We start from the raw sequence: 72,089 nt of genomic DNA, 5'->3' as shown, positions 1-72,089 counted from the left end.
AGTCCTATCTCCAGGAACCCCATCAAGTCTTGAAAAATATCCTTATATTTCTGGAAAGGGTAGGAAAACCACTTTAAAGTATAGTCAGAAAAAATAAAATAAAATAAAATATACCCAGAGCATTATCCATAACACAGCTCTACTTTTCAGGGAAAAAGTTTCCATCAGAATCTTGTTTATCTGGAAACAAATGATGTCAGTAAGAACAAAGGCAACATGAGTAACACACAAGCACTGTACCCTAGTAGATGCAATTGTTTTCCACAGGTGAAATGGTTGACAATTCTGATACAGATATATAAATGTACTGGAAGCACAGACTCAAGGAAATGGATTGGAGATTGAGGGAGCCAGGTACTCAGTACTGGAGTGGGAATTTTTAGATAAGTAAAAGTAGTAGGCTAGAATGATCCATATGGTAGTGAAAGAGTTAATTCTTAGGTAGGTTGATAACAAGTCCAGGGTCCCAGAGGAGGGGAAAGGGGTCCGGGGCTCAAAAGGAAGAGAAAAGGACAAATGTCTTGTTTGTTTTTTATTTTGTTTTTTTCTACATTGCTTTGTCTTAGTCACTTAAGCTTATTTTCTTTAAGCCCAGAGCATTCAGGTATGACCTAAATCAAATCCCTTATGACTATACAGTGGAAGTGAGAAATAGATATAAGGGACTAGATCTGATAGACAGAGAGCCTGATGAACTATGGACGGAGGTTCGTGACATTGTACAGGAAACATGGATCAAGACCATCCCCATGGAAAAGAAATGCAAAAAGACAAAATGGTTGCCTGAGGAGGCCTTACAAATAGCTGTGAAAAGATGAGAAGCAAAAAGCAAAGGAGAAAAGGAAATATATTCCCATTTCGATGCAGAGTTCCAAAGAATAGCCAGGAGAGATAAGAAAGCCTTCCTCATTGATCAATGCAAAGAAATAGAGGAAAATAACAGAATGGGAAAGACTAGAGATCTCTTCAAGAAAATTAGAGATACCAAGGGAACATTTCAAGCAAAGATGGGTTTGATAAAGGACAGAAATGATATGGACCTAACAGAAGCAGAAGATATTAAGAAGAGGTGGCAGGAATACACAGAAGAACTGTACAAAAAAAGATCTTCACGACCCAGATAATCACAATGGTGTGATCACTCACCTAGAATCAGACATCCTGGAATGTGAAGTCAAGTGGGCCTTAGAAAGCATCACTACAAACAAAGCTAGTGGAGGTGATGGAATTCCAGTTGAGCTATATCAAATCCTGAAAAATGATGCTGTGAAAGTGCTGCACTCAATATGCCAGCAAATTTGGAAAACTCAGCAGTGGCCACAGGACTGGAGAAGGTCAGTTTTCATTCCAATGCCTAAGAAAGGCAATGCCAAAGAATGCTCAAACTACCACACAATTGCACTCATCTCACATGCTAGTAAATTAACGCTCAAAAGTCTCCAAGCCAGGCTTCAGCAATACATGAACCGAGAACTTTCAGATGTTCAAGCTGATTTTAGAAAAGGCAGAGGAACTAGAGATCAAATGCTAACATCCACTGGATGATGGAAAAAGCAAGAGAGTTCCAGAAAAACATCTATTTCTGCTTTATTGACTATGCCAAAGCCTTCGACTGTGTGGATCACAATAAACAGTGCAAAATTCTGAAAGAGATGGGAATACCAGACCACCTGACCTGCCTCTTGAGAAATCTGTATGCAGGTCAGGAAGCAACAGTTAGAACTGGACATGGAACAACAGATTGGTTCCAAAGAGGAAAAGGAGTACCTCAAGGCTGTATATTGTCACCCTGTTTATTTAACTTATATGCAGAGTACATCATGAGAAACGCTGGGCTGGAAGAAGCACAAGCTGGAATCAAGATTGCCGGGAGAAATATCAATGACCTCAGATATGCAGATGACACCACCCTATGGCAGAAAGTGAAGAGGAACTAAAAAGCCTCTTGATGAAAGTGAAAGAGGAGAGTGAAAAAGTTGGCTTAAAGCTCAACATTCAGAAAACTAAGATCATGGCATCTGGCCCCATCACCTCATGGGAAATAGATGGGTAGACTGTTGAAACAGTGTCAGACTTTATTTTGGGGGGGCTCCGAAATCACTGCAGATGGTGACTGCTGTCATGAAATTAAAAGACGCTTACTCCTTGGAAGGAAAGTTATGACTAACCTAGATAGCATATTAAAAAGCAGAGGCATTACTTTGCCAACAAAGTTCGTCTAGTCAAGGCTATGTTTTTTCCAGTGGTCATGTATGGATGTGAGATTTGAATTGTGAAGAAAGCTGAGTGCTGAAAAATTGATGCTTTTGAACTGTTTTGTTGGAGAAGACTCTTGAGAGTCCCTTGGATTGCAAGGAGATCCAACCAGTCCATCAACCAGTCCATCCTAAAGGAGATCAGTCCTGGGTGTTCATTGGAAGGACTGATGCTGATGCTGAAACTCCAGTACTTTGGCCACCTCATGCAAAGAGTTGACTCATTGGAAAAGACCCTGATGCTGGGAGGGATTGGGGGCAGGAGGAGAAGGGGACGACAGAGGATGAAATGGCTGGATGGCATCACTGACTTGATGGGCATGAGTTTGAGTAAATTCCAGGAATTGGTGATGGACAGGGAGGCCTGGAGTGCTGCGATTCATGGGGTCACAAAGAGTGGGACAGAACTGAGGGACTAAACTGAACTGAACTGAATGATTATACAACAAAACAACTCATCTTGCTCAAGGGTATGTTTTTCCTTAAGCTCTGTACTAATGATTATATAAAACATGTTATCTTGATTGAGGAGGACAAGTTTCTCCTTCTTAACAAGAACCTTCTGATTAATACTACCTTAAGACTTTGTTGTGGGACTGGGTCTGGTAAGCCCTTTCTATTGCTAGTCCCAATCTTGTTAATTTAAGATCTATGTTATGGGAGTGGGTCTGGTAAATGTATATAAGGCCTTGATAAGACTAGGGAGCAGGGGCACTCTCCATCCCTCTTCTAATAGTAATTAATATTGTCATAAAAACAAGGAAATTCTGAAAAACTGTTCCAGTCAGGAAAAGCCTAAGGAAATATGACTAAACTAACTAAATGCAATATGGTGTTTTGGATGAGATCCTATAAAAGAAAAATAAAATAATAAAAAAAAAGAAAACTAAGGAAATCTAAACCATGAACTTTAAAAATAATATATTAATACTAGCTCATCAATTGTAGCAAAATTATTATACTAAAGTAAGATGTTAATAAGATAAACTGGATTTTCTGTTTATAAAAACTATAATTATTTCTCTATTTTCTTGAAATTTAGGATTGTACTAAACAAAGTCAACCAAAAAGATGATGTTCTTTTGGTTAAGGTCTTCATAAAGTAGTTGAAAGACTGGGTGTACATGGAGAATGAACTATTTATGATTTACTGGAACATTAAATGAAAAATGTATTTTTATACATATATATGCATATGTGTATGTGTTTTATGTGTATGCATACATACATACATATATATGTATTCATATGTGTGTGTATGTATATAAGCGAATATTGTAGCCTCTGTTTGGAAGGGTGAAGTGTTCATCTAATTCAACAAGCTATTGAAATAAGTCAACAGATAAACTGAAATAAATAGTAAATATAAGGAGAAAAACCTTGGGAGTAACTGGAAGGGGCATTTAATAGTGGTTGGATGGAGGTTGGGGGCTCAGGATATCCAAGCTAGGAAATGATTACAGTCTGAGTAGAAGAAATTCATCAGACAGAAGATTACAGAGGTAGAACAGAGAGATAGAACCATGTCAAGATGGGGAAGATGTAAGAGTTTTAGCTTAATGAGAGAAAGTTGAAGGCTTTTCTGTTTGATTACTTCCTTACTATCTTTGAATTAAGACTGTAAATCATTGGATGAGAATCAATAGGGATATCACAGGGTTAGAAGTTTAAAAAAGTGAAAAATGATTTAATAAGATAGTAGTGCTGTCGAGGGATTAGAAAAGATTATTAGGTAGAAGAAAAGGTGAACAGAGTAACTAAGTTAAGGGAGCCAAAAGGACATGAAATTTTTAAGTGAGATGGGTAATGTGATTCTGATACCAATTACAATGTGTTTCCTCTCCCCCCAACTCAATGAACACCAAGCAATTCTTACACACCAGTGGGCTCTCTTATAATTCAATTCCATTCTGAGACCCCACAGTTTAAGGCTTTAGTCCTATAAGACTGGCTCCCTCACACCCACTTTACACACCAATCTCAAGGCCAGATTGTCACTTGCACTTCCTTGTATCTATCACCTGTGCTGACTGCCTGGCTATAGACTGGAAGTTCCCGAGATCCCTCATTGGGTTTGATTAATTTACTAGAGAGTTTCACAGACTCTGAGAATATTTTTTTCTAGATTACCAATTTATTTCAAAAGGATCTAACTCAAGGATAGCCAAATGGAAAAGATGCATAGGGCAAGGCAAGGGAAAGACTGAGGAGCTTCCATATCTTCTCCAAATGCATGGCTTTCCCCAAATCTCCAATAGTTCACCAACCAGGTTCTCTGAACACCATCCTTGTTCTCCTTTTTATGGAGGCTTCATTACACTCACATGATTGATTAAATCATCAGCCCCTGGTGGCTGAACTCAATCTTCAGCCCTTCCCCTCTTCTTGAATGGAGAGGGGGTGAGGTGAGACTGAAAGTTTCAACCTCTGGTGACATGATTGGTTCCACTGACAATCAGCCTTCATCTTTCCACTTGACCCAAAAGCCATCATTAACATAACAAGGGACACCTTAATCACTCTCATTACAGAAGATTCTAAGGTCTTAGAAACTCTATGCCAGAAATGGGGATGGCCGGAAGAACAACTACATACGATAGACTCCCACCTGCCTCTATAAGGATTAAGTCACAATATACTATAGTCACTGATCTTTAACACATCCTGAGAGGAGTTTAGAATGAAGAACAAGAATGAGGCATTGGGTACACTGGCAAAAACTGACAGAACAGGTCTTCCAATATTTAGGTATTTCCGGGAGATTTTATGAGCCCAATCCTTGCATCTCCTCATATTGAGAAAAGCATGAAAATCATAAATGATGGCACCTGCTCTTTGTGACTAGCAATAACCTTCAGGAAGCTAGCAGCATCACTCTTCTGCAAAAATGTATGCTTGATTGTATGTACCCCCTTCACCAAAATCATGTATATACTGACCTCCCTCAACTATCTCTTGGGAGCTGTCCTTCAGAGCTCTCTGAGATGTTGTCTTCTGTTGTATAGTCCTCATTTTGCCTTAAATAAAACAACTCACAACTCTCACATTGTGTGAGGCTTTTTTTTTTCTTCTTTAGTCTTCAAAGCGCTACAAAATAGATATTGGTGTGTCTGTGTATGAGGGCTGTCTATCTATCTATCATTTTTGTCTATTTATGTTTCCCCAAAACATTAATTGTATGTAAAATACTTTGAAAATTGTAATCCACTTTTAATATTCTAGGTATTTAACATTACTGAAAGGTAATAGGAAACCTGGGAAATATTATATTTTGTGTTTATCTTTAGCACGTTGTCAAATATGCTGAAGCCAAACTATGTACTTAAGCTGCTTGTGCCATAATTACATAAGTTAAAATAAAGTTACAATTTGGGTGTTTTATATTATGATTAAATTATTTTTCAAACTCTCTTTAAATAATTTTAAAATGGCCATAGACTTTGTTTCTCAGTAAAATCACCACTTGTCCAGTTACATAAAGGATGTCATTGAAAGCAAACTCAGAGACTCATCAGAAAGGATTATTTCTTCCAATTTAATTCATCATAGAGTCAGTGTGACTTTTATAGTGACATTAAATTTTTTAGCAGCAGTGAACAAAGATCATCAGATTTTTTAAAAAATAAAAAAAAAAAGATGCCTTTGGGTAATTAGAAATTCGAAAAGTATGTGAATACCTACAGAGCTGGCAAGCCCTTTCTAGTCTCGCTTTACCATACTTCATAGAAAAGTTCCCAAGATGTTTTAAGCTATTACCTTAGTTCTTGACTGGGTAAACTGGCATGTCAACTGGATTTAAAAGTAAATCTTTCACACTCTCCTCTTTGACTTACATCACCTTGTTTCTTAAGCATTTTGACTTTTCTGGTGGTTAATAATTCTTCAAAGTTAAACCAGCTTGTCTTCATTGATTCTTTTCCCCATCAGCTGCTCTTGCTGCTCTCCTGTGCTTTTTGGGTTGTTTCTGTGAACCGTTATGGCCTTAAGGTGATCAACTTGAAAGAAACGGGAAATGAATGCTTGAATTTTCTACTAAATAAAAATGAATCTGGCTTTTCTCCTGTGCTGTGCCTACCTTTTGTTTTCCACAGGGCTTTATTACTTTCCTTGGTCTTTCATCCTTTTCCAGGTTTCAGGTTTTATTTTTCCCTTCTCCTCCTATGTGTTTTATCTGTTCCAGGAAGAATTGTACAGTGATCTGACTGACATGCTTAGCTTTCCTTCACTGCAGTGCTGAGCCAGGTCAAGCATTTATTTTATGTTTGTCTTTTTGCTTTCAATAGCTTGCAGCCAATGCAGCCTTGTTTGATTTGACAACTGCTTTCAGAAGTATATCTAGCAGAGAGCAATTTTGCAAAATCAGCTCAGACCCCAGACTCTTGAGAGCTCCATGTTGTTGAATCCTATCTAGTCACTGAAAGAGTCACTTTGCAAAGACAGCTTTGCAAGCTGACGGTAAAAAAAAAAAAAAAAAATCAGGTGGATGTTATCTGAACGTTTTCAAAATCAATCCAGAAACTGCTATCATTGTGAGAACAAAGAAACTCTTTCTTGTTAATACATAGATGTCAGATTTCCCGCTTGGTGAATTATTTGCTTTCTTTATAGTTGTTACTGATGTTAATTTTAACTAGAGTTTACTCATATCCAATAGGTAGGGTAGGAGGAATGCTCAGGATCTTCACAGTGTGATTTGCTCCAGTTTCTGTTATTCTTAGAGATGATGCTTAGTCTCTACCATACTATTGTTTTCCTGTAAGTTAATTTTCATTTTCTTTATTTCTGCCTTAGTACTTCTGTATATAACATCATCACCTTTAACATAAATAGGTACCACAAACTCATAACTAGTTTCCCCAACTCCAATTTCTCTTTTCATCGTTGCTAGACTATTTCTTAAAAAAAAAGGAAAAATTCAGAAAAATTCTAAAAATTTCATTGCTCAGAAACTTTTATTTAATTTTTATTTCCAATCATTAATTTCAGTACATCTTTACTCTTAACATAGCGTCTAACCTTATTTCACCTTACCTACCTGAATATATTTCAGATTTATTTTTTGTTCATAACAACTTAATATCCTTCTTGCTCTAGACATATACCTCCTCATTATACATTCATGAGTTTTAGTCCATTCACCTGTGAGTTTCTCTGTCCAACCCTCTGCCTATCTAAATCCTATATATTCCCAAGCCCCCCAGAAAATCTCTATGTAACCTCTCCCACTGATTCAGTGCTTATTAACCTTCCCCTCCCTGAATACTTAGTTAAAATCATTGAGGCACAAAGTTTAGCAAATTGATATCTGTTTATTCTGTTCTTGAATAGTTTAAGTGGTTGTTGGATCCATGATTATATATTATGCTCTTTAATATAACAGTCTCATGTCTTACCTTTTTGTCTGGAGACTTGTCTATATGCATTGTACATATCTTGCTGAAGGTGAACAATATACCAATTATAATGTTGTCTACTCATTTAAAATATATTTTTCTGTATATTATTTCAATTATTCCTCACAGAATTTGGGCCAGGTTAGTAATATCAATTCCATTCTATATCTTGGAAAGAGTCTGAAGGAAGTTGAGTGAATTACCCAGAGCCTAGGGTTAGAACTTAGCCAATAAGTAATTACATTCCGAGTAATCATCTTAGAGAAGCAAAGGCCACTGTGTTTTCACTGGAAGAAAAAAAATAAATAAACCTAGTTTTATGTAGGACTTAATTTTAGGCACTTTAACTGTTAACATCAATTTCTTAAAAATTGAATGTGTCAAATATAAAATACATTATTCCTTTTCCACTTTATCCCCTATCTTAAGGAAAATATGAAGCCACTTTTTCTCTTTGTTTTCTACAATGTCTGACCTAATAAGATGGAATGACAAATGTGAAATATTAAAGAAAGACGGCCTCCCAGTAAGACTTGAACATTTCATGTTTCCCGGTTGTCTGATATGTGTGCTGGAATTTTAGCCCTGGTCACAGCCAGTGAGAGCGCTTCAAGTGGCAACATCTCAGCATCAGTGAGCAAACCCGCAATGAAGGTTATAAGGAAGCTCCAGAAGCTATTCAACTGACACAGAGTTCAATGGCAGCTTGACATTGAGCTGAAAAGGTATGCGTATCAACTCAGCTGGAGAGAGTTGTGTGGGAAGAGCTTTGGATAGCCTCATATTCCCTTAGGGAATGACATAGGGATTATCCATTTTTACAATATAAAGCTGCAGAAGCAGGAGATTTTCTAGACCCTGTAAGATCTGACTAAACAAAGTATACAGTGGAGTTTCTGAAAGATGACTGTACATGCCATGGAATGATTAAGTTTGGACGACATGACCTCAGCAGTTCTCAGTTCCGCAGAAAAATGTCTTTTCTTTATTTGTACTTTACAGGGTGTATTTTTAACAACAGTTGACTGCATTTGTGTGTGGCTTCATGGGCTACCAAGTGTTTTCATAGGCACTTTCCGTTGAGAAGTAGGTAGGGCAGGGATTCTTAATCATGTTTCTTATACACTGGAACAGAATACAGGAGGGCGATTAAATTTGTTTCAGAGTCACAAAGAAATAATTTAACTTATATCCTTTGGTTTCAAATTCAATACTCCTCCCCCATGAATGGGATATTTCTAATGTAACTCTGCCACTAACTCTTGCCTGAGCAAAATTCTAGCTTGAATATAATAAAAAGTATTTAAAATTTTCATTTACTGGGAATTCATTTTGATGAGAAATCCCACTGTAGCACTAAATGGAATGTGAAACTATGCCTAGAAACTCAATAATTGATTGTTGATTTTAAAAACTATGTATCAAACAGATAATTTAAAATCAGATTAAAAAGCAAAATGTCTAATTAGTAGACCTATGTAGTTTTAATGTAGGAAATCCAGAGATAGAGAGCAAATTCCTCTCACACAGTGCATAAAAATTACCTGCCTTTTCAAAAAATTAAAGTATGTGAATATATTAAGCAAAAAAAAAAAAAAAAGGAGGAGAATCAGAGGAAATTACCTTACTTTGACAGTTAAGGAGAAAAACTGATGATAGCCAGCAATAAAGCTTTTAACGTTGGAAGGAAGCTGTTACCTGGAACATGGAATGAGAATCAGGCAAAAATGAGAAAATATCTCCTGGAAAAATTGGAAGAATTCAAATCAGAACCTCCTCGTGTCATGTGTCTTGAGGGTAATTAAGGAAATGTCAAATGTCATTGATGAGCCATTTGCCATTATCTTGAGGAAACCATGCAGGACAAGGAGTCCCTGAGGACTGGAGAAAGGAAAATGTTGTGTCCATTCTTATTTTTTCTTAATGACCCTGTTATATATTGATCAGCTGAAAATCCATTCCACAATAAATCATTAATCCCAAAGATTTCAGTCAAGTTTTCTTGGAAAATCATAGATTGCATGTCTAACAAGATAAATACTAAAAAATTCTATTATTTGATATTCTGTGCAAGAGCATGATTTGTGAAACAAATGTCTTTAAAAGTAATTTTTGAATAGAAATTGAGAGACACATATCTGCACTAAATATTCTGACTGACATAATCTGAGCTTTCAAATAAAATTTATAAAATGCACCAAAAGGTTTATAGGTTGATTAATAAGCAGACAATTCTTATATCTTGGAAAATATTTTAAAAACACAGATGTTTTAGTTGTAAATTTTATTAACAAAAACCCAACTGCAAATAATAGGAAAGTACAAATAAACTAAGAATTATATCTGAACCTAATTCCTGCAATCATTAAAATAAATTTATAAATTTTAGAAGCTGCTAATTAAATGCATTTATATAAGGGAAACTAAAGTGAGATATGATCCATGAATCCCTACTTTAGCTAAGTATGTATGTAAAAATCTATTTACAATGATAGTATTATAAATGTGTAATATCTTCATGTATATTAGAAACTGCCGCAAAATATATGGCCTTGGAAAATGCATATCATACAAAAGAATGTTTCCTTAAAATGGATATAGAAATCAGAAGGAATCTAGAAGACAAAACTAAATTCAGATAATATTTATAGAGTCAAAGGAACTACATGTATAGGTTGACTTTCTAAGTTAAAAAAGCAATTTATTTATTGTAATCATGATTTTCATTATTGAATGAAATAGTACATGAGGATGTCACAGGTTTGGGTTTAGACCACCACAATAAAGCAACTATTACACTAAATCAAGTCATGCAAAATTTTTGTTTTCCCAATGTATTTAAAAGTTATGTTTATACTATATTTTAGTCTATTAAGGGTGCAGCAGCATTATGTCTAAAATACACATACTTTAAAAGTGCTTTATTGCTAAAAAATGCTAACCATTATCTGAGATTTCATCAAGTCATAATCTGCTTGCAATAGTACATCTACAATCACTGATCTCAGATCGCCATAACAGATATACTAATAATGAAAAAGTCTATAATATTGTGAGAGTTACCAAAATATGACACAGAAACATGAAGTGAGCAAATACTGTTGGAAAAATGGTGGCAAGAGTCTTACTTGAGGTAGGGTTGCCCTAAACCTTCAATCTGTTAAAAGCACCAGGTCAAGTGCAATAAACCGAAGCATGCCGGTACTAACTAAATGGTGATGATTTTTATTATTTTTTTCCTTTATGATAACTGTCAGATAGCGTAGACAAGAACAAAGCAATCAATTGAATTGAATTCTAGAAATCTGAATAGGTGCTTACTTTGATGGTCTTAGTAGCTTTCATATTGACTTTTGTTTCAAACTGTTTTTATTTTACCAACAAAACTTTGACCTAGCTTCTAAGTCTGCTCATAGAAGACTGTGGGAACACTTGATGATGAATATGATGCATTCTTGCCTCTCAGATGTCTCTGACACACACTCTTATGCTTTGTTCATACAAAGAGAATAGACACCTTCATATGCCATCCACTTTCACACTTCATATTTCAGACTCTGTTAGAATTCACGCATGGTTTTAGTCCCCTGCTTGGAAGTTTAGTAGCATTTGTGTATGGCTAATCAGAAATCACTATGTAAATCTGTGCCTATTACAATAAAATTGTTAACAACTCTGCTTATTCAGATTCTGGACAGTATCCTTGGTGTTGATCTCTACTTATTAGTTCTGAGAATAGTGACTCTGGTGATCAGACTAGAAATGGGCAATAATGCTGAACTGGAAGAGTGGTTGCAGGTAGCCAAGCATCACCTCAAGATCAAAAATTGTGTAGTTTTCAACAGGATACATTATTTCTTTTCATTCAGTAACAATATCTAGATGATGTGGATAAAGGAATTGCCAATATGCTAAATTCACAGATAATAGTACTGTGTTATATAGCTAATGTTTCTAAAAGCTTTTAAAAAAACTAACCTACCTTACCTTTAAGATTTAGTTAACTATTCAAAATACAATAAATAAAATCCATTAGAGATAAACACAAGGTGACCTATTTAAAAACAGGAAGTGATATTACCTAGGACAGGTTGTTGCCGCTGTTGCCGCTAAGTCGCTTCAGTCGTGTCTGACTCCATGGACCCCATAGACGGCAGCCCACCAGGCTCCCCCGTCCCTGGGCTTCTCCAGGCAAGAACACTGGAGTGGGTTGCCATTTCCTTCTCCACCTAAGACAGGCAGAGATAGTAAAGCAAGAAAGTTTTAAAACTGAATACAAACAACTAATATAATATTTTTATAACTTCTAAACATATATTCAGAAAAATAGAGTAAACTAAATGATGGTGTAATTTGAAAAATGTTTAATTTTTCTGGAATTGAGCTTCAGGAGTTGCTTGTATATTTTTGAGATTAATCCTTTGTCTGTTTCTTCATTTGCTATTATTTTCTCCCAATCTGATGGCTGTCTTTTCACCTTACTTATAGTTTCCTTTGTAGTGCAAAAGCTTTTAAGTTTCATTAGATCCCATTTGTTTAGTTTTGCTTTTATTTCCAATCAAAAAATGGGCCAAAGAACTAAACAGACATTTCTCCAAAGAAGACATACAGATGGCTAACAAACACATGAAAAGGTGCTCAACATCACTCATTATTAGAGAAATGCAAATCAAAACCACAATGAGGTACCATTACACGCCAGTCAGGATGGCTGCTATCCAAAAGACTACAAGCAATAAATGCTGGAGAGGGTGTGGAGAAAAGGGAACCCTCTTACACTGTTGGTGGGAATGCAAACTAGTACAGCCACTATGGAAAACAGTGTGGAGATTCCTTAAAAAACTGGAAATAGAACTGCCATATGACCCAGCAATCCCACTTTTGGGCATACACACTGAGGAAACCAGATCTGAAAGAGACACGTGCACCCCAATGTTCATTGCAGCACTGTTTATAATAGCCAGGACATGGAAGCAACCTAGATGCCCATCAGCAGATGAATGGATAAGGAAGCTGTGGTACATATACACCATGGAATATTACTCAGCTGTCAAAAAGAATTCATTTGAATCAGTCCTAATGAGATGGATGAAACTGGAGCCCATTATACAGAGTGAAGTAAGCCAGAAAGATAAAGAACATTACAGCATACTAACACATATATATGGAATTTAGAAAGATGGTAATGATAACCCTATATGCAAAACAGAAAAAGAGACACAGAAATACAGAACAGACTTTTGAACTCTGTGGGAGAATGTGAGGGTGGGATGTTTCAAAAGAACAGCATGTATACTATCTATGGTGAAACAGATCACCAGCCCAGGTGGGATGCATGAGACAAGTGCTCGGGCCTGGTGCACTGGGAAGACCCAGAGGAGTCGGGTGAAGAGGGAGGTGGGAGGGGCGATCGGGATGGGGAATAAGTGTAAATCTATGGCTGATTCATATCAATGTATGACAAAACCCACTGAAATGTTGTGAAGTAATTAGCCTCCAACTAATAAAAAAATTTAAAAAAAAAAAAAAAAAGAAAAATGTTTAATAAAAAAGAAAATTTTGTCATGATTGCTTTATGTTATTTTAATAGTAAAAAGTAAAATATTACTGATAAGGTTGAAATCAAATTTCCAATTATACCAATTCCTTCTCTCTTCTTTCATCACCATAGTCTATCACTATTATGAATTTGGTGTGTGAAGTCTATACTTTGTGTCATATTGCATATACACATACATGTACAAATTTCAAAAGAACTGATAACACTATTAATATTATACAAATTTCCATAAATGTTACCATACCATATATGTCTTTCTGAAAGATTCTGTTTCACTCATGTTATGATTTGGAGATTTATCTGTATGATTCATACAACTAAGCTTAATTTTAGAAGCAATATTTCTTTATGAACGAGCCATATTTTTCTTAATGTTTTCTATGCTCCTTAAATTCTTTTGGTTTCTGCAAAAATTTCTAAAGATAATCCTCAATTAAAGAGTCAAGAGACTAGAAGAGATTTGACACCCTATAATGATAGAAGAGCCCATCAGGAAAAAAACTTCCTCTTCTTTCTTGGTAACATCTCAGGCAATGAGGAGTCATAAATTCTTGATTGCTTTAGTTTTATTAGATGGAGCAGAAGTAGTTTAGGGTTCAATTTGCCCCACTATTAGAACAATACATCTAAGTTGTTATTATTCAGTCACTAAGTTGTGCCCGACTCTTTGCGATCACATGGATTACAGCATGCCAGATTCCCTGTCCTTCACTAACTCCCAGAGTTTGCTCAAACTCATGTCCATTGAGTCAATCATGTCATCTGACTACCTTATCCTCTGCTGCCCCCTTCTCCTTTTGCCTTCAATCTTTCCTAGTATCAGGGTCTTTTCCAATGAGTCAACTTTTTGCATTAGGTGGCCAAAGTGTTGGAGCTTCAGTTTCAGCATCAGTCCTTCCAGTGAATATTCAGGGTTGATTTCCTTTAGGGAAAATTTTTTCCTTGCAGTTCAAGGGACTCTCAAGAGTCTTCTCCAGCACCATGGTTTGAAAGCATCAATTCTTTGGTGCTCAGTCATTTTTATGGTCCTGCCTTCACATCTGTACATGACTACTGGTTCTGTGTGAGCAAGGTGACTCCATCTGCTGCTTTTGGGTGCTTATTTCTTCAGTATTGGTTCATGTCCTGACCCACATGCGCTGATACTTTTTAACTGAATATTAAGAGAAGAACCCTGAAGATCTCTCAAACTCTTTCTGGAGCTCTTTGCTTTCTGGCTCACTGTCTTGCAAACATTATCTGTTCATCCTCCCTGAATTATTTTCAGTTTGATCCCCTTAACACATAAATCCTGACAGGTTCCTCCTGGCTTCCACCTCCATGTGATGTGACCTGGAGCTCTCTGCATCAGTATCTTGGGCCAATCATAGCACTCATTTTATTTGTTTTGCCTCTGTCATGGGTTAGAGTCCCGAACCACCTGATAAATCATATCTAAAAATCATTGTTTCCTATAAATTTTCCAAATTTTAAGTGGGTTCATGCAAAAAAGTAAATGTGGTCCCTGTTACTGTCTTGGCCAGAAGAAGAAATCAATTGTGAATTTTTCCATAAGTGAATTATAATTCAATAGACCTAACTATAAAAAATAAATAACTCATTAAATAAAATATATATATATATATTTGGCTATGTCAGTGCCATCTGGGATGTTAGTTGCCAAACCAGAGATCACACCCGTGTCCCCTGCATTAGAAACATGGTGTCTTAACCACTTGACACCAGAAATGTCCCAGTAAATGTTTTCATTGAAAGAAGGGAAGATGTTAGCTCCTTTAATGTTGCTATAAAGAAGAATTTTTTGAAGACCTGTTTGAAAACTCTTTGGCAATAAAATGTATACATTTTATTGAGAAGAGATATATATGAAAGATGCACAAGGACTGGATGGCTAAATTCAGCTGTGCTTAGCTTTCAGAAATGAATTTTAATAGCATAAAAGAAAGTGCTTAGAGCATAATTTCAAGGACATAGGAAATTACCCAGATTCAATATAAGCTTTTTGGGGCCAGAATACTGTTTCTCATTAAATAAGCAAACATATCCTAGATATTTAAACCTATCATTTCATGCCACTTGAATGCTAATTCACTATTTACTGCACATAAAGATAATATATTTTTTTGAAAATTAATTTAATGTAGTACCAAATGAAGTGAATTTTATCAAGGAGAGAGACAGTGAAGAGTGGACTGTTTTTGCAAGCAGCCAAAGTTGTGGGCTTGGGCAGGTAAAGGAGAGAATTAGAGAGGTTAGATAGAAATCCATGAAGGGGGTTAAAGTCTGTTTTAAACCCCACAACTTTTCCAGGAACTTTGACAGGAAGAATATGTCTTCTGACTTGCATTTCTCAGAAAATCTGCAGCACCAGCCACAAATCGCTTACCAGCACAAGGTTTTGAACTCCTGGAGTCAGTATCTGTGTCCTGACCCTCTTATTTATCTCCTTTTAAAAATGTAGTAAATCACAACTGCAGTTCCGTCCGTCTCGCCATACAAGGAAGACATGCTTGCTATTAGTAATATATCGTAGGAAGTGTATAAAAAAAAAATTAGTTACTGGACAATATTTTCCCTGTGCCACCACAGAAATAGCTATTATTGTGTGTCTCCACTCTAGCATAAATAATTGTTGCACTTATATTGTACATGCACTTTATATTCTGAATATTACAGTCATTATGACAATTTCTTACAGCATGTATACATTTCACGAACATTTTAATGACTGCACAATCATCCACCTTCTATTTCTGGACACTTAGATTGTTTTCATTTTCCAGTGTTATGAATAAACGTGTGATAACCTATAAATCTTCATTTCTACATCCCTTTCTTAATACGAAAATTTGTACATGTCATTTAGAATCTGATAGAGTTTCTGGGGTAATTTCCAGGTTATCATTATATTGTACTATCTTCAGGTATTATATTTTTCTTATTTGTGATTACATGTGAGTTTACCTTTGAGTATTTAATGAGGTTATTTTAAAAATAATTTGCATAGAACTTTCATATAAATTAAAAACTCTGCACCACTAAATAACAACTTGCCTTTTGTGTCTTGGATCACCTTTATTACAAAGTTAATGTCACTGCTCTTGAGATTTTCTACAACCATTGACAATTAACATTAGAGAGAATTCTGATCCACACAAGTAAACAATCTCATAACTTTGGAGGCATTGTTTTTGAATTTAAATAGGATTGTGGATTTTGGTAAGAACTCTTAGCTATTTGAAAAAGTGAAAGTCATCTTTCAAAAATAAAAAGCTGGTGGTAACAACATTCTGGTAGCCAATAAGTTTTGGTAAAACAAACACTTCCAAAGGGCCACTCTCTAAAATAGTTCTATAAAGTTAGATACTTATAGCTCCCATAGCAATTACTTGAAGGGGATAAAAGTTTACAAGTGTAGAAGTTTGTGAGTTTGTTCATGCCACTCATTTATAATATTGCAACGTTTAGCAGTATTACAAACTATAAGAATTAACGTGGCATAAGTTAAGTACATTTAACTCAATCTCTTGAAAATTGCAGTTGTGTGATTAAATAAGGAAAATAGATACTTGCAACATTCTAAATTGCTTGAGTGCCTATTTGTAGAGGTTTCTTGCTTTTTTGTTTTTTTTTTTACCCTGGATCTCATTAAAGAAATTACTGTTTTTTAGCCTATTCATTGTTTCTGGGTGCCTACCCCACTACCTTTGGAAAGACAAATCCCAAAGAAAGCAGGACAATTGTGTAGATCAATGAGTGGTGAGAATAAATAACTCCCACTGAATCGTTTTATACAGCATCATTACACATCTCTAATTTGGCTAAAGGAGAAGAGGGAAAAAAATCCATTTTGGATATCTAATTTTCCCCCTCTTATTTTGCTCAAAGAATTCTGTTTGTTTTACCTAAAATATAAGCATCAATATATTCAGATATCTTAACAAATCATTTTGATATATTTTAATGAACTCTGCTTTTAAAAATTGTCATAAACTCTGTTTCCTTAATTTGTACTCAAATACAATGAGAGTTCTCAAGAGAACTGTACCCATTTTCTAAGATAATTATCAATATTAATAAATTCTAGTGCTAATATTAAGTGTTGACTTTGAGAAACAGAATGTTTGTTGTGGTGAGAGATTAGGAATGTTTTGGTTTTCTCTCACATCCATATAGGGCATTTCTAAACATTAAAACACATATTTATTAAAAAACAGTAAACAACTTACGTTATAGGTAAATTGAGCAGTTAAATACAAATTTAGTGACTGCTGACAAGTAAACTTACTTGAGAACTAGGCTTTAGAGTTAATCCAGAGTAAACCATCTAAAATATTGTAAACGGATAACATAATCATAGGAGGAAACAGCACACTTTATTAGATATGCAATTAGGTAGAGTCATGCTATTCTCTATTTTCTCTTATCATAACTGAATTTTAATATGAACATATATAATAGTCATATAATATTAAATGGTAATAGTAAAAAGATGGTTTGATGGCATCACTGACTCAATGGACATGAGTTTAAGCAAGCTCGGGAGATGGTGAAGGAAAGGGAAGCCTGGCGTGCTGCAATGCACAGGGTCGCAAAGAGTCAGACACGACTGAGTGAACAACAATGATAGTAACATTATCCCTTGGGAGATAGAGTGTCACATGAATATGACTGGAAAGAGGACAATGATAAGGATTTCTTTTGAGTAATCTTAAGGGCAGAGACTTAGAAAAACTCAAGGAGCTTGTGAGGGACAGGGAGACCTGGCATGCTGCAGTCCATGGGTTGCAAGGAGTTGAGAAGGGATAAGCTGCTACTCCGGTGTTCTTGGGCTCCACTGTGGCTCAGATGATAAAGGATCCACCTGCAATGCGGGAGACCTGGGTTCGATCCCTGAGTTGGGAAGATTCGCTGGAGGAGGGCTTGGCAACTCCTCTAGTATTCTTGTCTGGAGAATCCCCAAGGACAGAGGAACCTGGTGGGCTGCTGTCCATGGGGTTGTAAAGAGTTGAACCCGACTGAGGGACTAAATACAGCACAGCATGTTCATGTTCAAGTGCAGTTTGAGTGCAAGACACCCATCAACTTCAAGTCACAAAGGTAGTCTAGCTGAAAATTGATCACCTAATTCTCTCTCAGCTTCCAGTGAATGTTTCTCCCACATTCCTCCTTCACCCAACCAATGTTAAGTTCTCCCTTTTTTAGTTCCAAAGTAACATAAATACTCACTAATTACATTTTGACAATGGTTTGTTTACTTTCAATGTATTAGTTGCTTATTTAAAACATTTTACTGTTCAACTGATTTTTCTTTCTCTTGGCTAAAATCATTTGGATATTTTGGGTTCAATCATAATTTCTTCCTCTAAAATTTATGGAAGTGTTTTATACATTTAATGGATTTTTAGTTTGTACCAGATATCTCAGAAACAAAGCTTCAAAAATGAGAGGTGGTCATCACTTTAGCACAAAATAAAACAGTAAAACTAGCAATTCACTTAAGTTGCCAAGGAAAATGTGTGTTCATGCTAAGCAGTCTTGGGAGAAAACAATGCTGTATTCTTGAGGGCGAAATTCCAGAAATATTAGCATAAGTATGACTTTGATGTTTGTAGAATAAATATTCAGTTCCATTCAACATTCAATAAATAGAAAGGCAATTTCACTAATATAATGAACTACTGAAGTCTTCTGTTTATAAAATTCAAAATCCATTGCTTCGGATACAATGCCCCAGGTACACATTGAAATTCATAGCACTATTTGTTATACCCTGCTCCAACCATGAGGTCCCTAATTATTCCTTGAACATATTAGTTAGGAGGCACACTCTTGCTTTGGCACCTTTGTTTAGATGTTCCCTCTTCTACCAAATATCCATTTGATTTACTCTATTACTTCCCTCAAGAATTTGTTGATATTAACTTCTAAAATAAAACCTATGAAGACCATCAGTTAATATTTCAACTTGAACCTGCCTCATCCTGTCTAGCATTCCTAATCCTCTTTTCCTGTTCTATGTTTTATTTTTCAATAGAATGTATCACTGTGTAACATACTATATACCTAACAGTTATCTTATACTATAGCTTTTACAAAAAGACTTACTGTGGATAATAATGTCTATTGTTTAATACCTGTCTTCCTCATTGGAATGTAATCTCACTGAGAGGATAAATTGTTGCCTTTTTATTCATTCACATAGTTCAAGCATTCAATAAATATTTGTTGGCTAAATGAATGAACAGACTACTCAGAATAATGGGCAACTAGATTTTGTTTACCTATATTTATCAATCCCTCTCTATTGTTTAGGATCTAATATGCAATAGAATAAACATTGAGATTAAAGAGAAAGTTTAATATAGAATCCCGGATAATAGTAGACAAAAATATATTTGTTTAACTTGACCCAGAAAATGAATTTAGATTTCCAAGTTAACAATAAATTGAATACCTATTTTTATTTGTTCCCTTGTGATACTCAAGTTGAGAGGAAAAAAAAAACAAAAAACAAAAACAAACCTCTCCTCCCTGCCAAAAATGTATGAGGATATAAAAACATACAAGTAATATTTGGGGCAATGATAATGATATAAATAAATTAGCCAAATAAAATAAAATAACTGAACACCAAACCAGAACAAATGAATTATAATATGAAGTAACTTTAGTCTCCTCATAGAACCTCCCTAGTAGCCAGGGCTTTGTATGCTCCTATTAACTGGGGAAATAATAATATTGAAGCATTGACATATATACATATCATGTGTCAAACACACACTAGTGGGAAGCTATTGCATAGAACAGGAAGTTCAAGTTTGTGCTCTCTGACTCTAGGGGAGTGGGGAGGGGGTAAGAGGGAGGCTTTTGAGACAGGGGATATATGTTTACATACAGTTAGAGACTAATCATACTTCAGTTTAAAAATAATATTGAAACATTATTTGTAAACATGAAGGCCATAATCACATGCAATAACTAAAACTGATGAGAATCTTTCTATCCAGGGAGTGAAAATAGAGTGGAATGGACAAAACTCATAAATATTATATGAATTTTTAAATCATTGTATATTTTATTTGGTAAAATAGTAAAAATGTAACTGTTAAGGCAGAACAAAAGAGGAAATAACTAGACTTTTAAGATTGTAGGACTATAATACATTTCAAGCTTTACTTTAAGCAATTTTTACAATATTTATTCATTAGCACCAGTGGCATAAGTTGAACTAGCAGTTAAATTTTTTTTTTTAACTGGAAACAAGATTCTTTCCAGTTTTTTTCCCACAATAATAAAACTCTCAGTTGAAACTGACTCCAGTGATGAGCTAATCATTTGAAAATGCTTTGGTAGAATTATATTTCCATTTCCTTATTTACATTGATAGCCACAAGTATGTCATGATATTTAGTTGCTGACAATGATCATATAGCATAGTTTTCATGCTTTTCTCCAACTTATGTAAAAAAATAATTCGTATTTTTATAATTGATCACTTTCTTTTTGTTAGCAATAACATTAATTTTCCAGTATAGTTATCAGTTGTGCTGTTTATTATAATGGAAAATGCTCAACTGGTAACTCTTTTTGAAGACTCTGGTGAATAGAGATGGTATTTGCAATATTCTGGAGACATTAATTTAATGTGGGGGAGAATTATATACCTAATATTTTAAATTTGATAATATTTCTCTTCCTACATATGACTCAGCATAGTATTTCATTCCCTTCAGACTTGGTAATTCCAGCCACTCAAACTCCTCTTCTTAGACTCTTTTAAGGAATGTCTTCCAATTAAGCATTATGGAAAGACCAAACACATTTTTTTTTTTACAAATATCAGCATGAAACAACACATCTTTGTGCAATTTATAACACATTTTAATTGGATACAAAACAATGAAGCATAAATATGCATCAGGATCATAAATATGAGCTGTTCTTGCCTCTAAGGAAGGCAAGATTGATTCATAAAGTGCAATGTTAATGGACTAACTCCTAGAGGATAAAAATGCATATTATTTTAGTTGTTTTTAAGCAAATTTGGCAAGATTAAATTAACAAAGTTTAGAGAATGCATTTGGATCTTTCAGATAAAAAATAGTAGGAGTGCATTAAAATTGATATTTTTAGTATATTTTGAAACTCCTCTCATAATACCCTGTCTCTGTACTAAAATAACTAATTAACTTGTAGGGTGATGTTAATATCATCTTCTTTAATAATGTAGCACTAAATTTTCATTGTGAATGCCAAAGGACAGTAGGAAATATGATGATAACTGATTTTTTTTTTTAACCCAAGTGATATACCAGATTTGGTATCTAGGAACAGGAGGAAGAAGCAATAATCCAAAAAGACTCCTTAGCTGGAATTCAAGGGTAGCATATTGTTTAGTGCCCTGATTTAAAGGCAGATGCACCAAACTTCCCAAACAGAATTTTGTATAACTTTACTGATATTTCTATTTTTGTACTTAGGAAGTGGTATTGTATAGTTTGTTATAGACTTTTCAGTGTCTTCTACTTTCTTTTCTGAGATTAAGAAATACATCCCTAATGTCTTTGAATTCATAAAAATTAAACCAGTGATTTTATGTGATAGGTACATATAAAAGCTAGGCTAAGGAAGAAAAGTTAATAGGGAATGATATTTTGGAGATGGGTAGTTTATATTAGAAACTTTCTAGTATTTTAATCTTCAAAAATAGCAATATAAATATTATTTAGATCTAGATTTCAGTCACAAAATATCTGACAATTGTATTTGAATTTTTCACTTAATATCTTTGAAGATCTCTTCTCAAAGTGAACAAAGATCCCATTTAGCCAAATCAAACAAATAACTTACTGTCTTAAATATGTTTCACGAACCTATTACAGTATAGATGATCAGTCATTTGGTCTTTTCTAAATTTTTTTTTTATCTTAGCATCTTTGACTTAACTTTTTAGGCTTTTTTAGCCTCTGTTGCTGACTTTTACTCTGTTAAATATTGCATTGCACCAGGACTTATTATGAACCTTTTGATTTTCTCTATATAAATTATTTTTCTTTCTGGAATCATTCTTGGCCTTGCTGTAAGTCATTTTCATTGATGACTCTTACCCTTCTCTTTCAGATAGCAGCAACATTGATTTGACCTCTCTATTCCTAAATCTAACATGTTTCTCAAACTTACCATGCTTGGGGAAAAAAACAAAAAAAAGATCATTTGATTACCAAGACCACCCCTTATTTTTTCACTAAATATTTTTATCTCAAGAGATGCTACCACTATACACCCTGTTGTTTGAGATTAAAACCTAGGAGTCATTCTTAATTTCCCTCTTTTCTCCTTCCTCCTACCAAGTCTTCTAGATTCTATCTTATATGCCAAACTCAAATCCATCCCCTTCTCTAGTCCTGCCACTACCACTGAACTCAAGTTAAAATGTTTCTCACATGAACCTTAGAAACTTTGTCCTAGTCACATTCCCTGCTTCAGTTTTTGCCCCATCCTTTGACCTATTTTCTATACAGAGGCTAGAGAATTTATTGTATAAGTCAGACAGCATCTTTCTAGCTTACAACCTCTTAAGAGATATATGATACACTCAGAATATAGTCCATGTTCCTTACCTGGAGGGTTCTATATAGGCATATTTCATTGTATTGCACTTTGCTTTATTGTACTTCTTAGAGTTGTATTTTATAAACTGAAGGCAACTCTACTTTGAGCAAGTTTATTGGTGATATTTTTCTAGCAGTACTTGATCATATCATGTCTCTGTGTCACATTTTGGTAATTTTTGCAATATTTCAAACTTCATTTTTATTACATTTGTTATGGTGATCTGTGATCAGTGATTTTCGATTTTACTAGTATAACTGCTTTGGGATACCACAAACCACACCCATATAATATGGTGAACTTGATTAATAAAATTGTGTGTGTGTGTTCTGACTACTCCACTAACCATTCCCCTATCTGTCTCTCTCCTCTCAGGGCTTCATATTCCCTGAGACACAATGATATTGAAATCAGGCCAAGTAATAACTAAAATGACCTCTAAGTGTTCAAGCGAGAGGAAGAGACACACATCTTTCAATTTAAATCAAAGGCTGGAATTGATTAAGCTTAATGAGCAAGGCACATCCAAAACAGAGAGAGGCCAAACACTATGATTATTGTGCCAAACAGTCAAATTGTTAATCCCAAGAAAGGAAATTAAAAGTGCTACCCCAGTGAACACATAAATGGTAAGAAAATGAAACAGATTTATTGCTGATAAAGAGAAAGTTTTAGTGGATAAATAAGTCACCATAGTCCCTTTAGCCAAAGTCTAATCCAGAATAAAGCCCTAACTCTCTTTAATTTCATGAAGCCTGAAAGAGCTGAGGCAGTTAGAAGAAAGGCTGAAGATATCCAAGATTATTTTGTGAGATTTAGGAAAAGAAAGCCCTCTCCATAACACAAAAATACAAAGGGAAGCAGCAAGTGCTAATAAAGCTTTCCTAGTAAGTTATCCAGCAGATCTAGATAAGATAATTAATTAAGATGGTTAAGCTAAACAAGAGATATTCATTGCAGACAAAATAGCATTATATCAGAAGAGCATGCCATATAGGACTTCCATAGCTAGAGAGGAGAAGCCAATGCCTGACTTCAAAGGACAGGCTTACTCTCTTGTTTGGGGCTAAAGCAGCTGGTGATTTGAAGTTGAAACCAATGCTCATTTACCATTCTGAAAATCCTAGGGTTCTTAAGAATTTTGCTAAATCTACTCTGTGCTCTATAAATGGAACAACAAAGCCTGAATGCTAGCACATCTGCTCACAACACAGTTTACTGAATATTTAAGCCCAATGTTGAGGACTACTAGTCAGGAAAAAAAAATTATTTCAAAATATGACTGCTCACTGACAATGTGCCTGGTCACCCAAGGGCTCTGATGGAGATGTGCAACAAGGTTCATGTTGTTTCCAGGCTTGCTAACACAACATCCATTTTGCAGCTCATGAATTAAAGAATCATTATTACTTTGAAGTTGTGTTATTTAAGAAATGCATTTTATAAGGCTCTAGCTGCCACAGTAGTGATTTCTCTGATGAATCTGGGTAAAGTCAATTGAAAACCTCTGGAAATGAGTTACCATCTAAGATCATTAAGGACATTCATGATTCACGGAAGGAGCTCAAAATATGAACAATAACAGGAGTTTGGAAGAGATTAATTCTAACTCTCATGGATGCTTTGAGGGGTTCAAACTAGTTGAGAAAGTACCCACAGATGAAGTGGATGCAGCAAGAGAAGAATAACTAAATTGGAGTCTGAAGATGTGACTGAATTGCTACAATCTCATGAAAAACTTGAATGGATTATAGAATAGCTTCTTATGGATGAACCAAGAAAGTGGTTTGCTGAGATGAAATCTACTCTTGGTAAAGTTGTTGCAAATATTTTAAAAATGACGAAAAAGGATTTAGAATATTACAGAAACTTCCTTGATAAAGCTATAGAAAAAAATTAGAAGATTAACTCCAATTTTGAAATATGTTCCACTGTAGGTAAAATGCCATCAAACAGCATTGCTTCGTACAGAGAAATCATTTGTGAAAGGAAGAACAAATCCATGCAACAAACTTCAGTACTGTCTTATATTAAGAAATTACCACAGCCACCCCAATCTTCAGCAGCCATTATCCTGATCAGTTAGCAGCCATCAACGCTGAGGCAAGTCCCTTCAACCAGCAGAAAGATTATGACTCATTGAAGACTCAGATGATAGAAGTTTTAGTAACAAAGTATTTTTAATTAAGGCATGTACATTGCTGTTTTACTCATAATGCTATTGCATGCTTAATAGATTACAGTAGAGTGTGAATATAACGTTTATATATACTAGGAAACCAAAAATTCCTGGAACTCAATTTATTGTGGTATTTGCTTTATTGTGGTGGTCTAGAATAAAATCTATGATATCTCCAAGGTTTGTCTGTACTTTCTGGCTTTGCTTATCTCTCTAACATCATCTTGAACCGTCATTATCTTCACTCACCAAGATCAAAGAACAATGGCACATTTATTTAGCCAGCTTAGTCTGAATCAAAACCTTTCTGGATTCAGATACGTCAGTTCAGTTCAGCTCAATGACTCAGTCGTGTCCAACTCTCTGCGACCCCATGGACTGCAGCACGCCAGGCCTCCCTGTCCATCACCAACACCCGGAGTTTACTCAAGCTCATGTCCGTCGAGTCAGTGATGCCATCCAACCATCTCAACCTGTCATCCCCTTCTCCTCCCGCCTTCAATCTTCCCTAACATCAGGGTCTTTTTCAATGAGTCAGTTCTTCTCATCAGGTGGCCAAAGTATTGGAGTTTCAGCTTCAGTATCAGTCCTTCCAATGAATATTGTGGACTGATTTCCTTTAGGATTGACTGGTTGGATCTCCTTGCAGTCCAAGGGACTCTCAAGAGTCTTCCCCAGCACCACAGTTCAAAAGCACCAATTCTTCCACTCTCAGCTTTCTTTACAGTCCAACTCTCACATACATACATGACTACTGGAAAAACCATAGATTTGACTAGACAGACCTTTGTTGGCTAAGTAATGTCTCTGCTTTTTAATATGCTGTCTAGGTTGATCATAGCTTTTCTTCCAAGGAGCAAGTATCTTTTAATTTCATGGCTGCAGTCACCATCTGCAGTGATTTTGGAGCCCAGAAAAACAATCTCTCACTGTTTCTACTGTTTCCCCATCTATTTGCCATGAAGTGATGGGACCGGATGCCATGATCTTAGTTTTCTGAATGTTGAGTTTTAAGGCAAACTTTCACTCTCTGCTTTCACTTTCCTCAAGAGGCTCTTTAGTTCTTCTTCACTTTCTGCCATAAGGGTGGTGTCATCTGCATATCTTCAGACACTTACCTGATCCATTGGATGTTTTGTGTCTGGATTGTTTAGTTGGAATTTTCATTTCATTCAAGTCTTAGTTTCAATGTCACCTCTGTTACAATTGCCAGCTAAAATACAGGATGCCTAGTTGAACTTGAGATTAACAATAATTTTTACTGTAGAAGTGCTGCAACTATTGCACAGGATACAAACATACAAATAAAAAATATGTTGGCTGTTTTAAATTAAATATAAATGATGACCTATATTTTATTTGTTCAATCTGGTTATCCAACTCTCAGAGGCCTTCTGTGGCCTCCTGCATCACACCCTGAGTATTGCTTTTATTGTGCTTAGCACATCTTGTGATTGCTTTGTTTATATATTTACCTCAGTAGATTACAAAGACCCAGGGGGACAGTGACTTTTTCAAATTTAATCGGGTCCGCCAGAGACAGACACTGCCTTAAGCCATATAAGGTCACCATAAAATCACAGGTTGGGGCCCACTCAAGACTCTGTAGCTGTGAAGGCCATGAAGCCACACAAGTGCCCTGGAATGAGAACAAACCAGGGGCTCACTCACACACACATTCAGACCAGAGTTTATCACAGTGCCTCCCCTCTCTGGGAAGGTCCCTAACTTGTGGTCTTCTTACTGAAGACCATAGGAGGTCATCAAACTCCTCTTCCACCCAGAGATGGGACCTGACTTGGTTTTGTCTTATATGTGGAGTATAATAAACAAAGAAATAACAAGATAAACATAATAAATAACAGATTGTTGCTTTTGAAAGGCAGATGGTGGGGATGGCAGGCAGAGAAATGAGTAGACTTGTGTGTGTGCATGTTTTTTTTTCTTAATTTAATTTTAAAATAACCTCTTATTAACTAATCTAATGGCAACTTTTCCAATTCTGTTTTGATTTTTCCCCTAGTCTTATTGAGATATAACTGACATAAATCAATAAATTGCACAATTCCCACAATAAGCTTAGCTAGCATTCATCATCTCACATAGATACAATAAAAAGAGAAAAAAAAAAGAATCATTTTTCTTTGTGATGAGAAATTTTAGAATTTTTTTCTTAATTTTCTTTTGCATTATATATCAGTATTAACTGTAGTCATCATGCTGTATATTACATCCCTACTACTTATTTATCCTATCCCTGAAAGTTTGTACCTTTGACCACTCTCCTCCAATTCCCCCTCACCCAACCCCAGACACTATTTTCCTGAATTCCTAGAAGCATTCCACAATGTTAACTACATAAGAATACTGATAATGAATATATAGTGGTAATTTTTAAAAGGCCAGTTTGTCTGGTGGTATCCAATATATGAGAAGATATAAGTTGCACCTTAATGCAGTTCAAGACTAAAGATATAATTTTACTAGATGAAAAAAAAAATGTGAAATACTATTTAAAGAAAAGGTAAACTGCTTTTCATTTTCTTTAATTTCTCCACTATTATCTCAAATATAAGCAACTAAGGTTGTGTGAAACTGAATCGAAAGCAGTATGTTTTTCGGAATCTTCATTAGTCATTGGGGGGATGAGTGCCACACTAAAATTTTAGTTCAATCAGTAGAATAACAAACTTCTGTCAATGTGTGAGCATCACAGATCTGCAGCAAAGAGGAAAGGTGCTGTTGTTAAAACCCCCTGGAGCCCAGAAGAGATGAGCCTATAGGAAAGATGTACAGTCACATGTTCCCATATCCTCTGGGCTACTTTCCAACTAAACTTGCGGAACGAGACAGCTGTGCCCTTTAATCTGTTCCCTATTGCCTCTTTACATGGTTAGTTCCAAATGCGATATTTTGCCTGGTGCTTGGATTGTCACTTTATGGATTCATGTCTAGTTTTGTGAAAGCACAATGTGTTGGTTTTAATATTTATTGATCTTTTACAATATGTTAGGAGTGATACAGAAAATACTTCCAACATGGTCTTCAATTTCTAGGAATTTATATTTGAAAGTATTACATATATTGGTTACAAATAAATACTACAGACACAAACCTGCTCTACTTTTTTTGTCAGTGACTATTTGTAAAGTGTATTTATCTGATATGACATAAGTACTTCGGAAAAAATGGTTGGTCAATAGTTTTAATGATACCAATCTCTTCAGCCAAGGCTGTTAAACTGTGATGGCTTACTGCCAAAATATTTTTGATGTAATTTATATCGGACAGCATTCATTTGGTAAATATTTCATCAAAAAAACAAATAAACCAAATATCTTTCCTTCAATATCTTTGGATGCTAGACAATTTTCTTCTTAAGGAATTTATCCTTAAGGTACAGAATTTAAAAAGAAAAGCTGAAACTGTTTTTTAATGGATGTATTTAACAAATTAAAATGTGAAAAGGTAAATGTCCATGTCTCAGTACTTTGGTTAGTTCTCTAAGACATTAATAGATGTATTTATCCCTCACTCCCTTAGGTAAATATGATGATCACATTTATATAGAAAAGGTAACTAAAGTTTTTCAAAATTAAGTAAATTATTAATATTTTCAAACTGTTTGCAGAGCCAAAAATCAAAACACAAATCTTGATGATTCCAACCCAAAATTATTAATGAGTTCTCTCCTAAAGAAGCATAAGAGAAAAGATCTGATAACATCGTGGTCTGAAAGCTAGAATTGAATGAGTAATGTACCTTGTGTGTGCTAAGTCTCTTTAGTCGTGTCCGACTCTGTGACCCAATGAACTGTAGTCAGCCAGGCTCCTCTGTCCATGGGATTCTCCAGGCAAGAATACTGAAGCAGGTTGCCAGGACCTCCTCCAGGGAATCTTCCAGACCCAGAGATCTAACCTGTGTCTCCCATGGCTACTGCATTACAGGCAGATTCATTACCAATGAGCCCATAGTTGTAAAGGGCTTCCCAGGTGGAGCTAGTGATAAAGAATCTGGACATAAAAGACACTGGTATAAGGGACTATATCCTAGAGTAGGAAATGGCAACTCATTCCAGTATTTTTGCCTGGAAAATTCCATGGACAGAGGAACCTGATGGGCTGCAAAACGTCAGAAACAACTGAACGACTGAGCGTGTGCGTGTGCGCGTGGAAGCTCATGCACACACAAACACACACACATGCACACTAGTTTAAAAAGCAAATGGACGGTTGGAGAAAAATGATTATTCAATTTGTGTTTATAAATTTCCTCAAATCCCCTTACAGAAACAATTGAGCAGTTAGGATGTCAATAAAGAAAAATATTTCAATAAAACTAGTGGCATAGTATGCTCAAGCACCTTAGAAGGAAGGGGGTCTTCTAAATCACTTATAACAAGATCGGTAAGATCCACACTGTACAGGATAATGAAAGGAAGGTAAAGACGAGCCCTTCAGCCTTTCCCTAATATATTCAGACATTAGGGAAAACATTAGGTAGACACTGGTATAAGGCCACATCCTAGCCACACAAGAAGCTGTCTCTTGGCTGGTGCGATCACTGAGCTTTCAGCAGACCACTTCATTGTTCTGTAAATACAGTTGTTACTGGATAATGGAACATGTGGTAGGATCAGTGAATTCCATGGACCCATTGATAGCTGACATTTTGTTTTGTAAAATGTGTTATTTGCACTCACAGAGGCAACATTATGAGATACCATAGCAATGAATAGGCATTTCTGTAAGCTTATAGATGATAACGCTGAAAAGAATTGAGAACCACAGGAAAAATTCATATCTGGAATCAACTTTTAAACCCATATGGAAAAAACTACCCTCACCAGTATAATGATTTCTAACATAATCCATTTTGCACAGTAACCACAAGAAAAAATTAAGTGGAAACCAATGAATGTAACTTTTAAATCAATAGCATCATAATAACACATAGAATTATTTCATGATTGAATATTCTTATTGAGATTTACACTAAAGCAATAGCTAAAAAAATTCTTAAACTGTATCATGTTCTTAATTTTAGTAAAGACAATGATATTCTGAAATATTACAAGTTAAAGCAAATAGTAATTAAGTAAATGTCATTAGGAGAAAACATTTTGTGGATACTCAAAAACAAATATAAAATAGAAGAAATTAATTCAACTTATATCTCATTTAAAAAAATGAAAAAAATGGAAAAAAAACACATTTTTACTATTTTCTAAAAAGTAATTTTTTAGCTCTGTCTTTATAAACATTTTAGAATCATGACAGACAATAAGCACATGGAAAATTTAGATTGAGATCTAAATATGATTTTTCACCAAAAGAACAAGAAATGGGTGATTCTAGATCTATGTCAGAAAATATACAAGATCAGCTTGGAGTATTTTATTTTGCTAGAAAGCATGAAAAATATCAATGTCCCTAAAAGAACATAAAAGTCAAGTTGAAGAGGCAGTCACTGGCCACGGCTGACAGGCGGAGCATCAAACAAAATAAGGACTGTAACTCACTGAAACACATGTAATTAGCAATTCTGAAAATGATAAATGCATGACTGTAATCAAGCATTGATACTGCATTTCCTGTACAACTCAATTTCAGGATAACTATAGCTGATGAGTGAGAGTTCTTAAATGAAGGACTCCAAGTAATAATTGCAGAAGCACTGATAGGATTAGAAAATCATCATTGCATCATTTACAACCAAATAATTAATCTAGGCAAACACATCAATTGTTAGCAAAACTAGTTGGATAAAAGGTGAAAGGACAATGGATGAATCAGGATAACATCAGAAATTATTGATCAAACTGTACTTGAGTAAGTGTCAGAAAATCAGACATGATGTGCCACCTGATTTGCTGAAACACAGCATAAACGGATTTGTTAAAGTGTTTTGCTGCTAAAATTGTTAAAAATTTTAATCAGGCCTCCATAAAAGAATGGCTTATAATAAATATAGAAAATAGAAGTATATGTTAGAAAACTCCACAAAGTTGAAATTCATCAAATTCTACACAGCAAATTATCTAACTTCTTTAACCAAAAACTAGGAGTAAGAGGAAGGGAAGATGTTACAGGATGGAAGAGATATGAAATACACCAGACCCATTTAAAAAAGCCATATAAATGGCCAACAGGTATATGAGAAGGTGCTCAACATAACTCATCATCAGACAAATGCAGATATTAATGATCATGAGATGTCACCTCACACCTTTCAGAAGGGCTATTGTCATAAAGACAAGCGATAACAAATGCTGAGAGGATATGGAGAAAAGGGAATCCTTGTACACCAATGGTGGGAATGTAAATTGGTTCAGCCACTAGGGAAAATGATATGAAAGTTCTTCAGGAAGTTAACATTAGAACTAACATATGACCTAGAAATTCCATTTCTGAGTATATATTCAAAGGAAACAAAACTATATCTCAAAGATATATCTGTACTCCCATATTCACTGTAATAGTCACGATAGTCAAGGTCTGGAAACAACCTAAGTATTCACCAATAGATGAATACATCAAGAAAATTATATATGTATATATGTGTAGATATATATGTTATATATATAATGTCCATGTATGAGTATGAAGATATTTGTATGTGAATACATAAATATATACAGATATATTTATGTAAACATAAATAAAATATTTTTTAGCCTTAAACAAGATGGATATCCTGTCATTTGTGACAAATAGGTTGACCTAGGTTGCATTATGTAGCTAAAAAAGCCAAACATTAAAAAAAAAAAAAAATAACGCATGGTATCACTTATATATAGAATCCAATATTTTTAAAGAAAAAACAGATGAACTCATAGAAACAGAGTAGAAAAGTAGTCACCAGGGACTGGATGCTTGTGGAATAGGAGGAGACTGTTAAAAAGTTTCAAACATTCAGATACAAAATGGGTAAGTTCTGAGGGTCTAACATATAACATGGTGACTACAGTTAAAAATACTGTAGTGTATAGCTGAAATTTGCTAAGAGAACAGAATTTAAATGCTTTCACCAAAAGAAAAAAAGCAAATATGTGAGAAGAGGAATGTGATAATTAGCTCAATGGGGGGAGTACTGCTACCAAATAAATTCATATTCCATTTCCATGCTGTATTTATAAATATCTTACCATTTTATTTGTCAATTATATCTCAATAAAACTGAAGAGAAAGATACATATCAAGAAAACACAACTCATTTAGCTCTAACTTCAAATATCTACTGCAAATAAATTTTCACAAATGAAAGAAATACAGAAATTTGAATGGAAACAAGGTTTTAGAAAGTGTTGAGTAAATATTAACTAGCTCAGTTCAATAACTTCATTGACATTATTTTAACAAAATCTATATTTGAGGTGAATGTCGCAATATGCATGGGAAAAATAAAGTCATATCTATTATTTTTAGGACCAAAATGTCAAAATGATAATAATAATAATACTTGGAATTTGTTGAAGATTTGCAAGTAGTGGTAACTGTGAAAGCTGAGTGATGCGGGGTCACAATACACCTATCTAATTTACAGTTTTATAAAATATACAAAATATAAAAGAAAATATAAAACTATAATAAATAAGAATCAGGATGTGCCTCTCTATTGGCACATCTTTCTAAAGTTGCATCTTCATAGCGTTACTCAAGTTAATACACACACAAGTACATCCACATTTCAGGGATGTTTAGGAGTTTAGGGAAATAAAAACAACTTAAGATTTAGAAAAGTTTATAGAGAAAGTCCGTAGAATCCAGAGTTCATAAAAATGTTAAGAAAATAAGGATATAATATCTTCCCATGTATATACTTGAGTTACTAGCTCTTAAATTATCACTGGTCATGTAAGTTGTGAATAGAGAGCTAGTGAAACTCCTCTTGAGGGTACCGCAATGCTAATGCACATGTTTATTGGGTTTTGGCTATTGGCAGACTAGCTTTGACCTCACTCTTACTCATTATTAAGCCACAGTTTCTTCACACTATTTTTATCTACACCCTGCACTTTTTTGAGTTTAAGACTCACCACTTTTATGAACTATTTCCTGATTAGCACAATTACCATTATTCTCCACTTTGGGGGATCTTACACAAATAATTATTTCACTATTTGCCATATAACTACATATTGTCTTATTTTAACAGTTTGTGCACTTTCTTACTAAAAGAACCATAAAGTTAGTATTTGATCTATAGTGCTTATTTTGTATTAAAATTGAGTGTACATTAGGTTCTTTTCTCTATTCTAGAGCCTTCATACATGTATTTGAGTTTATCTTCTTTATTATCTGGGACTTTCCTGGTGGCTCAGAGGGTAAAGTGTCTGCCTTCAATGCAGGAGACCTGGGTTTGATCCCTGGGTGGGGAAGATCCCCTGGAGAAGGAAATGGCATCTTTATTATCTAGCTTCATATTAGGTTTTCAATGAAATTTATTAATTGAATAAATTTTAACAGTTTGGAAGAAAGGAAACCAAAATATACTGAACCTTAATATGCCAAGCATCATGCTAGGTTCTTAATATATAAGTACTATTATGTTATTTTCCCAAGTTTAGAGAAGAGAAAACTAACATGCAGAAAATGTTGTTTTCTAAGTTGCTAATAAGTGGAGTGATTGAGATGTGAACCCAACATTTTAGTCACTACATTTTTTTTTTATTGTTTTTGTTGTTTCTGTGGAAGTAAACTTTTTTTTACTTTTACTTTACTTTTACTTCCACTTCTGTGGAAGTAAAAACTAATACAAAAATAGAGAGATGATAATAACATGAACACTTCCAAATGAATTGGTTTTCTTATTTAAGAATGTTTTGTTCTATTTTCACACACATTTTTTTTTTTTCTCTTCAAGAATTTTACTTCCTTCTTAGTGGCTTTCTCTCTGAAACCTGGTTTCCACCTTATCTGTGTACCATTCTCTAGTCTTGTGTGTGGTCATTGATACATCACAGGAATGTATGGGAGTGAGCTCTTCTGATTTTTAAATAAAAATTGTGTTTGCAGTCAAGCCCTAAGAGATTAACACTCTCATGCCAAAACCCAGAACAGTGTGATCATCACTAGTGTCTTCTCTTTAGTTATGTGTCCACTATGTTGTCTACAACATTTTCACTCATTTGAAGTGTTTCTGTAGGAAAGCACCCCTAGTTTCCTTACCAGCAGGGAAATGAGTAATGCAAGAAAGTTAAAATTGCTTCATGAAAGACACTCAGAAACACCTAGCTTTTCTTCTGGGATTGTCTAGTAATCTGAATAAGGAACCCTGCTATGCCACCCAAGAAATGTATTCAACCAACTTCACTCTCCTCCTGTCAAATCAATTTTACCTTTGACAGAAGGCATGCCATCCTGCCACATCACTGTCCCCTTACTTGGTTCAGTAGGAAAGTGCTATTATTACTCGTGTTTGCCTTCTGCTATACTCAGTACTTCTGGCTCTTCATAGGGCAGGATTATTGCCACCAAATTGTCTATGAGAACAGACCAGGAGGAATGACAGTATATAACTGAGAAAAAAAAAAAGGAGACAATGTTCTTCCATTTTTATCTCTATATTTGTATTAAGAAGTTTCAAAAGCACGGCTACTACTTATTTTCTCCCATATTTTTTTCACTATTTCCTATAGCTGCTCCATTATGTTTATTTCCCTTCACCCCAACCTTTTTTTGACAATTTTTACCTGCAATTATTAGGAACATTAGATGCATGTAATTTTCCTTCACCTTTTGTAATACATCAAAACAAAACCTGATATGAAGAGAAAAGATTCATTATGTCATTTAAAATGTTTATATGAAATTAATATCATCCAACTATTGTAGGAGAGCCACAGAAGAATTGAACATAAATAAAATGTAGCTTGGATTATCACTGTAGCAATGGTTTTGAAAATTCATCTGAAAAACTGAATAGGTTTTCAATGACCTATTCCTTCTCCCAACATCAAAATTCATGTTTTTCATTTATCAGTAAACTTCTGAATTTTCAGGGAAGATAGAATACAGTATCAATTTTAATCTTGATACTTTTGTAAGTAATTCTTCAAATCCATTTACAAAAAAGAAAAATTTCTATATTCCAGCCTATCTAACACCTTACTCAGACCCAGGACCATTCTTCTCTTTCATCCCCATCACATCAAGGCTCTGTGAGTTTCTACTTGAAGCAGGCTCAAGGAGAAAGATCTCTCCCATTACCCACAACATGTAGGAAGCACCTTAAACATGTTAGAGATTAGGAAATATAGAATTAATACATGATACCATCTTTAAGTGTCTCTTGGTAAGAAAATCTGTTTTAGTGTATTTGCAATTCATTGTGTAGTGGGAAATTACACAATAAATATGAAAAATGAAGACTGCTAGAAAGAGCACTTTGGGACATTTCCTGAATCATGATGTTTTGATATTAAATGTGTATTCCATTTCTGTTTTCTTTATTATGTCTGTGACACTGACCAACTGAACACATTTGTTCCCAACAGTAAAGAAGACATTTTCCCAGCATAGATCCTGTCCTAGCTATTTAAGGTCTATTTTGACCTCTGTGGGTTTTCTTTTGCCTATTTTATGAAATTTTTGTGTGTTTTGGACAGGTAAAATTTTTAACTCATTTGTATTCTCTCCATCAATATAGCTTCATGCAATTGATAAAGAAGACACTCAATATTTATTGATAGAATACATGCATTTAAAAAGTCAAGTAAATATCACTTGTCAAATTTTCTGTTAAGTCAAAAAAAATCTTTAATACATTTGCATATTTAAGATTATATTATATTATAGAAAAAGCCTCTAACATATTTAGTTGATGACATGTATACATTTTATACCTAAATTATTAGTGTTCCAAGTAGTCTGCTGATGGCTAGCTTTTTGCTCTACCATCAAAATTTAAGTTATCTACAAAAGGAATCTATGATGCATATTTATAACCCTATAAAGATACTTTAAATATTACTTAAACTTTTTAAGGGTCACTCTTGTGTACATATTTCATCTTTATAGTGTGAAAAAGCAAATATAACTATTGCTTTTTGGCACTGTTATTTACTAAAATATTCCTATGGGAAATTAAGAGACATTTTCCCAGTATATTCATAATACAGAATTTCAAGTTTTTTTTCAAAGTTATTTAATAATATCTACAAAGATGTATATGCCTATGTAGTATACTATCCTGTTTAGCACCACAAATTTTGGTACTTTTTCCTAGAGTTATAAAATAACATTGTCAGTTCAAGATTCACTTTGCTTTATAAACTCTCACTTTAGAAAATACCATAATAAGCTGTACTAACAAATTTTAAACAAGCTTACAATACGTAGTGTTAATATTTTTTTCAAAAGTACAAATGCAGTATACCTTTGATATTGATAAGTCTGGAGAAACTTAAGTACCAGAGCAAAACTGCTGATATGAATTTAAAACCAGCTCCAATGGATATTTTGACTATAGTTTATTTGTTAGATAAGATTGTACCAATAATAAATTTTCTGTTCATAAAATACTATATATTTTTATTAATTTTTGTTGGTGTATAATTTATTTACAATTTTGTATTAGTTTCTGCTGTACACCAAAGTGGATCGATTATACATATATCCACTCTTTCTTTTTAGATTCTTTTCCCCATAGGTCATTGCAGAGCATTGAGTAGAGTTCCCTGTGCTACACAACAGGTTATTAGTGATATATTTCATGTATAGTAGTGTGGACATGTCAGTCCCAATCTACCAATTTATCTCTCACCCAGTTTCCCCTTTGAGTAGTATATAATTTAAATACTAAAGTATTAAGATGTTTGCAAGTAGTTTCAAATGATCCAGCAAAACAACAGAGAAATCAAGAGAGAAAGAGAAAAGTGTGAATATCAGTGAAGGTATGCTTATACTTTTTTTTTTTCCCCACTGTTTTGCAGGTTTGAAAATTTTTCAAGTAAAATGCTGAGTAGAAAAGCATAAATTATTTATCTAGAATATTGTGTGAAAATGAGGGCCACTGTTGTATTAATTTTTCATTTGCTTGGTAACATTTACTAATTGCACATCACAGAATCTGTTAATGAAGAGTGCTACTGAATTTTCTTTTTTTAGAATATATATTGAATTAGCACAATAGTTATTGCAGAAAGTAAGCAGCAGGTTTTTTCCCACAATTCTGGGTATAGATAGCTTACATTTTGCTAATATTTTTTTCTCATATTGAAGAACTGTTAGAGAAATCACTCTTCATAATTCCCCACTGTATTTCACACAAGTCAGTCTAAATAAACTTGGGAGCCTATTGTATATATTAAGTTACGCATTACATTATAGGCAGATGGATATTTGACACGTGGCCACATTATAATGAAAGCATGCAAATCTAGGTAATAAACAAGTCAGACTTTCTTGGAGTTTGACATTGGAGTAAGAAGGAGAGACTGAAATAACAGGCTGGTAATATTCTCCTATGCTTAGATGGAGACTAGGACCTAATATTCCAAAAAGCATTGCAACATTTGTTAGCTCTTTACAGGGCACTCTGAACATGGTGTATATTTTTGAAAGGAATCTCAGAGGTCTGCTGTTGAATCTCAGTGTTCGTATTTATAGATTAAGGCATTAGACCAAATAATTTCTTATTAAAAAAAGAAAACCTCTATTTTTAATAAATGTAATCCTACGAGCTATAGTAATAATAGTAGGCATATACTTGCCGCTATGCTGTGCTGGGCTTAGTCACTTGGTCCTGTTCAGCTCTTTGCAACCCCTTGGACTATAGCCTGCCAGGCTCCTCTGTCCATGGATTCTTCAGACACGAACACTGGAGTGGGCTGCCATGCCCTCCTCACTTGCCATTATGGGAACATTTTTATTCAATATAAACTGAGAATATGTTTGAAAACCTACTATGAGCTACACTTCAAAGTATTTTTTCTTATGTCCTCTTTATAACAGCTCTGTGGGTTCTACTTATTCTCCTCATTTTCCAGTTAAGAAAACTTAATTGCAAAGAAAAAGAATAGTTTGCAGAAAAATCTCACAGTATGTTAGTGGAGGACTTGGAATTTAAACCTGAATGTATCTGGTTGCAAAGGAATAAAGGCATGTATTCACATAGTTTCTATAACATAAAATCATCCATCCCTTTAGGCCCTAGGGCATACTGTATTTACTTCACAATTAGAAATTCATTCTTCTCTATCTAGTTCTGAAAGCATTTAATGTGTTTGCTTAGAAATTACAGCAATAGCTTAACTTCCTTTCCAGCCCATAGCACCTAACACAGAACTGAGCTAAGAGCAGCCATCAAATAAACAATTGATGATTAAAGTAATTGTTTTCATTGCTATTTCAACACCAGAGGAGGTGGCTCTCCTGATTATGTTTTAGTGTTATCCTTTCAGGCAGTTTTAGATACAATAAGCCATCTCTCTCTCTTTCTCTCTCTTTTTTTTTTTTTTAACAGTTCAGAGATTTGTGTTTTTAAATATCAAACTGTCAGCCAATTGCTAATCAACAAATATATACAGAATGACCTCAGGGTACATTATCAGAATCTTCAACAGTAATTTCCATAAAAATATAAATTTCTCCAAAAATAGATGTAAATTTCCTTACTGGTCCAAACTTGCTTTTCCCAACAGATCAGCATTTTTCCTATGTACTTATATAGATGTTTATTTGAAATAACTGCCTTACTTCTAAATCATGTTACCCTAGCTCTCTGCATGTCCTTGAGATTCCTTTATCATCTGCATCATTGTGCAGCATGTTCAGCCCTATTAGTTTTGAGCTTAATGCTGTGCAGTTTAGCTTGCTGATAAAAGCCTTATTGTAGTGTTTTTAATACCTACAGCGCCTCTGTGATTTTGCACAAATTAATTGTTCTTTTGTAGCTATTTTAGCTTTTTAGTACTTTGAAGCTGTTACTGAGGAGATAGACAAGGGGGAACTGTGGTTTACAGCACGACAGCTTAATTTACATAGGCAATGTGAAGTGGAATGATGAGGAAATTAAATCAAGGAAGAAGAGAAAAAAAAAAAAAACCGCACAATTGAAAAACATTTGTATTTGACCTGAATGATCCAGCTTGAAAAACTACCTAAAGAGAACTACCTAGATGATTGCTGTGGCCTTCAGTTAAGTTTATCTGAATAATAGACTGAAAGACTAAAAGCTCATATTTCTTTAAAAAACAGAAACAAACAAGATTTATGATCTTAAGAAACACTCAATTTGAATGAGAGGATAGGAAGATAATTTATCATATATGAATATTATCCAGAAAATGATAAAGGAATTATCTGAGCCTGGGTACCATCCACGTACAAGGGAAATAGAAAGGGCATTTTTCCAATCACCTCTTTTATTTAATGAGTCTGATGAATTCCTCACATGCTCTCTCCCTGTGTATGTGACTCTGAACTAATCCTTTTCAGATTTTATTATTTGTGCTTTCTCATCTCTTGCTTTATTGTAAGGGACTAAATAGTCAATCACATGGAATGTTTTTTTAGTACTCTTTATACCATTAAGAATTCTTGCAATGCATTTTTTAATTAAGCAAACAAATCACTTAGGTGTTTAAACTTGGAGCTAGGAAGAAAGGAATGAGCAGAAGCAGCAAAAACCTACCTTATGGGAGCTTATAAATGATATAAACATAAACACAAAGTATGAATACACAATTGCAAATTAAAACATAAAAAACATAAGTATTGATATTAACTATTTCAATTCAATATTATTAAAATTATGGCTGCAGAGATTATGGAATCATGGAGAAGTTAGGAAGAACGAACTTACTGGCTGAGGTGATTTCCCGCATGTGATTTGGAAGTAGGTGGTATTAGAGAAGAGGCCAGGATATGAACCACTCTGGGCCTCCCTGCCTCTTTGCTTTTGTTGAATTGGTTTGCTGTTTGCTGTTGTTCAGTCGCTAAGTCTGTCCAGCTCTTTACCACCCCATGGACTGGGGCACACCAGGCTCCTCTATCCTCCACTATCTCCCAGAGTTTGCTCAAATTCGTGTTCATTGAGTTGGCTTAGCACATCCTTATCATTTTAATCACTGTTAGTTGGTTCTTCCCTTACATACAATGAAAGTAGTTTAGCCATCTGCTTAATGTTAAGTAGTACAATTAGAATTAAACCATTAATATTAACATTTTTTAATTATAGGAATCCAATTTTACAGTTTGCCATTTGTGAAACACTAAACTTAGAAAACATATTTAAGGGCAGGGCTTATTCTCCAAAGATTCTTGTTTTATAAAAAGGATTCATCAGAAAGATTTGCTTCAATTAACAGTAACTTGTGTGTACATCATAACCTGTGGGCATGTTACACCAAAAATAACTTTCCCTTACTTAAACATTTTGTATGATTTTTTTGAGGGGCTTCTAATATACCAGAAATGTCTGGGATCAACCAGAATTTAATTCATATAAAGAGTCATAATCATGAGGCTAAAACTCTGAAGCATGATTGCTCCTTAGTCATCTTTTGTTTCTAGAACCCTGGGGACTGTGTGGAACTGGTTCATTTACTTTCAGGATTGGAAAGAAAGTGAAGAAAGAGATGGTGTTGGGAAAGAGACTTAAAGAAAAGGTAGAAACATAGAGAAAGAAAGAAAGAGGAGATAAGAATGAAAGAAAGAGGGAGGGAGAGGGATGGAGAGAATTTATTGGGAAAGATTGGTAGTGATTAAGGATTAGGGCAAAGCTGAAATGAAAATTCTGTAGGAAGATATCTAATATTACGCTACCTGATATATAGGTTTTCCAGTACAATTTTATTGATACTATCACCACTTACTATTTTCTTGTTTCTGACTTCCCAAGATACAACATTATAAAGAATTGTTGGAAGCACAGCAAGTTCACTGAGGCAAGTATGAAATAAAGAAAGAATAGCTGACAGTATCAATGACTATCAAAAGCATTATTTTTTAATGAATATTTGTTCTTAGAAAAAGAAATTCTTTTCATAATATTAATGGTCATTCATTCAATTTTTCTAGGTCTGGACACCGAAGAGTCCTCCAAATACTATGAAGTACCTAATGTATTGATTTAAAAATCTGTTTTGGTTCTGATATGAATCAGATTTTTAAATTTCTTTTTAAACTATATGTCAGGTTTTAATAGTAGCAGAACACTCTGAACTACCTAATGTGAAATTCCTACATTTGTTTTCACAACCTTTAAAAACTTTTGAGTTCTCTAATATTCTGTGTCACATTAATTATATTTTAACATAATTTCATTTCTATGAATTTATGGCAAAGATCAAATTAAAAAAAAAAAAGATCAGGAGTAGGCCAACATTTTCCATAAAGAGCTGGTGCTGCTGCTGCTGCTAAGTCGCTTCAGTCGTGTCCGACTCTGTGCAACCCCATAGACGGCAGCCCGCCAGGCTCCCCCATCCCTGGGATTCTCCAGGCAAGAACACTGGAGTGGGTTGCCATTTCCTTCTCCAGTGCATGAAAGTGAAAAGTGAAAGTGAAGTCGCTCAGTCGTGTCCGACTCTTTGCGACCCCATGGATTGCAGTCTACCAGGCTCCTCCATCTATGGGATTTTCCAGGCAAGAGTACTGGAGTTAAGCCATAAACAGCTAGAGAGTAAATACTTGAAGCTTTGCACATTTATAAGATTTCATCATAAGTATTCAGCTCCATGATTATATCATAGAGTAGCCACAGGCAATACCTCAGCAAATGGTCTGTGTTTCGCTAGAAGTTTATTTACAAAAGCAGGAGACATATTGGACTTAGTGCACAGGCCCTGGAAACGTCTGGATTGGATTCAGTCCTATTCTGACAACTTATTAACCAACTACCTGTAAACTTTTACCTGAAATTTTTACATATTTGTAAGCACATATTTTATTTACTGCCACTGCTATTTAGTCACTAAGTCATGTCTACTCTTCGTGACCTCATAGACTGAAGACCTCCAGGTGACTCTACCACAGGATTTCCCAGGCAGAATACTGTAGTAGGGTGCTATTTTTTATCCAGTGGATCTTCTTGACCCAGGGATCAAACACACGTCTTCTGCTGGCCGGTAGATTCTTTACCACTGAGCCACCTGGGAAGTTCATTTATATACCTCAGTTCAGTTCAGTCACTCAGTCGTCTCTGACACTTTGTGACCCCATAAACTGCAGCACGCCAGGTCTCCCTGTCCATCACCAATTCCGGTAGTCCACCAAAACCCATGTCCATTGTGTCAGTGATGTTATCCAACCATCTCATCCTCTGGCGTCCCCTTCTCCTGCCCTCAATATTTCCCAGCACCAGGGTCTCTTCAAATGAGTCAGCTCTCCGCATCAGGTGGCCAAAGAATTGGAGTTTGAACTTCAACATCCGTCCCTCCAATGAACACCCAGGACTAATATCCATTAGGATGGACTGGTTGGATCTCCTTGCAGCCCAAGGGCTCTCAAGAGTGTTCTCCAACACCACAGTTCAAAAGCATCAAACTTCTGCTATCAGCTTTCTTTATAGTCCAACTCTCACATCCATACACCACTAGTGGAAAATCCATAGCCTTGACTAAACGGACCTTTATTGGCAAAGTAATGTCTCTGCTTTTAAATATGCTATCTAGGTTGGTCATAACTTTCCTTCTGAGGAGCAAGCGTCTTTTAATTTCATGGCTGCAATCATGATCTGCAGTGATTTTGGAGCCCCCCAAAATAAGTCAGCCACTGTTTCCCCATCTATTTGCCATGAAGTGATTGGACCAGATGGCATGATAGTTTCCTGAATATTGGGCTTTAAGCCAACTTTTTCACTCTCTTCTTTCACTTTCATCAAGAGGCTTTTTAGTTCTTCTTCATTTTCTGCCATAAGGGTGATGCCATCTGCATATCTGAGGTTATTGATATTTCTCCCAGCAATCTTGATTCCAGCTTGTGCTTCCTCCATCCCAGAGTTTCTCATGATGTACTCTGCATATAAGTTAAATAAGCAGGGTGACAATATATAGCCTTGATGTACTCCTTTTTCTATTTGAAACCAGTCTGTTATTCCATGTCCAGTTCTAACTGTTGCTTCCTGACCTGTATACAGGTTTCTCAAGAGGCTGTTCAGGTGGTCTGGTAGTCCCATCTCTTTCAGAATTTTCCACAGTTTATTGTGATCCACACAGTCAAAGGCTTTGGCATTGTCAATAATGCAGAAATAGATGTTTTTCTGGAACTCTATGCTTTTTCAATGATCCAGCAGATGTTGGCAAATTGATCTCTGGTTCCTCTGCCTTTTCTAAAACCAGCTTGAACATCTGAAAGTTCACAGTTCATATATTGCTGAAGACTGGCTTGGAGAATTTTGAGCATTACTTTACTAGCGTGTGAGATGAGTGCAATTGTGCGGTAGTTTGAGCATTCTTTGGGATTGCCTTTCTTAGGGATTGAAATGAAAACTGACCTTTTCCAGTCCTGTGGCCACTGCTGAGTTTTCCAAATTTGCTGGCATATTGAGTGCAGCACTTTCACAGCATCATCTTTTAGAATTTGAATTAGCTCAACTGGCATTCCATCACCTCCACTAGCTTTGTTCATAGTGATGCTTCCCATGGCCCATCTGACTTCACATTTCAGGATGTCCAGCTCTAGGTGAGTGTAAGTGGTCACACCTTCATGATTATCTGGGTCGTGAAGAACTTTTTTGTACAGCTCTTCTATGTATTCTTGCCACCTCTTCTAAATATCTTCTGCTTCTTTTAGGTACATACCATCTCTGTCCCTTATTGAGCCCATCTTTGCATGAAGTATTACCTTGGTATCTCTAATATTCTTGAAGGAATCTCTAGTCTTTCCTGTTCTATTATTTTTCTCTATTTCCTAGCATTGATCACTGAGGAAGACTTTCTTATCTCTCCTTGCTATTTTTGGAACTCTGCATTCAAATGAGAATATCTTTCCTTTTCTCCTTTGCTTTTCCCTTCTCTTCTTTTCACAGCTATTTGTAAGGCCTCCTCAGACAGCCATTTTGCTTTTTTGCATTTCTTTTTCTTGGGGTGGTCTTGCTCCCTGTCTCCTGTACAATGTCATGAACGTCCATCCATAGTTCATCAGGCACTCTGTCTATCAGATCTTGTCCCTTAAATCTATTTCTCACTTCTTCTGTATAGTCATAAGGGATTTGATTTAGGTCATACCTGAATGGTATAGTGGTTTTCCCCACTTTCTTCAATTTCAGTCTGAATTTGGCAATAAGGAGTTCATGATCTGAGCTACAGTCAGCTCCCAATCTTGTTTATGCTGACTGCATAGAGCTTCTCCATCTTTGGCTGCAAAGGATATAATCAATCTGATTTTGGTGTTGACCATCTGGTGATGTCCATGTGTAGAGTCTTCTCCTGTGTTGTTCGAAGAGGGTGTTTGCTTACTTTTAGATTATTTCTCATTATGTGAGATATGAAAGAGATTACTATTTGGATACCAGGTGATAAAAAGAAATAACATTTTAGACAAAATTAGACAGTGTTGAATTCCTTAAAAAGAAAAACAGTTGGAAACATGCACAAACTAAATTGTTTTGTTCATTAACTCAAGCTATTAATATTTTTGACATTTTATTTCACATGTTTTATATAACAAATCTTTTTTTCATGTATTACTCTGCAATGGTTATACATTTTTCATGTTTTAATGCTTTCTAGGGTTTTATGTTAATAAGGTAGTTCATACATGTTTTGGAGTTAATTTCCTGTAATAAAGAAGAACTATAATGGATAAAAGAGCCTGACAGACTGCAGTGCATGGGGTTACCAAAGAGTCAGCCATGACTGAAGAGACTAAACTATAAAAAAGATAAGTCTATCATTGATGTTTGATCAATATTTGTTGCACAATATGCTACTGGAGATCAGTGGAGAAATAACTCTGGAAAGAATGAAGGGATGGAGGTAAAGCAAAAACAACAACCAGTTGTGGATGAGACTGGTGATAAAAGCAAGGTTTGATGCTGTAAAGAGCAATATTGCATAGGAACCTGGATGTTAGGTCTATGAATCAAGGCAAATTGGAAGTGGTCAAACAGGAGATGACAAGGATGAACATCGACATTCTAGGAATCAGCAAACTAAGATGGACTGGAATGGGTGAATTTAACTCAGATGACCATTATATCTACTACTGTGGGCAGGAATCCATTAGAAGAAATGGAGTAGCCATCATAGTCAACAAAGGAGTCTGAAATGTAATACTTGGATACAATCTTAAAAATGACAGAATTATCTCTGTTCATTTCCAAGGCAAGCCATTCAATATCACAGTAATCTATACCCCGACCAGTAACACTGAAGAAGTTGATGTTGAATAGTTCTATGAACACCTACAAGACCTTCTAGAATTAACACCCCTAAAAGAAGTCCTTTTCATTATAGGGGACCAGAATGCAAATGTATGAAGTCAAGAAACACCTGAGTAACAGGCAAATTTGGCTTTGGATGAATTTGGCTTTGGAATGAAGCAGGCAAAGGCTAATAGAGTTATGCCAAGAGAATGCACTGGTCATAACAAATACCCTCTTCCAACAACACAGGAGAAGACTCTACACATGGACATCACCAGATGGTCAACACTGAAATCATATTGATTATATCCTTTGCAGCCAAAGATGGAGAAGCTCTATACAGTCAGCAAAAACAAGATGAGGAGCTGCATGTGGCTCAGATAATGAACTCCTTATTGCCAAATTCAGATTGAAATGGAAGAAACTGGAGAAAACCACTAGACCATTCAGGTATGGCTTAAATCAAATCCCTTATGACTATACAGAGGAAGTGAGAAATAGATTTAAGGGACTAGATCTGATAGAGAGTGCCTGATGAACTACCGACGGAGGTTCGTGACATTGTACAGGAGACAGGGAGCAAGACCATCCCTAAGAAGAAGTGCAAAGAAGCAAAATGGCTGTCTGAGGAGGCCTTACAAATAGCTGTGAAAAGAAAGGAAGTGAAAAGCAAAGGAGAAAAGGAAAGATATACCCATTTGAATGCAGAGTTCCAAAGACTAGCAAGGAGTGATAAGAATGCCTTCCTCAGCGATCCATGCAAAGAAATAGAGGAAAACAATAGAATGGGAAAGACTAGAGATCTCTTCAAGAATATTAGAGATATCAAGGGGCCATTTCATGCAAAGATGGGCTCAATAAGGGACAGAAATGGCATTGACCTAACAGAAACAGAAGATATTTAGAAGAGGTGGCAAGAATACACATAAAAGCTGTACAAAAAAGTTCTTCACAACCCAGAAAATCACGATGGTGTGATCACTCACCTAGAGCCAGATATCCTGGAGTGTGAAGTGAAATGTGCCTTAGGAAGCATCACTACGAACAAAGCTAATGGAGGTGATGGAATGCCAGTTGAGCTATTTCAAATCCTGAAAGATGATGCTGTGAAAGTGCTGCCCTCAATATGCCAGCAAATTTGGAAAACTCAGCAGTGGCCACAGGACTGGAAAAGGTCAGTTTTCATTCCAATCCCTAAGAAAGGCAATCCCAAAGAATGCTCAAACTACCACACAGTTGCACTCATCTCACACTCTAGTAAAGTAATGCTTAAAATTCTTCAAGCCAGGCTTCAGCAAGGCATGAACCATGAACTTCCAGATGTTCAAGCGGGTTTTAGAAAAGGCAGAGGAACCAGGGATCAGATTGCTAACATCCACTGTATCATAAAAAAAAAAAAAAAAAAACAAGAGAGTTCCAGAGAAACATCTATTTCTGCTTTATTGACTATGCCAAAGACTTTGACTGTGTGGATCACACAAAAAAATGTGGAAAATTCTAAAATAGATGGGAATGCCATACCACCTGACCTGCCTCTTGAGAAATGTGTATGCAGGTCAGGAAGCACCAATTAGAATTTGGACATGGAACAACAGACTAGTTCCAAATAGGAAAAGGAGTACATCAAGGCTGTATATTGTCACCCTGCTTATTTAACTTATATGCAGAGTACATCATGAGAAACTCTGGGCTGGAGGAAGCACAAGCTGGAATCAAGATTGCCAGGAGAAATATCAATAACCTTAGATATGCAGATGACACCACCCTTATGGCAGAAAGTGAAGAAGAACTAAAGAGCCTCTTGATGAAAGCTAAAGAGGAGAGTGAAAAATTTGGCTTAAAGCTCAATACTCAGAAAACTATGATCATGGCATCCAGTCCTGTCACTTCATGGCAAATAGATGGGGAAACAGTGGAAACAGTGGCTGACTTTATTTTGTGGAGCTCCAAAATCACTGCAGATGGTGATTGCAGCCATGAAATTAAAAGATGCTTACTCCTCGGAAGGAAAGTTATGACCAACCTAGATAGCATATTAAAAAGCAGAGACTTTACTTAGTCAACAAAGCTCCATCTAATCAAGGCTATGGTTTTTCCTTTGGTCACGTATGGATGTGAGAGTTGGAGTATAAAGAAACCCGAGTGCCGAAGAATTGATGCTTTTGAGCTGTGGTGTTGGAGAAGACTCTTGAGAGTTCCTTGGACTGCAAGGAGACCCAACCAGTCTATTCTAAAGGAGATCAGTCCTGGGTGTTCATTGGTAGAACTGATGTTGAAGCTGAAACTCCAATATTTTGGCTACCTGATGCGAAGAGCTGACTCATTTGAAAAGACCCTGATGCTGGGAAAGATTGAGGGTAGGAGGATAAGGGCATGACCGAAGATGAGATGGTTGGATGGCACCACTAACTCAATGGACATGGGTTTGGGTGGACTCTGGGAGCTGGTGGTGGACAGGGAGGCTGGTGTGCTGGAGTTCATGGGGTCGCAAAGAGTCAGACACGACTGAGTGACTGAACTGAATTGATGTTTGATCATTTCATCTTAGGTTGACTCCCTGGTTCCCTCTCTGCTTCTTGCACACCTGCCACCTTACCATCTTTGGGACTTATAAGAAAGATCACCCATGCATGCCCTTTGGTTTTGCGGGCGGGTGGAAAGGTCAGAAAGCACAGCTTCTAGCCTTCTTGAGAATCCACATTTTGGTTCCACTTCCTGCCCGCGATCAAAACTCTGATGCTACCCTTCTCTTGTTTTCTTCTTCAGATGTTGTAGTGAATTTCCCTCCTGGGAACCCTCAACTTGATATGAGCACGGTTGCTTTAGTTGCTCACTCATGTCTGACTCTTGAGATCCCATGGACTGTAGCACACTAGGTTCCTCTATCCTCGTAATTTTCCAGGCATGAATATTGAAGTGGCTTCCCATTTCCTTTTCCAGGGAATCTTCCTGACCCAGGGATTGAACCTGGGTATCCTGCATTGCAAGCTTATTCTTTACCAACTGTACTACCAAGGGAAGCCTGATAAGAGCACAAAAGGCATTTTATTTTTACTTACTGGTGATTAATTTGTATCACCTCTCTTTTCATCCACATAAATTACAGGATGTGTGACCATGCCAGCTTCTAGGCTGATTTATCAAAACATTCACTTATATCAAAGGATCTCCTAATCTCAAACTCTTTGCAAATGATCCTCCATCTGTCTGGGACTTTTCTGCATCTGAGAGTCGAATGTCTTCTACCTCTTTTTTCCGGTATCTGTTCAATTGTCCCATTATTAGAGAAAATTCCTGACCACCTTCTATAAAACAGTAACCCCCAAAGAGCTCTCTTCTTCACCAGAACTCTTACCATCTTCAAATATATGCCTTACATTTATTTACTTGCTTTTTGACCCTTTTAGATTACATGCTTCATAATGACATTTTCAGTTTTGTTTTTTGCCAAAACTCTAGCGTCTAGAACATATTACAATACATGACAAATGTTAATATGTCCTTCATAAGTTAATAATTCTATACATGAGAGCACTGAGGTTGTATTTATTTTTGTTATATATCTCTCTAATATCCCTGTGATATTCTAATATTATAGTGTATATTTAAAAAATAAGTATAAGGACTGAAACATGAGATAGGTTTTAGATGTACTTGGTCATTCAGTTGTATCTGACTCTGCAACACCATGGACTGTAGCCTGCCAGGCTTCTTTGTCCATGGGATGCATCAGATGATAAAACTGGAGTGGGTTGTTATACTCTCTGCCAGGGTATCTTCCCAGCCCAGGAATTGAACCCACTTCTCATGTCTCCTGCACTGGAAGGCAAGTTCTTTACCACTAGCACTACCTGGGAAGACCTTAGCTTTTAGATATGAGGTAATAAATTTAAAAATCCCCAGCAATATCACATCCATTTATTCTCTACTTGGTGGTGCAGTCAAGTTTCTTTATAAATTTTGGTTCAGTGCATTATTTTATCACATTTCTTAAGATGTAATGTACTCAACTACTTCCAACATACATAGTTAAACCAATTACACTGCTTCCTCTTCATATCTAAAATTAAATAACTTATTTTGTTCTGAAAGTTACTGCAGCAAAATGCTTTCAGAAATAACTACTAGCCTTTCTTTTTCCTATATATTACCTTAATTTATGGCATAATTCAATTGTTTTAATAACATCAATGATGCTTTAAATTATAAAATATATCATCATCATATATGACAATTAAAACATGATATGATGCTTTCATTAGAAAGTAATTGTAAGTAATTGCATTTGTCATATTAATATATGGTCAAGAGAGCTATTTTAGTTTTATTTGCATAATTTTAGATGTATATAAGTAAATATTATTAATAGAGATGGGAAATAAATTGGATGGGGAATCCCTAAAACATCTTTTGAATCTTATCTTCTAGACATTTTTCTACTTAGTGTTGTTGAATTTATATTTTTTCAGAAGATATTCTCTGTGTATCAGGATGCAGAATTTCTACAAAGTTTTACATTACTGTCAACTGGAATTTTTTCCAAACTGTAACTCTCATTCAGCAAATTTTGGAAGATCATTTTACCTATCAGATCAGAAAATATCATCAGAATGTATTTAAACAATAACCAGGATTCATGTTACTTTTTCAGATGATACTTAAATTGTGTGTTGACTGAATCTATAAGAGTTTGCATTTATCCATTTGTGAAAAGTACCCTAGTTTATGCAGTTACAAGCAACAGCAATTACAAAATGGTTGCCCCTGAACAAGAGCAAGGGGAATTCAGAGATGTTAATATGAGAGGTCTTCAAATGGGCCACATATGTCATACCACAAGTCATTAATTTCATGAACCCAAAAGACTACATGCTAGAACCCAGGCACATGAGGGAATTCTTGCCTGCCCAAATTAATTTGTCTGTAAGTAACTGACCTATGACTAATTTTAAATCCTATATTGCTACATGATACTTTGGAATAAATTATGAATATACTTAAATTATTTGAGTTATAATGCAAAGTTTTGAAAAGTTATATGTAAAGATTTGTTTGTATTTAGATTTTTCTCATGTTACAATGGTAAAAATATGCAATCCCAATGATGTTTCTTTAGGACTTTGACATTTTTGAAATTCTACTTTTCCTATTGTTTGAAGCCTTTTTAAACTACGGATTAGATTATGAAACAGAAGTGGAACTTTTTTGTTTTAAATATCAGTAAAAAGAAATATATTTGACTTGTAAAAAGCCTTTACTTATTTTTAATCTAGACGTTTGATTTAATGACAAAAATATAACCTTAACCAGAGTAACCAACCTTCGTTAAAATTGCTCTCTAAGCAGAGACACTTTGTATACCTTTATTCGTAGGTAAAATTAAAGAATTTTACAAACAGAAAGCATTTTCCAGATATATGATCTCTAGAATAATTTATCATTTTTTCAGTGAAAAATCTGTGAACTACAAGGCAAATAACTTTCTCAGTGTCACAATGCTGATTAGTGTCTGTATCCAAATAAAATCCAAGTCCTTGAAACAAAATTTGCTTGTTCTTCCTAGTAGTTTATGTGGGGTGGATTATGTTTGTGGATTTTGAGTCCCATAACTGAAAGTATTTCATATTTTTCCTCTATATATCACTTTGCCTAGCACAATGCACTGTTATGAAACAGGTATTCTTAGATTTTCAGATGAATGAACTTAACCATTAGATCCCAAACTAGAGTTTAAATGGGATAAATACTTTAGAAATAGCAACACATTTTGTCTAAATAGCATTTTTTTTATTTTTAAACATAGATTTTGGGACTATTTTGCCATTGCCTAACTGTAATACTAGCCATATAACTATATATATATATATAGTATTTATCTTTTTATATAGTGTATATGTGTATACACACACACACACACTAAAAACCTGGTGTAAAAATGCAAGACTGAATCCAAAAGTTTCTACACAATCTTCCAGTTGTCCTGTAACAGAGTGGATAGAGTCCAGAACCTATATACAAGATATAAGAGCAAATAAATAGATTGATAGGTAGATATAGATATACATAGTTATGTTATCTATATAGATATAACATGTGTCGACCTCTCAGAGAGGCCAGGCCTCTGTCCCTCACCATCTCCTGAAGTTTTAGCCCAAGTTCATGTCCATTGCATCAGTAATGCCATCCAGTCATCTTATCCACTGATGCTCTCTTCTCCTTCTGCCCTCAATCTTTCCCAGCATCAAGGACTTTTCCAATGAGTAGCTGCTTGCATCAGATTCTGTTGCTGCTGTTGCTGCTGCTCTAAGTCACTTCAGTCACGTCCAACACTGTGCGACCCCAAAGACGGCAGCCCACCAGGCTCCTCTGTCCCTGGGATTCTCCAGGCAAGAACACTGGAGTGGGTTGCCATTTCCCTTTCCAGTGCATGAAAGTGAAAAGTGAAAGTGAAGTTGTTCAGTCATGTCCGACTCTTAGCGACCCCAAGGACAGCAGCCTACCAGGCTCCTCTGTCCATGGGATTTTCCAAGCAAGAGTACTGGAGTGGGCTGCCATTGCCTTCTCCCATTTCTGTTAGTTTACTTTAGAAAAAATAAAATCAATAAAAAAATTGAATATGTTACTCTTATTTTTGAGGGTATAGTCTTAGTTGGTATCAGTCTCTAATCTAGACTGACTATTATATAGGTATAATAGATGTGTGTGTACATGCCCCCAAACACAAACACATACACACAGTTTGCTTATCATTTTTTATGCTATTATTGGCACATCAATTTGGAATTGAGAGAATTGAGAGAATGCTATGTATTTTACTAAAATCAAGTAAAAAGTGACTACTTTCTTTGAAATAATATTGAATCAATACCATGATTTAACTGTGTGAATAGTGGTTATGCACTTATAGTTTCCAAAGTTATTATCAATTTGTTAAGCTATTATCAGTTAAATAAAACAAATCTCACTGCCCAAGTATATTTTTAATGTTTTTTGCAATATATAATTAAAATTGCAACATCTTCCATCATACTATAAGCAGTTCATCAATCAAGTGTTAATTTAGTAAGTTTATGTTTCTATGAAACTATTTTCAACAAAAGTTATTGCATTAGTGTCTCCGTAGCTCTGAGGGCATATCAAGGTTTTGAACAGCAATTATGAGGAACACCTTGAGTTAAGTGCAATGGAGGTTGACTTTGAGATTCCCTCAGTCAAGCTTAAAATTAGCCACCTATTTAATCATATTAAAAGGAAAAGAAAACTGTATTTTGTTTAAAAATCTAAGGTATCAACATTTTAAAAAATTATAGCAAAGTAGATATCACAGGAAAAATCACTCTTTAATATCTTTAACAGTTCTTAGTCTCTCTATTGACTTGTTTTACTAAGTTCTATGCTGAAATAATTTTGAAAATATTCTTTCCATAAATATTTGTTATATTAAAATGATGTTTCAACCATAAAGAAGGCTGAGCAGCAAAGAATTGACCCTTTCAAATTGTGGTGCAGGAGAAGACTCTTCTTAGAGTCCCTTGGACAGCAAGGAGATAAAACTAGTCAATCCTAAAGGAAATCAATCCTGAATATTCATTGGAAGGACTGATGCTGCAGCAGAAGCTCCAATACTTTGGCCACCTGATGTAAAGAGCTGACTCACTGGAAAAAACCTAGATGCTGGGAAAAATGGAGGGAAGGAAGAGAAGGGAGTGACAGAGGTTGAGATGGTTGGATGGCATCACTGAATCAATGCACTTGAGTTTGGGGAAACTCCAGAGACAGTGAAGGGCAGAGAAGCCTGGCATGCTGCAGTCCATGATGTCACAAATAGTTGGATACTACTTAGTGACTGAACAACAACAATTCATGTCAATGTACAAAGTATGTAGCATTTTCTTAAATATGCATTTGTTAGAAAAGTTAGGCAGAAAATAATTAGATTGGTTGTTTGAAATTTATGGTGAGGAATAATGAAAAATAAAAAAGAATTCTGTGTGCCTTGCAGATGTTGTTATGCATAAAAAAACTATGGCTTACCAGTCAAATCTGGTTTTCTACTTGGTTTGCTAAAGTATGTTTTATTGGAACACAGTCATATGCATACAATTTGATATTTTTCTATAGTTGCCTTTGTACTATACTGACACAACTGAGTAGGTAAGACAGATACCACATGTGCCCCACAGAGACTGAAATATTTACTATCAGTTCTTTACATAAACATTTTGCCAAGCCCATGGTAGGAATCTGAGGAAAAGAGATGTAAAGAGTATCCCTCATTTGGGCTAAAACTGCCTTTTTAAAAGTATGGCCCTTGCATTCTTACAGGAACACTACCTTTGGTTTCCATCTTTCTATTGAAGTTATTTTGAACTGCTCTTTCTTTGGCTATCTGAATAGCTCACTTACTTCCTAATTCAGGTCACCACAAAAATCTCCCAGTCAGGCCTTCCTGAAAGACCACACTTAAAATGTTGTCTACACATTTGCCCCATTATATATACCTATATATAATATTTATTATATATATTATATATATAAATGTATGTTTTTATATATATTTTATATATTTATATATATTTTTTATATATTTTTATATAATATAAAAATATATTATTATATATATTTTATATATTTTTATATAATATAAAAATATATTATTATATATATTTTATATATAATATAAAAATATATTATATATATATATATTTTATATTTTATATATATATAAATTTATATATATTATTATATATTATATGTATATAATATGTGTATATGTGTATATATATGTATATATATATGTGTATATGTATGTGTGTATATATGTATATAATATATGTATATAATAATATATGTATATAAATTTTTATATATATATTATATATATTTATATATATATAAAATATATATGTTATATATATAAATTTATGTTTTTATATATATTTTATTTATATATATTATATATATTTTTATATTATATATAAATATATATATATTATTATATATTATATGTATAGAAAATATATTTATTATATATATTTTATTATATATATATATATATATAATAGAAAGTGTCACCATATTGCTGAGACAAAGTTATATGTTCACCAAATCTATTTCTTATTCCCCGTGGGTGTGAAGATCATATTTCTCAGTGTTTCTTGTACTTAACAAGTCACTAATGAATGCAGCTGAAGGGATTCAGGGCTGGTTTCCAGAATCAGAAGTTTCTAGAAGGCACAATTCTCCAGATGCCTTCTCCTTTTTCTATCTACCAGGCAAATAAGTAATCTATAAAAACCATAGAACCACACAGTTACAGAGCCTGGGTGCTAAATGACTGTTCAGAGAAGAGAGCATACCTCACCTTGCCTGCCATTGCCCAGCATTATTTGTGACATGATTGAAAAATAAACTGTTTTGTTTCAAGCTCTGAGATGATGATGTTGTTTGTCAGTTGATGCCTACCCCAAAGTTTACCACTTGAAATTGTATGTATTTATTACTTCACTATTTGCTTCTATAAGTAAAATGTATGCTTCATGAAGCCATGATCTATTTCTGTTTACTACTATATCACTGTCTGGCATGTAATAGGTGCCCTATAAATGTATTCAATTTGTTTGTGGAATAAATAATTGAATAAATGCATGAAGGAGGTTAAACATCAGAATCACTCTGAGGATTTGTTCCAAATGCATGAGGAAAATTGCAAAGAGCTTACTGTGCTCTCTTGAAAGTATTCTTCCTTTTTGACCATTGTTATCACAAGAAAGTGTTCCGGCTGATAGTGAAGGTACCGGTAACAGCAGCAACAGGAAACATTTACTGAGTATTTACCAGACACCAGATACTTTCTAAGTCCTTTCATACATTATCTCATTTAATCTTTATAATACATAGCAATGTAGGAAACATAACTCCATTTTATATATGGGTAAACTGAGCTGAAGTGGTCCCTAAGTAAGTCTGTCTTAGATTGCACAGCTAATAAGTGGCCAAGCCAGAATTTTAACTGAGACAATCTGGGTATACTGCATTCTTAATTGATGAACTTAGATAATGAAAGTTCATTGAGTAAAATGGGAAAAATATTACACTGGTTATAAATTACAACTATTCAGAAATACAAGGGAACCATGGGGATGGTTTCATTTTAATTTTCTTTACCTTTTTAAACTAAACTTAACCAACACAAAAAGAATCTGCCTGCCAATGAAGGAGACACAAGAGACGTGGGTTTGATCCCTGAGTTGGGAAGATTCCCTGGAACAGGAAATGGCAACCCATTGTAGTATTCTTGTTTGGAAAATTCCATGGACAGAGGATCCTGGCGGGCTACAGTCCATAGTGTCACAAAGAGCCGGACATGACTGAGTGCACACGTACACACAACCAACACAAGCTTTTTTCGCTGTTTAGTGGCAATAGGATAATTTTACTAAAGTGGGAAAGTTACTCACGCTCTTGTCATAAACTTAGTTTCTTTCAGTGAGTTCAGGGTTTTTTTGTTTGTTTGTTTGTTTTGTTTTGTTTTAATAATCTATTTGGCTCCAAAAAGTTTCATCAAAGACAACTGCCCACATTCAAGTCTTGTCTGGATTCACTGCCCTAGCGCTTTCTCTCTTTTTCTCCACTGCTTAATACTCATTGTATGTGGGGGCGGTCCCAAGATGGCTGAGGAATAGGACAGGGAAACCATTTTTGCCCCAACAGATTCATCAAAAGATCATTTGAATGCTGAGCAACTTGCACAGAACAACTTCTGAACACAGGGGGAGGACACCAGGCACCCAGAAAAGCAGCTCATTCTCTTCTGAAGGAGGTAGGACAAAATATAAAAGACAAAAAGAGAGACAAAAGAGTTAGGGATGAAGACCGGTCCTGGGTAGGGAGTCATGAAGGAGGAGAAGTTTCCACACAGTAGGAAACCCTCTCACAGGTGAGTCTGTGGGGCAGTTTTGGAATCTCAGAAGGCAACATAACCAGGAGAGAAAACAAAACAAAACAAAACACAGAATAGGTGCCTAACCACAACTGCCAGCAGAGAAGTAGCTCAGATGCTCACGTCTGCCACCAGCAAGGGGGGTTGGACAGGGAGGTGCGGGCTGCATAATCAGGGCTCAGGGTAAGGACCAGGCCTGAATGCCCTGAGGACAATCTGAGCAAGCTAACGTGAGAGATCTACCCAAATTGTGGGATCACCAGAGAGAGAAAAAAAAAAAGAAGAAGAAGAAGAAGAACTTTCCTATGAAAGGCTCTAATGTGCAGCCTGACCCACTCACAGAACAAAGGATTGAGTAAATACCAAGGAGAGCTAGCTGGCTGCATACAGGCCCCTCCCCCAAGCCAGAGCAGAGAGGCAGGTGTGTGACAGCCAGAGCCAGAAGGCAAGGGGCAATCTCAGCCCCAGAGACCTGCATTCTTCACCAAACTGTGAGCAGGCTCCCAGTTGCTGACCTCTTCTTCCTGGGATCACAGATGGTTGACATCTGCCAGGAGGGTCACAGCCTGAGATCAGCTCCCCAGAGGAGACACATGGCACACCCGAGACGGTGCTCTAGCGGCGCACTGGGAAACCAAGTGACTGGGACCAGGGAGGTGATTAAGACCCACAGCCCACCTGGGCATGTGCTTGCCAAGCTCCTGGTTGCCTGAGTTGCTTGGACCTGAGAAGGGAAAAAATGCATGCCCAACCATGTCTGTGCCCTTGTGGAGTACCTGAGAACCTGAGTGGCTTAGACCTAGGAAGTGCACTAATAGCAGGGCCCACTTTGGACAGTGCCCCTGAAGAGCACCCTGGAGCCTGAGCAGTGTAGACATGGAAAGCACACACCGCCTTGAGCTGGGGCAAACCCAGTGTACTCCATACACTGTGAGCACGCCCCACACATGACAGCAACATTTGTTTGCAGTATCCCTCCCTCCACATGACACAACTGAACAAGTGAGCCTACATAAGTGGCCACCCTTATCCCTCTGTGTCAGGGCAGAAATTAGACATTGAAGAGACTTGCAAACAGAGGAAGCCAAAATAAATAAACAAAAGGGAACTGCTCTGGAAGTGACAGGTGCAACAGATTAAAATCCTGTAAACATTGACTAAGCATTGGGAGGGGCCTATAGACCTTGAGAACAAGTACAAGCTGGAAGAGGGAACTATCTGAAACTGAACTGACACCACACTGCCCTCAACAGCTCCAGAGAAATTCCTAGATATATGTTTTTCTATTATCACTTTAATTTTTTTCTAATTAAGTTCCTTATTACTCCTTTAATTTTCATTTTATAACCTACTATTACCTTCCAAGGAGAAGGCAATGGTACCCCACTCCAGTACTCTTGCCTGGAAAATCCCATGGATGGAGGAGCCTGGTAGGCTGCAGTCCATGGGGTTGCTAAGAGTCGGACATGACTGAGCGACTTCACTTTCATTTTTCACTTTCATGCATTGGAGGAGGAAATGGCAACCCACTCCAGTGTTCTTGCCTGGAGAACCCCAGGGGCGGTGGAGCCTGGTGAGCTGCCGTCTATGGGGTCGCACAGAGTCAGACACGACTGAAGTGACTTAGCAGCAGCAGCATTACCTTCCAAAAAAAAAAAAAAAAAAGGACTCTATTTTTAAAACTAAATTTCATATATATATACATATATATATAATTTTTGTGATTGATTTTGTGTTTTTAATATTGTATTTTTGAAAATCTAACCTCTACTCTAGATTTTTAATTTTTGCTTTTTAATATTTGTTATCAATTTTGTTCCTTTAAGAATCTAATCTTCAATATCCATGTTCACTTAAGGGTGTGATTACTGGCTTGATTACTCTCTCCCCTTTTGACTCCCCCTCTTCCCTCTTCTCTTCTCCATGTAACTCTGTGAAACTCTCTAGGTGTCCCTTGCTGTGGTGAAGTTGTATCACCATTAACCTAGATGATTTATCATTTGTGCCATATGAATGGAGAAGTCTTAAGGCTACTGTAAGAATAAGACTGAAAGCAAGAGGCTGGAGGCTTAACTACAAAACTTGAGAACATCAGCGAACTTCTGATTCCAGGGAACATTAGTAGACAAGAGCTCACCCAAGACAAGAGCTTCACTGCTACACTAAAACCAAGCTCCACCCAAGAGCCAGCAAGTTCCAGAGCAAGGCATACCATGCTAATTCTCCAGCAAAGCAGGAACAGACCTGAGCATTAAAAGACAGTCTTCCTAAAGCCATGCCAAACCCATAGACACCCCAAAACTCCCTACTGGACACTTCATTGCACTTCAGAGAGAAGAGATCCATCTCCACCCACCAGAGCACAGACACAAGCTCCCCTCACCAGGAAACCTTGACAAACCACTAGTCCACCCCCCTCCAACACACACGCACACAGGGAGCAGGCTCCAAAATAAAGAGGAACCATAAACTTCCAGGCTATAGAAAGGGCACCCCAAACACAGCAATCTGAGAAAAATGAAAAGGTAGAGAATATTCAGCAGGTAAAAAAGCATAGTAAATGCCCACCAAACCAATCAAAAGAGAAGGAGATAGGGAGTCTACCTGAAAAATAATTCAGAATAATGATAGGAAAGATGATCCAAAATCTTGAAAACAAAAATGGAGTTACAGATAAATAGTCTGGAGACAAGGATTGAGAAGATGCAAGAAATGCTTAACAAGAACCTAGAAGAAATAAAGATGAGTTGATCAATAATGAATAATGCAATAACTGAGATCAAAAGCACTCCAGAGGCAACCAACAGTAAAATAGCTGAGGTAGAAGATAGGATAAGTGAGATGGAAGATAGAATGGTGGAAATAAGTGCAACATAGAGGAAAAAAGAAAAAAAGAATTAAAAGAAATGAGGACAACCTCAGAGACCTCTGGGACAATGTGAAACACCCCAACATTTGAATCATAGGAGTCTAAAAAGAAGAAGACAAAAAGAAAGGGAATGAGAAAATACTTGAGGAGATAATATTTGAAAACTTCCCTAAAATGGGGAAGGAAATAGCCACCAAATCCAAGAAACCCATAAAGTCCCAAATAGATAAACCCAAGGTGAAACACCCAGAGACACATATTAGTCAAACTAAAGAAGACCAAACACAAAGAGCAAATATTAAAAGCAGAAAGGGAAAAGTAACAAATAACACAAAAGGGGATGTCCTTAAGGATAACAGTGGCTCTTTCAATAGAAACTCTTCAGGCCAGAAGGGAATGGCAGAACATACTTAAAGTGATGATAGAGGAAAAACCTACAACCCAGATTACTATACCCAGCAAGAATCTCATTCAAATATGAAGGAGAAATCAAAAGCTTTACAGACAAGCAAAAACTGGGAGAAGTCAGCACCACCAAACCAGCTCTTCAACAAATGCTCAAGGATCTTCTCTAGACAGGAAACACAGAAAAAGTTTATTAACTTGAACTCAAAACAACAAAGTAAATGGGAACATGATCATACTTATCAATAATTACCTTAAATGTAAATGTGTTGAATGCCCCAGCCAAAAGACAAAGACTGGATGAATGGATACAAAAACGAGACCCCTATATATACTGTCTATGAGACACCCACCCCAAATCAAGGGACATATACAGACTGAAAGCAAAGGGCTGGAAAAAGACATCTCATGCAAATGGATAATAAAAGAAAGCGGGAGTAGCAATACTTATAAAATAAACCCTGATAAAATAAACAAATTAATTAATTAATTAATTAAAAATAAATAAATAGATAAAATAGACCCTGAAAGAAAGGCCGTGACAAGAGATAAAGAAGGAAAATACATAATGATCAAAGGGCCAATCCAAGGAGAAGATATAACAATTATAAATATATATGCACCCAACACAGGAGCACCTCAATATGTAAGGCAAATGCTAACAAGTTAGAAAGGGGAAATTATTAGTAACACAATAATAGTGGGAGACTTTAATACCCTACTCACACCTATGGATAGACTAGCTAAACAGAAAATTAGCAAGGAAACACAAAATTTAAATGATACAATGGACCAATTAGACCTAATTGATATCTATAGAACATTTCACCCCAAAACATTGCATTTCATCTTTTTCTCAAGTACATACAGAACATTCTCCAGGACAGATCACATCCTGGGCCATAAATTCAGCCTTGGTATATTCAAAAAAATTGAAATCATTTCAAACATCTTCCCTGATCACAATGCAGTAAAATTGTCAACTAAAGGAAAAAAAAAAAAAAAAAACTATTAAAAATACAAACATATGGACGCTAAACAACATGCTACTGAATAACGAACAAATCATGGAAGGAATCAAAAAGGAAATAAAATATGCATAGAAACAAATGAAAATGAAAACACAGCAACCCAAAACCTATGGGATTCAGTAAAAGCAGAGCTAAGGGGAAGGTTCATAGCAATATAAGTTTACTTCAAGAAACAAGATAAAAATCAAATAAATAACCTAACTTTACACATAGGGCACCTAGAAAAAGAAGAACCCCAGGGTTAGTAGAAGCAATGAAATAATGAAAATTAGAGCAGCAATAATTAAAAAGAAACAAAGGAGACTATAGCAAAAATCAGCACAATTAAAAGATAGTTCTTTGAGAAGATAAATAAAATAGACAACCATTAGCCAGACTTATCAAGAAAAAAAGAGAGAAGAGTCAAATCAACAAAATTAGAAATGAAAATGGAGAAATCACAACAGCCAACACAAAAATACAAAAGATCATAAGAGACTACTATCAGCAACTATATGCCAATATAGAGGACAACTTGGAAGGAATGCACAATTCTTAGGAAAGTATAACCTTCCAAAACTGAACCAGGAAGAAACAGAAAATCTTAACAGACATATCACAAGCACAGAAATCAAAACTGTAATCAAAAATCTTCCAACAAACAAAAGCCCAGGACCAGATGGCTTCACAGCGAATTCTACCAAAAATTTAGAGAAGAGCTAATACCAATCCTACTCAAATTCTTCCAGAAAATTGTAGAGGAAGGTAAACTCCCAAACTCATTCTATGAGGCCACCATCACCCTAATACCAAAACCAGACAAAGACAAAAAAAAAAAAAGAAAAGAAAAAAGAAAGAAATCTACAGGCCAATATCACTTATGAATATAGATGCAAAAATTGTCAAAAAAAATTCTAGCAAACAGTATCCAACAACATATTAAAAAGATCACACATCATTACCAAATGGGCTTTATCCTAGGGATGCAAGGATACTTCAATATTTGCAAATCAATCAATGTGATATATCACATTAACAAATTGAAAGGTAAAAACCATATGATTATCTCAATAGATGCAGAGAAAGCCTTTGACAAAATTCAACACCCATTTATGATGAAAACTCTCCAGAAAGCAGGCACAGAAGGAACATATTTCAACATAATAAGAGCTATATATGTTAAACCTATAGCAAACATTATCTCAATGGCAAAAATTAGAAGCATTTCTGCTAAAGTCAGGAACAAGACAAGCGTGCCCACTTTCACCATTACTATTTAACACAGTTTTGGAAGTTTTAGCCACAACAATCAGAGAAGAAGAAGAAATAAAAGGAATCCAGATTGGAAAAGAAGTAAAACTCTCACTGTTTGCAGATGACATGATCCTCTACATAGAAAACCCTAAAGACACCACCAGAAAATTACTAGAGCTAATCAATGAATATAGCAAACTTCTAGGATATAAAATTAATGCACAGAAATCCCTTTCATTCCTATACACTAATAATGAAAAAACAGAAAGAGAAATTAAGGAAACAATCCCATTTACCAATATGATAAAAACAATAAAATACTTAAGAATAAATCTACCTAAAGAAACAAAAGACCTATATATAGAAAACTATAAAACACTGATGAAAGAAATAAAAGATGACTCAAATAGATGGAGAAATATACCATGTTCATGGATTGGAAGACTCAGTATAGTGAAAATGAGTATACTACCCAAAGCAATCTATAAATTCAGTGCAATCCCTTTCAAGCTACCAACTGTATTTTTCACAGAACTAGAACAAATAATTTCACAATTTGTATGGAAAATCAAAAAACCTAGAACAGCCAAAGCAATCTTGAGAAAGAAAAATGGAACTGGAGGAATCAACCTGCCTGACTTCAGACTATACTACAAAGCCAGTCATCAAGACATACGGTACTGAGACAGAATGGTACCTATGGTACAAAGACAGAAATATAGAACGGAACAAAATAGAAAGCTCAGAGATAAATCCACACAGCTATGGACACCTTATCTTTGACAAAGGAGGCAAGAATATACAATGGAGAAAAGACAATTTCTTTAACAAATAGTGCTGGGAAAACTGGTCAACCACTGTAAAAGAATGAAACTAGAACACATTCTAACAGCACACACAAAAATAAACTCAAAATGGATTAAAGATCTAAATGTAATACCATAAACTATAAAACTCCTAGAGGAAAACACAGGTAAAACTCTCTGACAGAAATCACAGCAAGATCCTATATGACCCACCTCCCAGAGTAATGGAAATAAAAGCAAAAATAAACAAATGGGACCTAATTAAACTTAAAAGCTTTTGCACAATGAAGGAAACTATAAGCAAGGGAAAAAGACAGCCTTCATAATGGGAGAAAAAAATATCAAATGAAGCAACTGACAAAGAATTAAACTCAAAACTATACAAGCAGCTCATTGTGCTCAATTTTAGAAAAATAGATGACCCAATCAAAAAGTGGGCCAAAGAACTAAATAGACATTTCTCCAAGGAAGACATGCAGATGGCTAACAAGCACATGAAAAGATGTTCAACATCACTCATTATCAGAGAAATGCAAATCAAAACCACAATGAGGTATCATCTCACACCAGTCCAATTGGCTGCTATCAAAGTCTACAAACGATAAATGCTGGAGAGGGTGTGGAGAAAAGGGAACCCTCTTACACTGTTGGTGGGAATGCAAACTAGTATAGTCACTACAGAGAGCAGTATGGAGATTCCTTAAAAACCTGGAAATAGAACTCCCATACGACCCAGCAATCCCACTGCTGGGCATACACACTGAGGAAACCAGAATTGAAAGACACACATGTACCCCAATGTTCATCGCAGCACGGTTTACAATAGCCAGGACATGGAAGAAACCTAGATGTCCATTGGCAGATGAATGGATAAGAAAGCTGTGGTACATATACACAATGGAATATTACTCAGCTATTAAAAAGAACACATTTGCATCAATTCTAATGAAGTGAATGAAACTGGAGCCTATTGTACAGAGTGAAGTAAGGCAGAAAGAAAAACACCAGTACAGTATATTAACATGTATATATGGAATTTTGAAAGATGGTAATGACGACCCTATATGTAAGACAGCAAAAGAGACACAGATATTAAGAACAGACTTTTGAACTTGATGGGAGAAAGCGAGGGTGAGATGATTTGAGAGAATAACATTGAAACATGTATGTTACCATATGTGAGATAGATAACCAGTCCAAGGTCAATGCATAAAACAGGGCACTCAAAGCCGGTGCACTGGGACAACCCTGAGGGATGGGATGGGGAGGGAGGTCGGAGAGGGTTTGGAATGGGGCACACATGTACACCTATGACTGATTCATGTGAGTGTATGGCAAAAACCACCACAATATTGTAATTAGCCTCCAATTATAATAAATAAATTAATTTAAAAATGCTCATTGTATTTATCTTCTGAATTCCTCAGTGTCTTATTTCTTATCTGGTCAAGAGTCTGTACGTATCACTCAGTGGTCTCCTTACCCTGACTATGAAACTCTTAAAATCTACAGACAGTCTCCATGTAACACTGACACCCTTTCGGTAAACATTGGGGAATTTCTGAGCACTCTCATGTAACTACAAATCTGTAATAAATTCAGATAGATGACCATGCCATATCATATGTAGTCTATTATTGAATCATGCAAGTTGTGAGGGGATTCTGGAACCTTGCTGATTTTCTCAATCCTATATGGGAAACAATGTTCAGAATTCCTCTGTACCAACTCCAAAATTTAATTGAGGATTTCATCCTATCTTTGGGTTTTTTACTTCTTTGTGAGTCACAAAATCATTCCCAGAACTTCTCCTAGGGGACTTTCATCAGCATCTAAGTATATCTGATTCTTGCCTTTTGCTTTTATCTTCTAGAATCTGATTTCATCTCTGGAAAGGAAAGATTGCCTTTTGTTTAGACCTTTTGAATGTCAAAATTCAATATCACCTTTTATTTTTCTCTGCAAAATATGATGTAACAACCAAGACCAGTGAGCATAGACACCCTCTCCCCTCATCTTCCTAAATGGGATAGGGTTTCTGTTATCAGACTATTTCTGAAACAAAAGGAAATATTAATCTTGTAAAACAATATCAGACCACAGACCAAAGAATCTATGGTATTGGAGGAGCCAAGATGGCGGAGGAGTAGGACTGGGAGACCACTTTCTCTCCTACAAATTCATCAAAAGAATAACCGAATGCAGAGCAAACTTCACAAAACAACTTCTGATCGCTAGCTGAGGTCATCAGGCGCCCAGAAAAGCAGACCATTGTCTTCGAAAGGAGGTAGGACAAAATATAAAAGATAAAAAGTGAGACAAAAGAGCTAAGGACGGAGACCCGTCCCGGGAAGGGAGTCTTAGGCGGCCTTGCTTGGGCTAGGGTCCGGGCCTGAGTGCCCTGAGGACAATCGGGGGGAGCTTCTGTGAGGTGCCAACTTGAACTGTGGGAGACCAAAGGAGAGAGAGAAAATTGACCGGCCGGAACACACTGCCGGCCGTTCGCAGAACAAAGGGACGGGGAAAGTCCCGAGAAGAGCTCGCAGGCTGCGGACCGGCCCAGCCCCGCCGGAGGCAGGAGGCAGGGGGGAGGGGAAGGTCGCGGCGAGACACAGGGCGCAGGCACCCGACCGGCGCGGGGCGGGGACTGGGGCTGGGGACGCGGAGGGCGGAAGGCGCGCGCACCCGCCTGGCGCCAGCGGAAACTGAGACTGGGTCCGCGGAAGGGAGTGGGTGCGCCACACCTGGGGATAGCGCGCCCACCAAGCCCCTGGCTGCCTGGACCGCTCTGACGGGGAAGGCACAGAGAGCAGGCGCAGCTTTTCCTTCCGCGCTTTTGTGTAACACCCGAGGGCTGGAACCTCGCGCAGCGCGGGGCGCGCTCCATATAGAACAGCCGGGAGCCTGAGCAGCGCAGACGGAGAAAGCAGCGTCAGCCCCTTCCGGCAGCGCCAGCCCGCCCCCGCAGGGCCAGCCCCTCCCCGCAGCGCCAGCCCCGCCCCCGCAGGGCCAGCCCCTCCCCGCAGCGTCAGCCCCGCCCCGCAGCGCCAGCCCCGCCCCGCAGCGTCAGCCCCTCCCAGCAGCGCAACGGAACTAGCTACCTGAATAAGAGTCCGCCTCCGGCCGCCTGTGTCAGGGCGGAAATGAGCCTCTGAAGAGACCGGCAAACAGAAGCCAAATAAACAAAGGGAACCGCTTCAGAAGGGACTGGTGCAACAGATTAAAATCCCTGAAGAAAACACCGACTTCACCGGAAGGGCCCTGTAGATATTGAGAAGTGCAAGCTGGAACGAGGAGCTATCTGAAACTGAGCCGAACCCACACTGACCGCAACAGCTCCAGAGAAATTCCTAGACATATTTTTACTTTTTTTTTTATTTTTCTGTTTTTTCTAAGTAAGGAAAAAAAAAAAAAATTTTTTTTTCTTTTTATATTTTTCTTTTTTATTTTTTCTCTTTTATTTTCCTTTAAAATTCCCTATTACTCCCCCATTACTCCTTAACTTTCATTTTCATAGATTTTTACGATTTTTTTAATTAGGGGAAAAAAAAAATTTTTTTTTTCTTTCTTTTTTTTTTTTTTTTTCTTTTTCTTTTTTTTTCTTCTCCTTTTTCTTCTTTTTTTTTTTCTTTCCTTTTTCTCTTCTATTTTCTATTTTTCTTTTTCTCTTATTTCTTTTAAAGTCCTCTAGTACTCCTCTACTACTCTTCATTTTCATCTTCACTACACTATAACCTTACAAAAAAAAAAAAAGAGAAGCCCTATCTTAAAACCGAAGATTATTCCCTCCCAATCTTGACTCTCTGTTTTCTACCTCAGAACACCTCTATTTCCTCTTTTCCCCTTCTCTTCCCCATCCAATTCTGTGAATCCTTGTAGGTGTCTGAGATACGAGAACACTCTGGAAACAGACAGCTGCGTAGATCTGTCTCTCTCCTCTTGAGTCCCCCTTTTTCTCCTCCTACTCATCTCTATCTCCCTCCTCCCTTTTCTCCTGTTCATGTAACTCTGTGAACCTCTCTGGGTGTCCCTAACGGGGGAGAATCTTTTCACCATTAACCTAGAAGTTTAATTATCAGAGCTGTATAGTTGGAGAAGTCCTGAGACTACAGGAAGAATAAAACTGAAATCCAGAGGCAGGAAACTTAAGCCCAAAACCTGAGAACACCAGAAAACTCCTGACTACATGGAACTTTAAGTGATAAGTGACCGTCCAAAAGCCTCCATACCTACACTGAAACCAACCACCACCCAGGAGCCAATAAGTTTTAGAGCAAGACATACCACGCAAATTCTCCAGCAACACAGGAACATAGCCCTGAATGTCAACATACAGGCTACCCAAGGTCACACCTAACACATAGACCCAACTCAAAACTCATTACTGGGCACTCCATTGCTCTCCAAAGAGAAGAAATCAAGTTCCACGCACCAGTACACTGACGCAAGCTTCCCTAACCAGGAAACCTTGACAAGCCAAACGTCCAACCCCACCCACTGGGTAAATCCTCCACAATAAAAAGGAACCACAGACCTCCAGAATACAGAAAGTCCACTCCAGACACAGCAATCTAAACAAGATGAAAAGGCAAAGAAATACCCAACAGGTAAAGGAACAAGAAAAATGCCCACCAAGTCAAACAAAAGAGGAGGAGATAGGGAATCTACCTGAAAAAGAATTTAGAATAATGATAATAAAAATGATCCAAAATCTTGAAAACAAAATGGAGTTACAGATAAATAGCTTGGAAACAAAGATTGAAAAGATACAAGAATTGTTTAATAAAGACCTAGAAGAAATAAAAAAGAGTCAATTAAAAATGAATAATGCAATGAATGAGATCAAAAACACTTTGGAGGGAACCAAGAGTAGAATAACGGAGGCAGAAGATAGGATAAGTGAGATAGAAGATAAAATGGTGGAAATAAATGAAGCAGAGAGGAAAAAAGAAAAAAGGATCAAAAGAAATGAGGACAACCTCAGGGACCTCTGGGACAATGTGAAACGCCCCAACATCCGAATCATAGGAGTTCCAGAAGAAGAAGACAAAAAGAAAGGCCATGAGAAAATACTCGAGGAGATAATAGCTGAAAACTTCCCTAAAATGGGGAAGGAAATAGCCACCCAAGCCCAAGAAACCCAGAGAGTTCCAAACAGGATAAACCCAAGGCGAAACACCCCAAGACACATATTAATCAAACTAACAAAGATCAAACACAAAGAACAAATATTAAAAGCAGCAAGGGAAAAACAACAAATAACACACAAAGGGATTCCCATAAGGATAACAGCTGATCTATCAATAGAAACCCTCCAGGCCAGAAGGGAATGGCAGGACGTCCTGAAAGTAATGAAAGAGAATAACCTACAACCTAGATTACTGTATCCAGCAAGGATCTCATTCAGATATGAAGGAGAACTCAAAAGCTTTACAGATAAGCAAAAGCTGAGAGAATTCAGCACTACCAAACCAGCTCTTCAACAAATGCTAAAGGATCTTCTCTAGACAGGAAATGCAGAAAGGTAGTATAAACGTGAACCCAAAACAACAAAGTAAATGGCAACGGGACCACACCTATCAATAATTACCTTAAATGTAAATGGGTTGAATGCCCCAACCAAAAGACAAAGACTGGGTGCATGGATACAAAAGCAAGACCCCTATATATGCTGTCTACAAGAGACCCACCTCAAAACAAGAGACACATACAGACTGAAAGTGAAGGGCTGGAAAAAAATATTTCATGCAAACGGAGACCAAAAGAAAGCAGGAGTCGCAATACTCATATCAGATAAAATAGACTTTCAAATAAAAGCTGTGAAAAGAGACAAAGAAGGACACTACATAATGATCAAAGGATCAATCCAAGAAGAAGATATAACAATTATAAATATATATGCACCCAACATAGGAGCACCGCAATATGTACGGCAAACACTAACGAGTATGAAAGAGGAAATTAATAGTAACACAATAATAGTGGGAGACTTTAATACCCCACTCACAACTATGGATAGATCAACTACACAGAAAATTAACAAGGAAACACAAACTTTAAATGACACAATGGACCAGCTAGACCTAATTGATATCTATAGGACATTTCACCCCAAAACAATCAACTTCACCTTTTTCTCAAGTGCACACGGAACCTTCTCCAGAATAGATCACATCCTGGGCCATAAATCTGGTCTTGGAAAATTCAAAAAAATTGAAATCATTCCAGTCATCTTTTCTGACCACAGTGCAGTAAGATTAGATCTCAATTACAGGAAAAAAATTGTTAAAAATTCAAACACATGGAGGCTAAATAACACACTTCTGAATAACCAACAAATCATAGAAGAAATCAAAAAAGAAATCAAAATATGTATAGAAATGAATGAAAATGAAAACACAACAACCCAAAACCTATGGGACACTGTAAAAGCAGTGCTAAGGGGAAAGTTCATAGCATTACAGGCTTACATCAAGAAACAAGAAAAAAGCCAAATAAATAACCTAACTCTACACCTAAAGCAATTAGAGAAGGAAGATATGAAGAACCCCAGGGTTAGCAGAAGGAAAGAAATCTTAAAAATCAGGGCAGAAATAAATGCAAAAGAAACTAAAGAGACCATAGCAAAAATCAACAAAGCTAAAAGCTGGTTTTTTGAAAAAATAAACAAAATTGACAAACCATTAGCAAGACTCATTAAGAAGCAAAGAGAGAAGAACCAAATTAACAAAATTAGAAATGAAAATGGAGAGATCACAACAGACAACACTGAAATACAAAGGATCATAAGAGACTACTACCAGCAGCTCTATGCCAATAAAATGGACAACTTGGATGAAATGGACAAATTCTTAGAAAAGTATAACTTTCCAAAACTGAACCAGGAAGAAATAGAAGATCTTAACAGACCCATCACAGGCAAGGAAATCGAAAGTGTAATCAAAAATCTTCCAGCAAACAAAAGCCCAGGACCAGATGGCTTCACAGCTGAATTCTACCAAAAATTTAGAGAAGAGCTAACACCTACCTTACTCAAACTCTTCCAGAAAATTGCAGAAGAAGGTAAACTTCCAAACTCATTCTATGAGGCCACCATCACCCTAATTCCAAAACCAGACAAAGATGCCACAAAAAAAGAAAACTACAGGCCAATATCACTGATGAACATAGATGCAAAAATCCTTAACAAAATTCTAGCAAACAGAATCCAACAACATATTAAAAAAATCATACACCACGACCAAGTGGGCTTTATCCCAGGAATGCAAGGATTCTTCAATATCCGCAAATCAATCAACGTAATACACCACATTAACAAATTGAAAGATAAAAACCATATGATTATCTCAATAGATGCAGAGAAAGCCTTTGACAAAATTCAACACTCATTTATGATTAAAACTCTCCAAAAAGCAGGAATAGAAGGAACATACCTCAACATTATAAAAGCCATATATGACAAACCCACAGCAAGCATCACCCTCAATGGTGAAAAATTGAAAGCATTCCCCCTGAAATCAGGAACAAGACAAGGGTGCCCACTGTCACCACTACTGTTCAACATAGTGTTGGAAGTTTTGGCCACAGCAATCAGAGCAGAAAAAGAAGTAAAAGGAATCCAGATAGGAAAAGAAGAAGTGAAACTCTCACTGTTTGCAGATGACATGATCCTCTACATAGAAAACCCTAAAGACTCTACCAGAAAATTACTAGAACTAATCAATGAATATAGTAAAGTTGCAGGATATAAAATTAACACACAGAAATCCCTTGCATTCCTATATACTAACAATGAAAAAACAGAAAGAGAAATTAAGGAAACAATACCATTCACCATTGCAACAAAAAGAATAAAATACTTAGGAGTATATCTACCTAAAGAAACAAAAGACCTATACATAGAAAACTATAAAACACTGATGAAAGAAATCAAAGAGGACACAAACAGATGGAGAAACATACCGTGTTCATGGATTGGAAGAATCAATATTGTCAAAATGGCTATTCTACCCAAAGCAATCTATAGATTCAATGCAATCCCTATCAAGCTACCAACGGTATTTTTCACAGAACTAGACCAAAGAATTTCACAATTTGTATGGAAATACAAAAAACCTCGAATAGCCAAAGTAATCTTGAGAAAGAAGAATGGAACTGGAGGAATCAACCTGCCTGACTTCAGACTCTACTACAAAGCCACAGTCATCAAGACAGTATGGTACTGGCACAAAGACAGAAATATAGATCAATGGAACAGAATAGAAAGCCCAGAGATAAATCCACGAACCTATGGACACCTTATCTTTGACAAAGGAGGCAAGGATATACAATGGAAAAAAGACAACCTCTTTAACAAGTGGTGCTGGGAAAACTGGTCAACCACTTGTAAAAGAATGAAACTAGAACACTTTCTAACACCATACACAAAAATAAACTCAAAATGGATTAAAGATCTAAATGTAAGACCAGAAACTATAAAACTCCTAGAGGAGAACATAGGCAAAACACTCTCTGACATAAATCACAGCAAGATCCTCTATGACCCACCTCCCAGAATATTGGAAATAAAAGCAAAACTAAACAAATGGGATCTAATGAAACTTAAAAGCTTTTGCACTACAAAGGAAACTATAAGTAAGGTGAAAAGACAGCCGTCAGATTGGGAGAAAATAATAGCAAATGAAGAAACAGACAAAGGATTAATCTCAAAAATATACAAGCAACTCCTGAAGCTCAATTCCAGAAAAATAAATGACCCAATCAAAAAATGGGCCAAAGAACTAAACAGACATTTCTCCAAAGAAGACATACAGATGGCTAACAAACACATGAAAAGGTGCTCAACATCACTCATTATTAGAGAAATGCAAATCAAAACCACAATGAGGTACCATTACACGCCAGTCAGGATGGCTGCTATCCAAAAGACTACAAGCAATAAATGCTGGAGAGGGTGTGGAGAAAAGGGAACCCTCTTACACTGTTGGTGGGAATGCAAACTAGTACAGCCACTATGGAAAACAGTGTGGAGATTCCTTAAAAAACTGGAAATAGAACTGCCATATGACCCAGCAATCCCACTTTTGGGCATACACACTGAGGAAACCAGATCTGAAAGAGACACGTGCACCCCAATGTTCATTGCAGCACTGTTTATAATAGCCAGGACATGGAAGCAACCTAGATGCCCATCAGCAGATGAATGGATAAGGAAGCTGTGGTACATATACACCATGGAATATTACTCAGCTGTCAAAAAGAATTCATTTGAATCAGTCCTAATGAGATGGATGAAACTGGAGCCCATTATACAGAGTGAAGTAAGCCAGAAAGATAAAGAACATTACAGCATACTAACACATATATATGGAATTTAGAAAGATGGTAATGATAACCCTATATGCAAAACAGAAAAAGAGACACAGAAATACAGAACAGACTTTTGAACTCTGTGGGAGAATGTGAGGGTGGGATGTTTCAAAAGAACAGCA

The sequence above is a fragment of the Cervus elaphus genome, chromosome 31, assembly GCF_910594005.1.
Source record: "Cervus elaphus chromosome 31, mCerEla1.1, whole genome shotgun sequence".
In the NCBI taxonomy this organism is placed as follows: Eukaryota; Metazoa; Chordata; class Mammalia; order Artiodactyla; family Cervidae; genus Cervus; species Cervus elaphus.
This window is presented reverse-complemented; position numbering follows the sequence as displayed.